General features: G+C 40.2%; 1 protein-coding gene across 1 annotated transcript; it reads left to right on the top strand.

Annotated features, from left to right (window-relative positions):
• Nucleotides 1-15,194: 15,194 nt before the first annotated feature.
• LOC124266166 (5'-nucleotidase-like) lies at nucleotides 15,195-38,341 on the top strand (the record flags this gene model as incomplete). The annotated part of the gene is given in 10 exon segments (XM_046700968.1): nucleotides 15,195-15,255; nucleotides 15,258-15,418; nucleotides 24,563-24,776; nucleotides 30,722-30,907; nucleotides 32,375-32,572; nucleotides 33,403-33,534; nucleotides 33,763-33,888; nucleotides 36,172-36,336; nucleotides 37,044-37,247; nucleotides 38,055-38,341. Coding segments are annotated over 10 exon segments (1,632 nt in total), but the record flags the coding sequence as incomplete, so codon positions are not given.
• Nucleotides 38,342-71,559: the final 33,218 nt, after the last annotated feature.

Here is a 71,559-nt window from a genome sequence, read left to right as displayed (position 1 = left end):
GGTGGCTACATGCGTATTGCTAGTCATTCTTGAGTATGTGGCTTTGGGATTTAATGTAGCTGGAAATTATTAGAACTTTTATTGGCATATTCAATAAAACAATTCTAGTTGTAATAGTGAACCCTAATTGAAATGTATGGTTAACAGCCGGTAATAATTACATGAGAATATGCCCTTTAACAAATATGTTTTTCTCCTTCTCTTTAGTTGTATCAAAGAGGTTTAATTCTTTTAAAATAAATAAGTAAACAACAAACCCCAAAACAACAACCTAGCAATACAATGTACATGTGCTTCGGTGATATTAAGAAACATTGGAATCAAACAGGGATTGTTATTGTTCTTGTTTAAAGTAAGTTACGATGTTCATGCGCCAAATAAGGAAATCCCTTCCAGAGGGCACGAGTCGCTATTCGGCTTGTCCCGGAATAGCACGAGTTGGTCACGAATGTGGGCAAAGGCAAGACATCCAGAGTCTTGACCGTATTTGAGGTTGATTTTGTTGATGGCGATGTACTGCTGGACGGTACAGTGATGGGAGTAAACCAGTTGAAGTCCTTCACCAAGTCTGCCCAGAGTCGGTCTTTTGCGGAGAAACTTTCTGAGAAGCCATTGCATCGTGTGTACATGCAGTGTGTTGAACAGACGAGAAATCCCACCGACCCTTCTTCGCCTGGATGAAGTCGGCTGGTCTTAAATGTGAAACTGAGGGCTTCCCTTTGCTGCTCAGGACCAGTCACTTCCCACTCGCAATCGCCTAAATGTGATTCTTAAAGAAAATATCAATATGAAATGTCGACTTTGCAATGAATTTACGGAGACTGTCCAACACCTTGTCAGTGGATGCCCTTCCTTGGCACAAACATCATATCTTAAACCACATGATGGCATGGCTCGTTGCTTTTACAACCGTTTCTGACATGCCTGTGGCTTTGACTCTGAGGTCCATCCATGGTACGACCCTGAACATGTCCAGGGCGTCATGGAAAATGATACTTTCAAACTTCCTTTGAACAGGCCCATATACAGCCTCAGAAAATTCCAGCCAACAAACCTGATCTTGTCCTTTTTGATAAAGCCAATGAATTTATTAATATCATTGAATTTTCTGTTCCTTTGACAGCAATGTGATTGGCAAGATTCAGGAAAAGCATGATAAATATGCGGACCTCGCCTTTGAAATGTCTCACACTGTCGCCAGGCTCCCCATTGTTCTCGGTGCCCTTGGTTTGGTACCTCCTGATCTCTTGGCGCAGATCAGAGAGTGCCCGGATTCTCCACCGGGAGTACAGCCCTTCTGACACTCTGGGTAATGCAGAAGGCTGCAGTGTTGGGGAGCCTTCATATTCTCCGGAAAACTCTTGTCGGGCTCGACAAGGCAGCGTTTCCTGGGAGAAGTCCCATTTGCTGTCTGAGCTGCGTGTAGAGGGGGGCAAGGACCCTGACCTGATGATGAGCCTTACCAGCCTGACTGTGCCAGGATCAACCAGAACCCTCTCTGCTGCATACAATCTTTAATCTGTAAAATATAATAATAATAATTGTATAGCGCCTAGTTTCCATCACAGATGCTCAACGGCGCTGCATACATCGTTAAAAACACAGTAAGTGTGGAAAGAATTCTATTCAGAAGCAATCTTGAAGAAGCAGGTTTTGAGTAAGTTCTTGAAAAGAGACTGGGATTCAGATTCAGGGTGACTGGAAGATTGTTCCATATAAATAATATGAATAAAGTTGATAGATGTTATAATTTTTCTTTTCTTTTTGTTCTTCAGTAATATTTTAAGTGGATGTGTATACCCCTTGTCATAACACGTCCCTTTCTTTCCACAAATGGCATGCAGCCTTTTACAAGATTATTTGATGTATTTTACCTTTTAACCGCCCTCTGTACCAACGTAGTTCTTACTTCACCAACAATGTTCGATGCCAGTTGATCTTGTAACTTACTGACGGGCGGGTGGTGTTTTCTATTTGAAACTGCATGCTAATGTTTTAGGAAAATTCTACCATTGATATATGCTATTTTCATCTCTCAGCTTCTACAATCCATCCTTTTCAATTTACATAATCATTTTACTCTAATGCTGCGGCGATATCCACCCAATATGTAGAGATCTGAAAATTGGTAATCAACTTCAAGCAACAGAATCATATATATTATGCATTTCATGCCTTTGTGGAAATAATTGATTCTGTACTTTGTAACTTTGAAACTAATTATTGTATTGTATTGTGTTATGTTATGTTTAATGGAGCGGCACTTACATAAGCCGTGGGCTTATTGTGTCAATCCATATTCATGTTATGTTTATATTTCATGAATAAAATATGTGTATAAATTATATCGTTCACTGTTGAAACTCTTGGTCTGCTCTCTTTCCCCTTTTCCCTCTTGTTCACGATGTACATTTAACCATTTACACATAGGTATCTTCCACCACGAGACGTAGGAAGACACTTGTAGTCTAATTGTACATTTGCCATAAATTGAAGTTGTCATTTCCAACATTCTTATAACATGCAATTCTATGTAAGAAAAGTGAATAACTCACAAGTTATCAACATAATCAAACACAATCGTCCAGATTGTATATTGTACATTTTTGTTAGTTAATTTGTTTTAATAGTGTCTCGTAAGCCAGTGTTATGGCTGGGTGATGTATGTTATATAGGCATCTGAAATATTGTTTTACCTGTAAGATATCATGTGACACTTTAAAATAATAATAAAATATTTCTGTCACTCACTCCTCTCACTGGTACACATGCCATACTTCGTTTCCTGAGTGAACGCATTTCACATTTTGTAGAAAGCCAGTGTCTTAATCCCTTAAAACAGCACTGTTGTAACAACATCAAACATCAAAGGATTTTCACATCGACCCAAGGTCGAACTTACGGGACTATTCCGTGAAAACAGCATATACGTGTAACATATATTTCGTGTCTTCTCCATATATTTTCTCCATGTTCATTATATTTGTCTTTCCAAATTCAGATCTGCGCGATCACCGACTGTGGAAACAATACGAAACAGTGGCTGATAATGCTGACAACTTTCTTTTGTCAAATTAGAATTTATAATTATCTAATTTATTGTTCCTGGTCAATCGATTATTTTAATTTTCCGTTTTAAGATTCAACAGAAACGAGCGGTGCAAGACGTACGGTTGGGCGAGTTTGCATTCAGGAAGTGAGTGAGTTTAGTTTTACGCCGCACTCAGCAATATTCCAGCTATATGGCGGCGGAGGGAGAATATAGCGGGAGGGAAGTACTAAACTGCTTTGCTCTGCGGGACAAGATGGGTTGAAGAAATGTGTCTCCCAATGAATCCGTTGGTATACTTATTCCATTGGTGGCCAGTACGAATACGTGCTAACACCTAGCCAGTACAGCAGCAACGCAGTAAAGCCTGGACAAAGTACTGTGGACTATGTCCCAGTCCGCCTTGCTGTGAATGGGTGCCTCGTAAGGATGGGTATGCATTAATAGCTCGGTGCGCCTAATGGCTGCAAGAGTTGTATGGTCCTAAGGGAGTTGAGAATTGACAATATGATGTAGACGAGTGAAAAAGCCAGCGCCTTTGAGCAGCCGAACTGTGAGCTGGATATCGGCGCTATACAAATGTTAGTGCATGTAATGTAGTGTAATTCCAACCCTGGGATAATATGTAATATGAATATATGATTAGGTGACAAGTATAATAATAAATAATTTTTACATTTTGTACTTTTAGAATGAATTGCAAGACATCGATAAGAGTAATTTCCTTCAAATGGCACAATTTCAGACACATGCAATCTGACACGATTTGAACTTTTCAGCAAAACCTGTTCTCCGCGATTGACATTAAAAAGACAACATATTGCAACATGTAAACCTGGGTAAAAGCAAACAATGACATCGGGTCTGTGGAATATTAAGGGAAAAGTTAACTATTGAAAAGCTCAAGTCAACTCTAGTAACATGCTCTTGGGTTTTGTCCAGTCTAAATCTTTATGTACACAGATCTAGACCATGAAACACACCTCAGTGGCAGCTGTGAGAGAATAAGTTTCCTGACCCGCCTTTAGCCAGTCGAGCTAGCTCTTAACCTGGAAAGTTACTAGCCAAGAAAATAATTCACTAACCCGACATTTAAATGTAGATTACGGGTTTCATCATTAAGCTGCTATTATGATGATTTTTTATCAGAATATAACCTTGATTGATTTAAAAGTGTTATAACCCAAATTGGGAAGTGTGATATATTCTGGTAAATGACCTCATGAAATATCAGCCAGTCGGGCCAGTGACTGTGGAGATTTACTGGCCCGACTGGATTTTTACTAGGCACAGGATAGCGGGCCAGTGGCCACTTCATTAATTGCCTATAAGTAGATACCACTTCCAGTTCAGGTGTATTAAGTAGTTTGAGGGATTTTTTATCTTACTCCATGTTTGACTACTGCGATTACATTTGGGATAATTGTAACAAAAGAACAAGTAAAAATGCTAGAAAACTCCTACACTTGGATGCTCTTCGAACAATATATATGGAGCAGTACGAGGAACCTTAGTCACGAAAAGCTTTACAGAGAAACGGGTTTTTGCTCACTGTCTGACAGACGACGTACAACCATTATGTATATATATACAAAATGGTCAATGGGCTGACTCCTAAATACCACATCTTTATCGTCCCACCTAATTATCTCCAGCATAACTTAGGTTCACAACCCTTCGTAGCTCCGGCGACTTTCAAGACAAATGCAGGGCGCTTATCCCAGTATCCCATGTTGTTAAAGCATGAAATGCACTTGATATCAATGTCAGAAATGTAGATTCCCTATCTATTTTTGAACGAATTGATTTCCACAGACATTCAGATTTCTTCAAATTTTACATACATTGCTAGTTATGTACAGCGACAATACCAAGTGATCCCCATCCAGAATTAGGGCTAGAGTTGTAGTGATTTAAAGCACACCCTATTTGACACTATTCTGATTGATGATCCCACTTGTTCATGTGGCCATAACAGAGAAGATGCTATCTTTTCTGTGTCATGTCCCCGCTATGCTTACCCAGTTTTAGACTTGACAAATACTTTGTCCTTAACCACCCTCAGCATATATATACTATACTTCACGGCAATGGCGATTCATCTCCTTTAGACAACGAAAACCTTTACAAAATCGGTTCAGAATTACATCAGCACAGACCGCCTCCGTGGTGTAGTGCGGTTTAGAGCGTCAGTCCGGAGAGCGGGAAGGTCGCGGGTTCGATCCCCGACCGCGTCGCTTACCGAAAGACGTTGTTAGAAGGTACTTGTTGGTCCCTGCCTGGCGCTCGGTATTAATGCGTTACAACAAGGGCTGGTTGGCTCGGAATCAATTATAATGTTCACTGCAGCATGGTATCTCAGTGCGAGCTAGCACTATAAAACCAGCTTAGTTACAGGCTGAGTACAAGCAGCCACTTTGGCTGCACATACATATGCGTGCACGTCGTCATATGAGCGAAATATTCTCAAGCACGACGTAAAAACCCAGTTTCACCTCACCCTCACATAGCGGAAACTAACCGCTTTACGGAATTCAAGTAACAACCCGACAGACATAAAATGCGCTTTGGTATCTGGTTGCTTTATTTTATCTTTTTTATTTGTTTTTATTCTGTGTTTGGATTCATTCATTTTATGTCCCTAATGTCTGCTCCTTAGAATTATGTCAAGATATAACGAACTATATGCGGGGAAGCAGTGGCATAGACCATATGGCATCTGTTTGCTTAATCCTATTTCCATTTTGTTATGTCGTGTATTATGAAAAATGTAAGCATTAATGGAAATAAAATGCACTGTTTAAATCCTATTCATAATATTAAGTACAGGTATACGTTAGAAAATGAATCTGCTGTTAGCTTGAAACATTTAAAAAAACACATGTAATTTATTCATAGAAATCATTCCCCACAAAAGTGTACAAAGCATCCGTAAAAATCATGTTCTCCAGAGCGTCTATATGTACCAATTGGTAAACTTTGAACTGGGATGGAAATTATGTATTTTCAGTTGTGCTAGTTATTCATCACACCTTTGAGAGAGACGCAAACCCATCTTATGTATGAACACGCCGTAATCCTTTCTAAAATGTATTAATGAACAGATTATGTTTACCAACTTCTTCTTACATCTCCCACACATTTCCAGCTAAACAACGTAATTTTAACGCGGGAAAGGTAAAAGAATAAGCAGTGATGTTTTAAACAAATAGTGCTTGGTAATATCCTGAAGTTCATACATCTACATGACATCGCATATAACAGCGTTAGGGGAGTTTGGCCTCTACGCATTCTTAATATTCAATATCATCCAGCGGTTTATAATTACCTTGATTAGAGTTTGAGAAGGCAGTATAGGTCACATACATGGTAGCATGCTTATGAAAACTGTAGGCTATTACACAAGTCAGTCTCCTCACAAAATGTCGAAAATTACTCGTAGGTGAAAAATCTTGCATTAGACTAACACAAAAACAATTATACTTTTGGTAGTGAACGAAAATTGAAGAAAGGAGGTCCAGCTTTGAATTGGGAGATTCAGAGTTGCTTCCATCTAGGGCTTAAGCATTGCAGAAAAAGGCGGAGTGGGTCTCTCTCGTCTCCCCATTCGACATTAAGGATGATTATCAAGACTGCAGCTTTCATCTCTGACATCTTTACTTGGAAAAGGAGTTGGACGATGAAGAGTGATATGAAGGAGAGGCATGTAGATGCTGATAATGCGTGAGATGATTATCCAGACTTTGGCATTCTCTTCTCTACGTTCGTGGTCAGGTTCAGATAAGCCCGCATGTGACCTGGCCATCCTCGGGGACTTTATATATAAGCCGACGCAGGATATAGCAGGTAATGATGTTTCACGTCAGTGGGAATGTTTCGAGTGCTTTGAAATTCCCGGATAATAAATCGTTGCTTTAAGCTGGAAATATACGTCATTTTGCATTTTAAGCCATTGAAGGGGGCGCCGGTGTACACCACAAGCAAAGCAGGTACGATCACGTCCCTCTCACTCAAGTTACGAGAATCTACTGTAATGAGTAGCTCATGGACAACTGTATGCACTATTTATTGTATGCAACATATGTTTCTACAATGAAACCGACAATTCATTATGTAATTATTATTGCTTGTCAACGGATATGTGGTAAATTGTTTTGCCGCTGAGACCATAAATCATGACAGTAATTAGAGACATTCATGGGAAAAATACAACACAGGTTAGATTTTAAGTGTTATATTAATGCGAGTCTGATGGCTTTCTATGCCGGATTGTATATAGAAAATAACTCTGTGAATCAAACGCTATATCTTCCAAGATAACGCGCATGTTACTCCATTGAACATCCGTGGATGATCTTTCCATTAGTCGCCTCTTTACAAGGAATATACCCGTGAAGGTCAGGGTTAGGAGTGATCTCTCAGGTAACCCATGCATGTCGTAGGAGGCGACCTGATCAAGGGTAGATGGGCCAACCTCACTTACTCACTCTACAACAATGTGTTGCTGAAGGACAATTCCATCCCGGATCTTCAGGGTCCACATTTCGGTAACTTTTATGACCGAATTTGGCCACTGTGTTTGTTCGCTCTTCCATTCCCCCACGTTAATTAATATCCTTCCCTTTGGAAGTAAATCTCTGCATAACCCTCAAGACTCAGGGCAGCACTCCAATGGGGGCATTTGCCATGATCCGTTGTTGGTGGTCGCCATACCATCATCCGTAGATCCGTTAAAATGGTAAATGGAACTATCTGTTTCACTTTGGGATTTCCTCCGGCATTGAACTGCTGGCATAACGAAAATAATGTCCAGGGAGTGTCCCTGCTTACCGTATTTTCGACCACTGTTGTATCTCTTCCACTAACAGCTGTTCCATATAATGGTAGGGGCAATTAACAACTGAGTGTTTGTGATATTACCAAAGTATGTAAATTTACAAGGCAAAAGAATGGATATAATCAGTGAGAGTACATATTCGTTTATATACTATTATGTGGGATCACCGCATAGTGGGCGAAAATATATGTGTGCATTTATTACATATTATTGTTGTAGGAACTGGGTAGGGGGCGAAAAATACATGCGTACATTTATTATTTGTACGGCTATCATTATGGGATTCACATGCAGAGGTAACTGAGTGAGTGAGTGAGTTGGGTTTCCAAAGCAATATCACGTAGGGGACACTTCAGAAATGGAGCCTTTACATATTGTACCAATGTGAGGAATAGAACCCGGGTCTTCAGCGTGAAGAGCGAAGGCCACTAGGCTGCACCCACAACCTCACATGTGTTGGATATGTACATCGATGGAACCTGAATACTAAGCAAAACTGAATATGTACATGGCCCACATATTGTCACTGTGAGATCTTGTATAGTTTGAAAGCGGTTAAACCGTTGGCATGTTTCACATGCATGTTTGCAATGTTCCATAATGCACAGCTGTCGTCGGCGGCAAACTTATTTCCACAGGATTCAAACTCTACTTGTAAGACAGCTCCACCCGGGGATGTTGGCTATACGGTTTGATTCTGTTTCCCATACGTTCAGATGAACGTGTTTGGATAAGTTCAGACTCCCAAAAACTTCTTCGTGTATCTCTCTATGGTGAGTGAGTGGAGTGAGTGAGTGAGTGGCTGAGTGGATGGGTGGGTGGGTGAGTGGAGTGGACATGTAGCACATGTAAACCTGGATGACTAGACGTATAATGGTAGCTAAATGTTCAATAACAGCTGCTCCTTGCTTATATCATTCGTGGCAGGAACTCGGTATTTGCTTGCTTCTGTTACCAGAGGCTATTCAAAGTAATTATCCATGCGATATAATCTATGTAAATTAGTAATGCACTCCAGCTATTGAGAGAGGGAAATCAATTCAACGCTTGTATGCAGGAAAGCGGTGAAACTTAACCAAAAGTGCACATTATTGGGGCTTTGGATATTGCAAACCTATATGCAACCAAGGCCCTCGGGGATAAGGACAGATCAATTATTAACTCTGTGTGTGTTCTGTGTCAGTCAAGGTGTCACGAGGTTCAGTGTGTGTGTTTGGTTTGACGCCATTGGAAGTCAATGAGTGAGTGATTGAGTTTGAGTTTTACGCCGCACCTCGGCAGTGTTCCAGCCATATGGTGGCGGGCTGTAAATAATCGAATCTGGACCAGACACTCCAGTGATCAACAGCGCAGAGCATCGATTCATACGCAGTTGGGATACGATGACATGTCAACCAATTCAGCGAGCCTGACCAAATCTTCCTCGGATCCAGTTAGTCGCCTCTACGACAAGCATGGGTTACTGGAAGATCAATTCTAAGGCGGATCTTCACGGCGGATATCAAGGCTGGGGACACCAGAAATGAGCGCTTCACACCATGTACCCTTGTGGGGAATTTGAATCAGCGTCGGCGGCGGAAGAGCGAACGGGCTTCAACTATTAGTCGAGGCAACACCACCTTCATTGCCAGTCATATCCTAAATTGACATTTCCAGTTTAATGTAGACATATGCCCACGGTAATGCGGGTCGCTGACGTTCATCACAGCGAGTGGATCCTGGTAAGACAAAGGGAGGCAATTCTATATATAGCTAAGGTGTCGCATACTACTTATCTATCCCGGACATTGGTGACCCGTGGTACTTTCTGCATACTGTTCTTCAACAAACTCGCGATTCCCAGCTGCATGGAATAATAGCAAGGTAAACACGCACTTGATGCTCATGTTTAAAAATACTCATGTATCCTTCAGGATCAAAGGGTCTGGAATTGCAGCGCGTTCAATCACTCTCCTTAATACAATACCCACCTGACGCATGCAGGTTTGAGTACAACCCTCCGCCTTATCTTGAATAACGCTGGCTGCAATGTTAGCTTTGTGTTACCAAGGTTTCATGGTTTTTAAGTGATTGATCTCCCTGTCACGCCAACCTTATCTCGAGTTTCGAAACAGGAAGGTTAGCACACATATAGGACACGCCGCCATTCGTGTCATTATTACTGTTGAGATAACGCTTCGCCACACACTAATATCTTCACCTAGTATGAACCGCTTTGGGTAGCATACATACATACATACATACATACATACGCCGCATACATGCACTACATACATACATACATACATACAGTACATGCATACACATACGGTGTCGTACGCCGATATTGCCACATACATACCTGTTATGCATAACATACATACGCTCATACACACACACAGCTACATGACACAACTTTACATTGCCACATACAGCTACCATACATTACATACATACATACATACAAGTAAATACACAGCATAGCGCCAATATCCGTAAACCGCTCAAAGGCGCTTTGGCTCTAAGATGGTCTTAGGACTGACTGACGCAGTTTTGTTTTGGTCATTTTTAGCAATATTCCAGCAATATCACGGCGGGGACAATACCAGAAATGGGCCTTCACACATGTGGGGAATCGAGCCCGGGTCTTCGCGCGTGACGAGCCAACGCTTTAACCACTAGGCTACCCTACCGCCCCAGATGGTCTAGATATCACACACGCAGAGTTCAAGTGCTTCAGCAAAAGAGACACGTCTTTAGATTTGATTTAAAACAGCTAAATCTGGTTGTGTTCTGGTGAGATGGTAGATTGTTACGGAGATGAGGGCCACTCGTCTCGAGTGACCTGTCACCATATGTTTTTGTCCTAGTCACAGGAATTGTCAAAAGACACTTTTGATGTCGCTTTTGCCATTATTAAAATTAACACCCGGAAACAAAGACGGGCTTCGTGATTATTGTTTGTTTGTTGTTTTACGCCGCACTCAACAATAACCCAGCTATATGGCTTGCGGATGCAGCAAATAATCCAGTCTTTAGTGATCCATCAGTGCATGAACATCGATCCACGCAATCTTGATACGATGATATGTGTCAATGCCAAATGAGCGAGGCTGACCGCCTCTAACGACAAGCATGGGTTACTGAAGACCAATTCTAACCTGGATCTTCACGGGGGTGTTGGGACTCAAAACATGGATCTTCGGCTAGCTTAGCTTTCCCAAGCCGCGAGACCAAGACAGTTAAGTGTTTATCCGATGCTACAGAATGGCATTTCAAATTCACATTCTGGTAATAAGACCGCCATAATAAACTGCATAGCTATAAGAACATGGAATTGCCTCCTGTGAATAACGAATGAAGCTCAAATCGAGCCAAGTTAAGTAGGCATAGATTGGTAACAAAGCTAAAATCGTCCGGGGAGCCGAGACATCCGTATTATCGGAGTCCGGACTAACGGGGCTTTCCGCTGTTATATAAAAACAGAAAAGAAATTACACATTTTAGGTACATAAGTGATAAAACACAAGAGGCAACTACAGTACTTCCTAAAAACGATGTATCCGGTGATGTAACAATCAGTTAACGGGACTTATGCGCAGAAAAAGGAAAAAATTTACATTAATAATTTACGAATTATAACTTGTATTCAGTCGAATATAATTATCGTTTACAACAAATAATTATTTTAGTAAACTTAAAAACACACATACATGGTAGCAGCTCCAGTCATGGGTACAAAAGCAGACAATAGCTTCAGGATGTTTTTACATGTTATTCTCTTGATCAATGTGGATGTTTGTTGAACGTAACATGCATGTACCATATCTATATATATTTGGGATTGCACTTTCCAGAAAAGAACTTAAATTCTAAGTACTTTTGTTAGGTTAATCCCATCTGGGATTCCAACTCTCTGGAAGCCGGGGTGGCTGAGTGGATTAAGATCCTCTGACTTATATGGTGGCAATAAGGTTACCTGTGTGTGGCAGACTCGAATCCCGAAAAGGTATCAGAATCTGAACTTTGCTGAGAATTAATAATCCCAACCCCTATAACATATGTTACATTTGATCACTTTCTAAATAGCATTGGTTGAACGTATTTGTAAAACCAGGCGGCAAAACTCTTTATACTCCCATAAGAAAGCTCGATTGTACATTTCCGACTGTATCTTAATCGTGTTTATGAATCACTATCAAATGTCGATACCAGGTGTTGAGCTTCCTGCCCTCTCGGTGCCACCCTTCATAAATACTTCTGCAAAGGCTAGTCAAAATATGGGGACCCAGCACTAAAGGGCATTGGTGGTCACAGTGTGGTCTGGTTTGTTGGAGGTCACAAGCCTCCGTCAATGCGATTCGAAGTAATGACGCTATCACCTGGACCAAAGCTTGATTCACTTACTCACTCACATCGCCGACTCCTCACGAATTTGGCTCCTATATCAGGTGGTGATGGTTTGGTTTTCATGGACACTTTTAGCACTATTTCCCCTCACATATCACGGCAGAAGGACACCATGCAAATGGGCTTCACACCCTGTTCCATTGTGGTGAATCGAACTGGCGGGTATTCGGCGTGACGAGCGAACGCTTTAACCACTAGACTACCCCACCGTCCCTCCTGCATCAGTAAATATCTGTAGATGACGATGTGTATATTGTAAACCATTAAGGTAGCTGGGCTTATGGCTCTGGTATTAGAGACTTACATGGAGGGCTGGACAACGTTGACATGAACAGCTGTATTGGGATTAACTACGCGTGGCCCACGATGTAGGTAATGTTTGTATATACTACTTTAGTCGCTGGCGCGGGTGATTAGGACAGTTTTGCTTGTTAGTGTGTTAAATTGCTTGGGCAGGAATCGGTTTTACGGCTCGTAAACACGTTTGCAGTATTGCGATTTTATCGCGACGACCTTTAAAATTTAATGCCCAGAAGCCGGACACGAACTATGGAATCCGAGGAAGGAACATTGTCGCGTTGTCGCATTGTCGCGTTGTCGCCCTCTCAAAACATGCAAAATGAGGCCAAAATTAACTTAAAGCGCGACAATGCAATGTGCCGCACACTGTCGACATTTCGGCCATTTTGTCGCATTTGTCGCATATCATTTTGAATAATATTTTTCTGGCGAACTCCAAAGGGCGACAAAGCTGACAATTTTCAAGGTCAAAACATGTCGCGTTGTCGCATTTGTCCGCCTCATCTATATATAATGTGTAAAAAACTTAAAAATGCGCTACAACGTTTGACAATATCCCTTCAGTCTTCCATACGAAACCAGGGACTGATAAACCGACTGGTACGGTTGAATACTTATAAAACAAAACATCTTATTGTCCACAGTCTACTGCTTTGTGCGTCTCTTATGGGTGAGTGAATGAGTTAAAATCCTAAAAGTCACATCAGCGATATTTCCAGCCATATCGTGACTAGAATAGTTCATATGTTAATAATGGGTAACGTTATATGATAAAATCTGCCGCTAAAGGATAGAGAACAACGAGAATATCATAGTTAGAGATGGCACGTATCTAAAGGGATATCACTATGGAAAACAATACAATGTGAAAACGGGCTAATGTCTCCAGCAACTGAAGGTAGATCATCATACTAGGGACCATGAGGGATTTACAGTACCTTTGCTGCGTGGACCATACGACTCTTATGAAAAGCATGGGATGCTTCCGACTGTTACAGACTAACGTCATAGAGCTTGAATATTGCTTAGTACGCAAACAAACAAACAAAGAAACAAACAGACAATTATCTGGCAAGAGTATGCGCATGTCTATGCGAGCACTTTACATATGTATTAGGATGTGTACATCACTGTGTACACAATGTATTGCATGCTTTGGCCTTACACAGTCAAACCAGTGATTGATAGCGTGAGCACAGATTGTTGGTTCAATATGGCGCTGTAGAAGTGATGTCACAACTGGCAAACTCGTAAAGATCCGGTTAGAATTGAATCTTCAGCAACCCACTGCTTGTTGTAAGAGGCGATTAACGGGATCAGGTGGTCAGACTCGTTGACTTGTTGACACATGTCATCGTATCCCAGTTGCGTGGATCAATGTTCATTTCAATCACGCATGATTGTCTGGTTTTACAAACCGCCGTAATATTGCTGGGACATTGCTGATTGCGGCGTTAAAGAACTAACCGAACAATCACACACAACTGGCAGTTGATCATCCCAAAACAGCGCTCCCAACGCATTTTGTGAACAAAGGAACATCCAAGTATATCTCATTTCTTACTAATAGTCGCAGGAAGTCGTAGACTAACGCTGAATCTCTGAATCTATATATATTTCTGATGGAAAAATCATTTCTTTATAAATTCAAAGGAGCCCCAGTGAGACGGGAACTCAAGACCTGAGGGAAATCTGGACTTTATTCTTTGCAGAAAGGACTTGGCGGAAAAGTACAATCATGTGGTTCAATGACTTTGATGCAGGAACACTTGGTATGTAGTCATAGTTCTCACGTTATTACATTGTTTTGTTGGGTATACAATTTGATTCAAAGTTGGGCAAAACTATTCATTTGTTAACGCTGGAGGTGTATCATCCCAGATGCGCGTTTCGTTTTAATATTCTGTTATCCATTTTTTATTATAACCTTCTAACCCGGCCCGGCTTTTCTTAGCCTGGGTTTGGCATTCCCATAGAGCATTCCCAAGGGAAGTCCTTACGTGAGGAGTCGTCGATTTGGACCTATAAATATCAAACTGATAAAAGGAAAGCAAACAAGCCAGTCAGTATTATCCTCACACATTATAACCGGGGAAGCTTAATAGACAGATCTAATCTACATGCAACCCGCTTGTACGTCATATGCGCTGATATGATACAACAGACACCAAGCACTGTGCATAACAAACAATAGACTAGCATACGACAATATTAGTTCCCCACCAGTGCGTCGTAAATTAAACAACAGACAGCTTGGTCAATATATTCAGCAGTCTGTCGCAACATCGCTACTAGAATATACCAGCTTCTACAAACGATCAATGATTGGTTAAGAGTGCTTTTAAAGGTGATAACAGATAAGGGCTTAACCGGAGCTGAGCTAAACCAGTACAGTTGGCCTCCCAGGTAAACAATCTCATAAACCGTCAACGCTGCGCGGGATTTTTTCGAGATAAGGACATCCACTGGAACAAAGCTCGTCCTGGGGCAACACCATGCACGTGTCTTTCGCTCTGACTGCAATCCTGTTTGGAGTTTATCCTCCTCCACCCCGAATGGCAGAGCTTTCAATCTGACAATTGTCCACACAAACGACGGATTCATGCACGCTTTGAGCAGACGAACATTCATGGAGGCCCTTGCTCGGGGAAGGACGCAGCGGCCAACAAATGTTATGGCGGCTACCCCGTATTGTGACCAAAGTCAAGGAATACCGGCACCTTAAACCCAACAATACCATTGTCATTGATGCCGGTGACCAGTACCAAGGAACGCTGTGGTTCTACTGCTTCCGGGGAAATGTGACCGCGGAGTTTGTCAACTTACTCAACTACGACGCAATGGTGAGAGTCCTCAATGTCTTCTAAAATCCTCAAATTATATTTTCATGTGTGTTATCCTAGTATCCATGGTATTTTATTTACATCACTTTTGTCATTTTCAAATTATTCTTTCGTAATATGAAATTTGGGTCATAAAGAGATTAGCTGAAGCCGATTAAATACGTTCTCGAAATATACATCATTTAAATCGAGCTATACTTGGTGGCGTTCTCATATAACATTACCTCTCACTTGTGTTGTGTGCATTGAAACGCTTGTTGTACTTTAGGCCAGAGATACTACCTCCCTTCAACTGTTGTCCGATAAAAACTACAGTCTGTAGCTTGTAGCTGCAAAGAAAATATATATACACGTCGGATCATATGTTAAATTGTCATACTTTATGTCATGACCTCGATAAGCCGGAAACCTTTCGGACAATTTCTCCTGGGAACGTACATAAGTATACACGATACAACTCCCTTATACATGATTTTAGCATGTGTCTTAGACTCTAGAGACACTGAAATTGAAACTAACTCAAATCTAGAATGACTTTGCAAGTGTAGAATGCCTTAGCGGGGGACTGAAATTCAGCATTGTTTGGGGAGCTCCTGTAGGATTTTTTGCTCTGGCACTGAATGTTAGTTTGCTTTGATTCAGTAATACACACGCGCACACACGCACGCACACACACACACACACACACACACACACACTCCTCTCTCTCTCTCGCTCATATACACGCGTACACACACACACACACACACACTCTCACACATATATACACGCGTAACACACACACACTCTCTCACACATATACACACGTACACACACACGCTCTCTCTCTCCACACATATACACACGTACACACACACACACACACACATATTTCATACATCATACATACTAACGCCATAGTGTGTTTAGTTAGGTTAGCTAAACGTTAGTTTGGTTTTATTCAATAGTACGTGATGTATTAAGCGGGACAATAATTGCGTGATCGTTACCACCAGGACCAGTGGGGTTCCACTCATCAGATGTTATCACAGCTACCAATGTTACATCTAACCGTTTACCTTTTTATCTAATCTGTCTGTACTTCCTGACATATCTACCACCTATTTCGTATCTCAAGTGTAGATTCACCAGTGCATCTATCCAGCTGCCAGTGCCTATATCTAACCCGATATCTCATCCCTGACTCTGTGGTAACCAATGTTTGATTTCAAAAGGGAGAGCGAAGGGATTGGTTATAATTACATGTGAGTGAGTGAGTGAGTGAGTTTGGATTTAGACCGCACTCAGCAATATTCCAGCGGAGGTCTGTAAATAATCGAGTCTGGACCAGACAATAAAGTGATCAACAGCATGAGCATCGATCTACGCAATTGGGAATCATTACATGTAATCACCATACCCCCACCTGTGTTCACAGTAACAAGATTCTCCGGTGCAGCTTCGTATAGATAACATGATTGTCTAGCCTTGCTTCATACAGATAATATGATTGTCTCTTCCAGCTTCGTTCAGTAAACATAAATGTCTGGTCCATCTTCGATTCAGATAACATGATTGTCTGGTCCATCTTTGATTCAGATAACATGATTGTCTGGTCCAGCTTGATGAACAACAAGAAAAAATCTACTGTCAGCACATTACGCCAAAGCTTTGTTGTTCATCTAGTAAAACATCTGTCTCGTAATGTACAACCCACCTTGATTAAATTCGTAAATATTTATAAGCGTGTGAATCATTGTAAATATATACTAGCCACATAAAGAAACTGTGCACACAGAAAATGCCTTCAGAATTGGAATACAACACAGCAAAGACGAAATGATGTAGACACACTTTATAAGCTGAAGTATCGGACCACAAGAAATTGTCAAAGAACATGAACAATATCCGTAACGATGACGTCAGAAGTTCAAAATCGAGTAGGGGGTCACACGACGAAGTCACAAAATCAATAACGGGTATGACCACCGTGCGTGAAGCACAGCAGTGCAACGACGACGCATAGAGGCTACCAAATGAGCATTGGAGGCCTGGGAAATGGTCTGGGGCGTGGTCACTGCTGTCTGGAACCTGTATCTGAGATGAGTCACCCGAATCCACCTGTCCTGTCTTGGCGTCGTTACGTCGGGACGCCCAGAACGTGGGTGGCCGGCGACGTCATTACTGTTTCGATAACGCCTGACCCATGCAGATATCGTGTTACGATGGCATTGGAAAGTGCTGCCACCTATTGTTGGCTCTCATTCCTGCTAGAACCATTCCAATGGTGCGTCTTTGATTATACCCGTATTGTCCGCCTAACTAGACTTGCCTCTTTGGCTTATCATTCACCACAGCCTTAGAGCAGGGCTCCAAATGATTTGAAGTTCAAAGTTATGCCTTTGATTTGCTGAAACACAGAGAAATTCTTCAACATTTTCAGTGTCCCACCTACCCCAAAAGACTTTATGACGTGAAAATATTATGACACCCACGTACACACACACACACACACACACGCACGCGCGCACCCACACACACAAATAACCACCATCCAACCTCACACAGTTACACACATACTTTCTCACACACACACGCACGCATGCATGCATTTACTGGAAATATTATGTGAATGCAGAGTATATAGTAACGTTTAACATTCTTCTTCACTGTGAGCTAAAAGGAGCATTGTCAGCCAAAGTTCTAGATTTGTCAGTTACCGGCTGTAATAGACTTCATACACTACTTGGATGTAAGGACATGAACCCGTTTTTAGGTGGGACCACCTAACGCTTTAACCACTAGGCTACCCAACCATCCCCTGTAATTTGTGAGATGGCGATGTGAGTATTTAGGTTATCACTTGTGATACCTACACTGAAATTACTTATCAAATACGCACATGAGGCCTGTTCTGAGACTAGCCCGGCGACGCAAGTTGACTACAGCTATGCGAGGCCCCTACTTCAGGAGTTCTCACAAGGTTAACATAATCAAAGGTTGACTCACTGTCTCAAGTAATTGAATAGTCTCCTTATGTGCAGAAATCCCTCCCCAAAAGACCCATCCCATCAAAAACCGATCCAATAGAAAATGAATAAGAGGTTGTATTTCCATAATCACACGTTTTAAAAGAGGATCCAACAACGAGGGAGCTATGACACAGCCTTGTACCGTATTGTCATTTCCTGGCGAAAAACCTGCGTTACTACCGTTAGACCTTGCCAGTCGTGGGAAATGTAATGATTGGCGTTGAACTGGTATAAATTGATATGTAACATCACACGATAATGGTAGCGTCAACTCATACAGCATTCATTATCACGCCATTCCACGTCCATGTGTCCACTCATCTCCCGTATGTTGACTCACATTCCCCTGATAATTATCTTGACCATCAGGAAGAGCTGTGTTAGTATTGTGTTTGATATCTGTCATGATGCAAGTACAACGCGTTATCAGTTAACGCTTTCAGAGGCTGTCAACATTATATTTTATCTGTAATGACTTTTTGTATAGATAGTTTCATTATTAATCAGTGCAATCGTGTTCATACTGGCTTTCCGCGTAAAAAAACAAAATGTGATTTTAGTTCAAAGATATGTTTTGTACAGCCGGTTTTTATTATTAATCAGGGCTGTCACGTTAAACGTGGCATTCGACGTATAAACTAAACCGTGATTTTATTTATAATGATTTTATGTGCTGACAGATTAATCACTAATCAGTGTGTGTGTGTGTGTGTGTGTGTGTGAGAGAGAGAGAGAGAGAATTAATAATAGATTTAGTTTTAGTTTTACGCCACTTTAATCAACAATTACGCTACCCCACCGCCTGCTAAGATAGAGAGGGGGCGGTGGGGTAGCCTAGTGGTTAAAGCGTCCGCTCGCCATGCTGAAGACCCGGGTTCGATTCCCCACATGGGTACAATGTGTGAAGCCCATTTCTGGTGTCCCCCGCCGCGATATTGCTGGAATATTGCTAAAAGCGGCGTAAAACTAAACTCACTCACTCACGAAAATAGAGAGATACTGGAATATGCACGGAGATTACGGCAATCACCACGTTAAATATTCCCTGTTAGTAGCTCATACTCATAACATAATACATCGTAATAATTCAACTGAATATCAAACCGTATCCAATTCCAGTTGGTTGTTAGGGCAACAGAGCTAGGTAAATTACACGCCATGTTAACACACACCACTTGTTCTAATGGGTACCTATCACCCCCTGATTAGTAATGGACTGTGCGTCTTCGTCGGGTCAGGTCAACGCTTCCGTCTCACAACTCAGTTGTCATGCAATCGATTTTCGCAATTGCAGTGTACTCAGTATTGTGCATTGTTCTGGAAACAATAACCGTGAATAATGTTTCCATTTCACATTCAAATACCACGTATAAACACCATGTTAACAATAACCAACATCAGTCTGGGATGTTCGTACTGTATGAACGTTGCTCTTTGTTAGCGTACAAAACCTACGATCGGATCTAAATCGAGTTTCTAAATCGACGGCATAACTGTGGAAAGTGTTTCAAATTTTAAATTTCGATATCGCGCATTAAATACATGTTAAAAATCATCGACGTAAACTGTGACCTTCGATTTTGCATGACAGGTACGTTTTTGGGTTGAAACGGTACAAAAATTATCGTAGGGTCTAAATCGTGACGACACCCACGTAAATATTTGTACCAAACAACTGCAAATATTGTCATCAACGATCACCTTAAAAATCCTAACCGCCTCCGTGGTGCAGTGGTTAGAGCGTCTGCCCGGAGAACGGAAGGTCGCGGGTTCGATCCCCGACCGCGTCATACCAAAAGACGTTGAAATATTGTACTTGTTGGTCCCTGCCTGGCGCTCGGCATTAATGGGTACAACAAGGACTGGTCGGCTCGGAGTCAGTATAATGTGTCTGAGTGGGGTACTCATGCGTCACTGCGGTATGGTATCTCAGTGGGCTAGCACTATAAAACCAGCTTAAGTCTGGGCTAGTACAAGCAGCCGCACATACACATACACACGCATGCACGTCGTCATATGAGCGAAATATTCTCAAGCACGACGTTAAAACCCAATTTCACCTTACCTCACCTCACCTTAAAAATCCAATTTAAAAATGTCACGACCAACTCCTCGTATGGTGAGTATCTCCTGTTCTTCAGAGTGGGTTTACCCAGGTTTTGTGGACACTGTTTCAAATGTTTGGTTTACGTGTTACCTGCTGCCGTACCTGACCTTCACTGTAGGTTCCTTAGTGAATAGACGGCACATATAATACTGGTTAGGCCATTAGTACATTTTATGTCTTTCTCATATCGAACATCGACCAGCAAGTTAGTGAGTGAGTATGATTTTACGGTGCTTTTAACAATATTCCAGCAATAGCACGGCGGGTACACCAGAAATGGGCTTCACACATTGTAACCATGTGGGGAATCGAACCTGGGTCGACGAGCGAACGCTTAACCACTAGGCTACGCCACCGCCCCTTCTCAAATCGAACCGCGACCAGCAAGAGAGCGGGCCAGAGACAAATATGTTTCTCTAAATGTGTAACTTATTATATAAAAGTTTAAAATGTAGATCGCTTGGTAATATTCTGTAAGTATATTTATTATGTAGATTGAGACCTTTTTGTTTCGGAAACAATTTAAAAATAATAGAGATGAACTAAGGTCAAGCTGATCTTTGAAAGGAAATTTATGTTATCACAACTGAGACAAGACAGCGTTTAATTATTTCACGTCAGAATGAAACTTCAGGAAGGGCAGGAGATAAGAAAAAAATCTTTGATCTTGTTACATAGGCAATGTGTTTATATATGCCTCGAACATAGATAACATGATTTAACATATGTTATATTTGGGATTACACTTTCTTAGTAAAGTACAAATTCTAGTACTTTTTTGAGTTGAGACCCATCCGGGATTCGAACTCACACCCTCAGAGTCAGGCACCTAATCGCCATCACACAAAGTCAGCCGCCTAACCCGCTCAGCTACCGCGACTTCGCGTGTTCGAATCCCGGATGGGTGTCAACTCAAAAAAGTACTAGAATTTGTACTTTACTAAGAAAGTATAATCCCAAATATAACATATGTTACATTTGACCACTTTCTAAATGGCATTGTGTAATCATAATGATAACATGATTGTCTGGTCCAGTTTCGATTCAGATAACATGTTTCGATTCGATGTTGTAACTAAGGCTAAATATGTTTATATATGCCTCGAATGTTATCTCGCAGGAGTAGCATTCAAATTGTAATGTTAATCTCTATGCAGAGAAACATCTATTTCTTTCTAGCAAAGATATATGTGTCATGTCCGACTTACAGTCTTGTGTAGCATGGACACGTTTCTACACTACTGCTCAAACAAACAATGACACATTCAAAATTGAGACAGGGCGGTGGGGTGGCCTACTGGTTAAAGCGCCCGCTCGTCATGCTGAATACCCGGGTTCAATTCCCCACTTGGGTACAATGTATGAAGCCTATTTAAGGTGTCTCCCGCCGTGATATTGCTTAAATATTGCTAAAAGCGGCGTAAAACCACACTCACTCAAAATTAGGCTCATGCACAATACATGTATATTTTCTTCTTATCTCCCAACACGTATTTGATTCTTATACAAACGTTTGTGGTTCGTAATCAGTAATACATAATGGAAATATAATGGTGCTTATTTGGTCCTTTGTCGATTGAAACGTTTAATCTAATCTAGAGGTGGAAAAACTGAAGTACTATACTTTTGCTTTTACAGTAACCTTTGTGCCCTTCAAAGGTTGCTATACAAAGAAATAGGTCTTTGACGCTGTAGCCTCAACTAGATAGTATTGTTGCTAGATAATGTATTCATGTATAAATATACTAAGACGTATGTATCATAAGCTCTGTATGATTCCCAGGCAGTAGCAAGGTTAGGATAGGTTCCCATCCATCTGTTGCTTGTCGTAGGAAGCGACAAACCTGGGCCTATTTGATAGGCTCGGTGATTAAGTTGGTTGGCTGGTTTGTTGTTTAACGCCGCACTCAGCAACATTCCAGCTACCGGTATATGGCGGCGATCGGTAAATACTCGAGTCTGGACCACACAATGCAGTGATTAACAGCATGAGCATCGAGCTAAGCAATTGAGATACGGTGACATGACATTGTGTCAACCAAGTCAGTGACTCTGATCACCCGATCCTGTTAGTCCCCTCTTAAGACAACCATGAGTTGCTGAAGACCAATTCTAACCCGGATCTTCACGGGTCCTCGGTGACGTGGTCTGTTGCGTGTCATTGTACACGATGGCGTGGTTGGTAGCCGACGTTGCCACAGAGAACAATCCGCCCGGTCGCGGTACGATGACTCACATTTAACCAGCCTGACCACCTGACCCGTTCAGTGACCTCTTATCACCAGCATGATGACCTGTCCCAACCAGGAATCCATTTGGATCCACTAACTTAATTAACTGAAATTTCCATTTAGTTTAGTGATACAACGTTGACTTCCCTGTTGTATCTGTTAGATATTATGAATGCTTCAGATGAAACATTTAGAAACAAGTTAATTATGAAATAATATAGTAAATACCCTGGAACCAATACAGTTATATTTCTGTCATGTAGAACCCTGATACTATCAAATATGTCAGTCTGTTCCTATATCAAACGTGTTTTATGCCTATGCTGAATAATTCTGTCTGTCATACATTAAAACAAACGTATTATGTCAGGAAGTTACATAATGAACTCTACTGGAAGAGTTTCAACAAGGCTACATTATGCAGATCATATACCGGTAACAGTAGACATCGTCCATGACTTTACCACCCAAATGGGTCATTGCACGAAAACATGAATTTTCCTACCAGGCAGGGGTAGCGTAGTGTCTGGAGAATTCGTTCGTCAGCGTGAACTCATTTGAAGCCTCATTTATAAACTGCTGGATTATTGCATAAAACAGCGGAAAGTCAAAGTTGTTCTCTCACATTACTGCCAGATAACATATTCTGACTTGAACGAATGCTTCGTTCAGGGTTTGCTTGTATAAAGCAATTTTACCTCTAAGACTGTCTTTGCTATACTTTAACAAAACGTGGTACGGAGATTGTTTTCGCTACTATGCTTTGGAATTTCCAATGTTTGAAACCGTCTAATGTAGGAAGATGCTATTTTTAACTTATCCTACAGCACGTCCTCGTGGCATTGTACAGATGCTATGGATAAAATGATTATGATACCTTTCTGAAACCTTAATGTAATACTATGTGAAATTAGCCAGTTACTTCTATTTTATTATCCCCCGCCGCGCGTTTAGCGCGAAGCGGGGGATATAGTATTAGGCTCCGTCCGTCCGTCCGTCCGTCCGTATGTACGTACGTACGAATTGGAATATCTTAAGAACCGTTCACTAGATTCTTTTCATAGTTGGTACCTAGGTTCATCATAGTATAAGAAAGGTCCAAGTCAGGTTTGGTGACCTTGACCTTCATTTCAAGATCGCAAGGGGACTTTAACGTTTCACCTGCATGTCAAAAAACCGTTCTCTGGATTTTCTTCATATTCAATACCAAGCTTTATCTGGGAAAGGCGCAGGACCCAGTCCATTTTGGTGACCTTCACTTAATTTTCAAGGTCACAGAGACACTTTGAAGATTTCAGCATGTTAAATTGTATGTTAAGATAGTCAGCAAGATATCGCAAAATATATTCACAGGATTTTCTTCATATTTGACACAAGCTTCAACCACGGAAGGCCCAGGGACCAGTCACTTTTGGTGACCTTCACGTAATTTTCAGGGTCACGACGACACTTTGAAGATTTCATCATGTTAACCTGAATTGTCAGCAAGATATTTCAAGAACGGTTCACCGGATTTTCTTCATAGACTTTCAAGACTTCCCTTGAATGTTTTTCAATAAGCAATTTCTTTAGTACTAGTTTTGCATATTTCATACACTATGACATTCATGTCAAGGTCAAAGCCAGTCTTGAAAATATGTGTGTGTTTAAACAACTAAAGAACAAGATATCAAGAGAGGTTGACTGGTTTGATTTGATAATTTGCGGCGGGGGATTATGTCATCTTAGTGACAATGCTTGTGTTAAAACTTGTATTTAATTTGATATGCACTTAACATGTACCCTTGTGTATCAGGCGTTGGGCAACCATGAGTTCGACCGAGGCATAAGTGGGCTACGCCCCTTTCTGGAGGAAGTCACAGTACCCGTCCTCAGCGCAAACATCAACGCAAGTTTGGAACCAAGCATCCAGGGGCTGTTCCACAAGAGCACCGTGGTGACCATAGGAGGTCAGAAGATCGGGGTCATAGGCTACACCACCACGGACACCCCGTCAATATCAAAAACTGGTATGCTGGGCACATCGGGGCACTTATATATAGTGGAAGAACAGGGCACATGTATGCAGTGTAATATCAGGGTACATATGAACAGTGGAGCATCAGGGCACATGTAGACAGTGGAACATCAGGGCACATGTAGACAGTGGAACATCAGGGCACATGTAGACAGTGGAACATCAGGGCACATGAAGACAGTGGAACATCAGGGCACATTTAGACAGTGGAACATCAGGGCACATATAAACAGTGATTAGGGCACGGGTATTCATTGGAACATCAGGGCACATGTAGACAGTGGAGCATCAGGGCACATGTAGACAGTGGAGCATCAGGGCACATGTATACGGTGGAGCATCAGGGCACATGTATACAGTGGAACATCAGGGCACATGTATACGGTGGAACATCAGGGCTCATGTTTACACTGGAACATCAGGGCCCATGTATTCATTGGAACATCAGGGCACATATATACAGTGGAACATAAGGACACATGTATGTAGTGGATCACCAGGAAACGTGTCCACAGTGGAATATCGGGGCACATGTAGACAGGGGAACATCAGGGCACGTGTATACAATGCAACATAAGGGCACATGTATACAGTGGAACATCAGGGCACGTGTAGACAGTGGAACATCAGGGCACATGTAGACAGTGGAACATCAGGGCACATGTATACGGCACATGGATAAATTGGAACATCAGGGCTCATGTTTACACTGGAACATCAGGGCCCATGTATTCATTGGAACATCAGGGCACATGTAGACAGTGGAACATCAGGGCACATGTAGACAGTGGAACATCAGGGCACATGAAGACAGTGGAACATCAGGGCACATGTAGACAGTGGAACATCAGGGCACATATAAACAGTGATTAGGGCACGGGTATTCATTGGAACATCAGGGCACATGTAGACAGTGGAGCATCAGGGCACATGTAGACAGTGGAGCATCAGGGCACATGTAGACAGTGGAGCATCAGGGCACATGTAGACAGTGGAACATAAGGGCACATGTATACAGTGGAACATCAGGGCACATGTATACGGTGGAACATCAGGCTCATGTTTACACTGGAACATCAGGGCCCATGTATTCATTGGAACATCAGGGCACATATATACAGTGGAACATAAGGACACATGTATGTAGTGGATCACCAGGAAACGTGTCCACAGTGGAATATCGGGGCACATGTAGACAGGGGAACATCAGGGCACGTGTATACAATGCAACATAAGGGCACATGTATACAGTGGAACATCAGGGCACGTGTAGACAGTGGAGCATCAGGGCACATGTAGACAGTGGAACATCAGGGCACATGTGGACAGTGGAACATCAGGGCACATGTATACGGTGGAACATCAGGGCTCATGTTTACACTGGAACATCAGGGCCCATGTATTCATTGGAACATCAGGGCACATATATACAGTGGAACATAAGGACACATGTATGTAGTGGATCACCAGGAAACGTGTCCACAGTGGAACATCGGGGCACATGTAGACAGGGGAACATCAGGGCACGTGTATACAATGCAGCATAAGGACACATGTAGACAGTGGAACATCAGGGCACATGTAGACAGTGGAACATCAGGGCACATGTAGACAGTGGAACATCAGGGCACATGTAGACAGTGGAACATCAGGGCACATGTAGACAGTGGAACATCAGGGCCCATGTATGCAGTGGAACATCAGGGCACATATGAACAGTGATTAGGGCACGGGTATTCATTGGAACATCAGGGCACATGTTTAAAGTGATTAGGGCCCATGTATTCAGTGGAACATCAGGGCACATGTATTCGGTGGAACATCAGGGCTTATGTTTACACTGGAACATCAGGGCCCATGTATTCATTGGAACATCAGGGCACATATATACAGTGGAACATAAGGACACATGTATGTAGTGGATCACCAGGAAACGTGTCCACAGTGGAACATCGGGGCACATGTAGACAGGGGAACATAAGGGCACGTGTATACAATGCAACATAAGGGCACATGTAGACAGTGGAACATCAGGGCACGTGTAGACAGTGGAACATCAGGGCACATATGGAGAGTGGAACATCGGGCACATGTATAGAGTGGAACACCAGGGCACATGTAGACAGTGATTAGGGCACATGTATACAGTGGAACATAAGGGCACGTGTATATAGTGGAAAACAAGGGCACATGTATTCAGTGGAACATCAGGGCACTTGTATACGGTGGAACCATCAGGGCCCATGTATACAGTGGATCACCAGGGCCGATGCATACAGTGGAACAGCATGGCACATGTATACGGTGGAACATCGGGCACATGTAGACAGTGAAACATCAAGGCACATGTATACAGTGGAACATCGGGGCACATGTATACAGTGGAACATCAGGGCACATATGAACAGTGATTAGGGCACGGGTATTCGTTGGAACATCAGGGCACATGTTTACAGTGATTAGGGCACATGTATAAAGTGGAACATCAGGGCCCATGTTTACACTGGAACATCAGGACCCATGTATACAGTGGAAAACCATGGCACATGTATACAGTGGAACATCGGGGCACATGTATACAGTGGAACATAAGGGAACATGTATACAATGGAACATCAGGGCACTTGTATACAGTGGAACATCTGGCACATGTATACAGTGCAACATCGGGGCACATGTATACAGAGAAACGTAAGGGCACATGTATACAGTGGAACACCAGGGCACATGCATACAGTAAAACATCATGACACGTTTATACAGTCGAACATCAGGGCACATGTAGACAGTGAAACATGGGGGCACATTTATACAATGGAACATCGGGGCACATGTATACGGTAGAACATCAGGGCACATGTAGACAGTGAAACATCAAAGCATGTATACAGTGGAACATCATGGCACATGTATACAGTGAAACATCAGGGCACATGTATACAGTGCAACATCGGGGCACATATGAACAGTGATTAGGGCACGGGTATTCGTTGGAACATCAGGGCACATGTTTACAGTGATTAGGGCACATGTATAAAGTGGAACATCAGGGCCCATGTTTACACTGGAACATCAGGACCCATGTATACAGTGGAAAACCATGGCACATGTATACAGTGGAACATAAGGGAACATGTAGACAGTGAAACATAAGGGAACATGTATACAATGGAACATCAGGGCACTTGTATACAGTGGAACATCTGGCACATGTATACAGTAGAACATAAGGGAACATGTAGACAGTGAAACATCAAAGCATGTATACAGTGGAACATCATGGCACGTGTATACAGTGAAACATCAGAGCACATGTATACAGTAGAACACAGGGCACATGTATACAGTGCAACATCGGGGCACATGTATACAGAGAAACGTAAGGGCACATGTATACAGTGGAACCCCAGGGCACATGTATACAGTAAAACATCATGACACGTTTATACAGTCGAACATCAGGGCACATGTATACAGTGGACCATCGGGGCACATGTATACAGTGGAACATCAGGGCACATGTATACAGTGAAACATGAGGACACGTGTATACAGTTAAACATCAAGACAGGTGTATACATTGGAACATCAGGGTACATGTATACAGTGAAACATCAGGGCACACATGTATACAGTGAAACATCAGGACACATGTATACAGTGAAACATCAGGACACATGTATACAGTGAAACATCAGGGCACGTGTATACAGTGAAACATAGAACATACAGTTAAACATCAACATCAGGTATGTATACAGTGGAACATCATGGGCACGTGTATACAGTGGAACATCAGGGCACACAGTGTATACAGTGGAACATCAGGGCACGTGTATACAGTGAAACATCAGGGCACGTGTATACAGTGGAACATCATGGCACGTGTATACAGTGGAACATCAGGACACGTGTATACAGTGAAACATCAGGGCACGTGTATACAGTGGAACATCAGGACACGTGTATACAGTGGAACATCAGGACACGTGTATACAGTGAAACATCAGGACACGTGTATACAGTGGAACATCAGGGCACGTGTATACAGTGGAACATCAGGACACGTGTATACAGTGAAACATCAGGAGCACGTGTATACAGTGGAACATCAGGACACATGTATACAGTGAACATCAGGACACGTGTATACAGTGGAACATCAGGGCACGTGTATACATCAGGACACGTGGAACATCAGGGTACATGTATACAGTGGAACATCAGTGAACATGTATACAGTGAAACATAAGGGCACGTGTATACAGTGGAACATCAGGGATACAGTGTATACAGTGAAACATCAGGACACGTGTATACAGTGGAACATCAGGACACGTGTATACAGTGGAACATCAGGACACATGTATACAGTGAAACATCAGGACACATGTATACATTGGAACATCAGGATACATGTATACAGTGAAACATAAGGACACGTGTATACAGTGGAACATCAGGACACGTGTATACATTGGAACATCAGGGTACATGTATACAGTGAAACATAAGGACACGTGTATACAGTGGAACATCAGGGCACGTGTATACAGTGGAACATCAGGGCACGTGTATACAGTGAAACATCAGGGCACGTGTACATGTGTATACAGTGGAACATCAGGACACGTGTATACATTGGAACATCAGGACACATGTATACAGTGGAACATAAGGGCACGTGTATACAGTGGAACATCAGGGCACGTGTATACATTGAAACATCAGGGACACGTGTATACAGTGGAACATCAGGGCACGTGTATACAGTGGAACATCAGGGTATACATGTATCAGGGCAGTATACAGTGGAACATCAGGGCACATGTATACAGTGAAACATCAGGACACATGTATACAGTGGAACATCAGGGCACATGTATACAGTGGAACATCAGGACACGTGTATACAGTGAAACATCAGGGCACGTGTATACAGTGGAACATCAGGGCACGTGTATACAGTGGAACATCAGGACACGTGTATACAGTGAAACACCAGGGCACGTGTATACAGTGGAACATCAGGGCACATGTATACAGTGAAACATCAGGGCACGTGTATACAGTGGAACATCAGGGCACGTGTATACAGTGAAACATCAGGGCACGTGTATACAGTGAAACACCAGGGCACGTGTATACAGTGGAACATCAGGGCACGTGTATACAGTGAAACATCAGGGCACGTGTATACAGTGAAACATGAGGGCACGTGTATACAGTGAAACACCAGGGCACGTGTATACAGTGAAACATCAGGGCACGTGTATACAGTGAAACACCAGGGTACGTGTATACAGTGAAACACCAGGGCACGTGTATACAGTGGAACACCAGGGCACATGTATACAGTGGAACATCAGGGCACGTGTATACAGTGAAACACCAGGGCACGTGTATACAGTGAAACACCAGGGCACGTGTATACAGTGGAACATCAGGACACGTGTATAAAGTGAAACATCAGGGCACGTGTATACAGTGAAACACCAGGGCACGTGTATACAGTGGAACATCAGGGCACGTGTATACAGTGAAACACCAGGGCACGTGTATACAGTGAAACACCAGGGCACGTGTATACAGTGAAACATCAGGGCACGTGTATACAGTGAAACATGAGGGCACGTGTATACAGTGAATCATGAGGGCACGTGTATACATTGGAACATCAGGGTACATGTATACATTGAATCATCAGGGCACATGTATACATTGAATCATCAGGGCACGTGTATACATTGAATGATCAGGGCACGTGTATATAGTGGAACATCAGGGCACATGTATACAGTGAAACATCACGTGCTTTAACTACTACCCCGCCGCCCACACCATACGTGTAATTTATTCACCAATACATGAAAATAAGATTCGTAAAGTATAAAAAGTGCTTGACCTATTATTAAGTTTCCTTATTTTCACCCGCAGAAAAACTGATATTCGATCCCATCATTCCCCACATGAAGGCGCAAGTTGACGCCATGAAGACTTCTGGTATCAACAAGATTATTGCTCTTGGCCATGCCGGCTATCAGTTTGACCGGAAGATGGCGCAGGAGGTGGAAGGCCTGGATATTGTTGTCGGTGGCCACAGCCATTCTTTTCTGTACACAGGTATCATATGATTGTGCTTGTTCGTTTGTTGTGTAACGCCGCAATTATTCCAGCTTTTTGTCGGCGATCTGTAAATAATCGGGTCTGGACCAGACACCCAGGTGACATCATGAGAATTAATGAACACAGTTGGATTCGATAGCATATATATATAAAATGTTATGGAAGAAGAATGTTAATACCAAGCACTCAGCCTTCTTGTTAAGTTTCACTAGTCCTCTACCTTCAACCTTCATACCAGCACTGACACAGGAAGGAAGCAATTAAATGAGCCGTCGGTAGGTCATCACTTTAATATTTTTGGGTCGGCCCCAGTCGATCAGGAAATGAGAAACTGAAAAAAAAAAAATATTGCCCTGACAAGTAGTCCTTAGGAATGTCAAACACGAAATAAACATTAAGATGATAATGATTTTTATGGAGACACATGTACAATGTGAATGACCCCCCTCTAAATTGATATCCAGCGTAAGTGACCCCGCCCTGCATTTCATGTACAAAATCAATGACACCCCCTCCCTTCCCATAATTTTTAAGCATAATTTTAAACTATATTTTTATGTACAAAATTGCTGATCCCCTAGTACAAATGTACAAAATGGGTGCCCCCCCCCCTAAAATAATCAGCATCTCACACACACACACACACACACACACACACACACACACACACACACACACACACACACACACACACACACACACCATAGAAGCCATATTGTATTAAGTTAAATGGATGTTGTTCGTCTATTTTGTACAAGTATGGTTCTCAAGACTAAAGCCTTTTTTCAGATAAAATAATGATTTCAGATACAGTTCAGTGGATTTGCTCCTGTATGATTTTTGTTTTCAAAATGAATCAGTGGATTGTCTGGTCCAGACTCGATTGCCATCACTGAGTGCTGCATTAAATACTTAATTGAGTGATAAATTTATTAAAACTATAATGAGAGGATATATAGTACATACCTTTTGTAAGCATCCACGTTTCGCGTGACTGTAGCATTAGCTTCCATCTTGACCCATGTAATGTTAAAGGTCGCGTTAAACCAACCCACTTACTCACAGGCACTAGTACCGTTATCAGTACGTAGTGAATAATTACAAACGATGACCCGCTGGTTCATTCAATCCAGACTAAAGTACGCAAAGGCAGCAGGTTGTAGACTAACATCTAGTCTCTGAAATGAACATATTTTACAGAAAAAAACTGTTTCCAAATTACATTAATAAATGTAACAAATGGGAGCCCAGAGACTTTCTCAATTATCAAAAGCACTGGTAATCTAAACTTGCCACATATTCTAGACTTGCATGGTCTTTATTGCGTATATTTGATTCACATGGTCTGTATTGCGTATATTTGACGGACTATGGGTGGCGTAAAACCGCTACCGAATACGGAATCCTTCAGTTATACGGTACACCAGGTATATTTCTCCACATGATTTGTGTTCTGATCCCCAGGTACACCCCCATCAATAGAGAAGCCCGTGGGTCCGTATCCAACCATAGTAACACAAGCCTCGGGGGCAAAGGTCCCAGTGGTACAGGCCTACTGTTACAGCAAGTACATTGGACATATAGAACTGGAATTCGACGACGATGGAAATGTTGTGGCATGGGAAGGGAGGCCAATACTTCTAGATAAAGACACACCACAAGGTAAATCGTTAAACAATGATATCTCGCCAAAAAGTGCGCGTGAGTATAGTTTTACGTCGCTTTTGGCAATATTTCAGCAATATCATGGCAGGAAACAACAGAAATGGGCTTCACACATTGTACCCATGCGGGGAATCGAACCCGGCGTGACGAGCGAACGTTTCACCCCACCGCCCCGCAGCACTATCAAGAAGGGGGATACCAGACATGAGCTTCACATGTTAAACCCTTCTAATAACCTCAATCCAGGACTTCCCTGTGTCCAGCGAATGCACTGACACTACCACACCGCTCCAAACCCGTGGAGTATTGGTGATATCTGACGTTATGGATAATGTCAGATCCTTGATGGAAATAAGCTTTATTTGATGAAGGTCTGATACATGCAAACATATCATGCTGCCAAAACCTCAACGAAAACATTAAATACCTGCTTTGCAAATATTATGGGAGAATTCAAATATTTCTGAAAAAAAACCAGTTACCATTTTGGGATAAAGAGAATCATACATGCAGACGCGATTTTTTATTTGTTTAGAACATGATGAATGTAAATATCCCTTTATCTGATGTTCATCTGACCACACATAGCCGGATCGGTGGTGGCCATGTTCAGGTTTTAAAAAAAGCCCAATAAAGCCATAACTGATCTGTTGGTCAGCGTGACCAATGTTGACAACCCATTTTCTTACGTTACCGCCATACGAGGTCACGACGTTATTTGATTTAATTAGTCTTCAATTTGCAACATCGTTATTCCCAAGTTCCTCACTTACTCCGCGAATATATATTATGTTGTTGGACCTCTGATTCCATTGACTGCATTTCAGATGCGGAAACCCTGTTGAAGATGGAGCCTTGGGCTAAAGCCGTGAACTCGTCCGCCCTGGCGGTTGTCGGTGCAACTGACGTCTTCCTCCAGGGGGATGAACACGACTGCCGCAAAGTAGAGTGTAGCCTGGGTAGGTCGAGGAGAATCTGTTTCGGGGAATACATGTTTCGTTTGTTTTAGCAAATTTGACGAAAACCAGTTTATGTAATTTATTTTTCTTCACGTTTTATAGCATGGAACACGAATGGGTCATATTTTGCAAACGCTGAAATCACAGGGCCTTTCATCCTCGAATGAACACCTATTGAGGGGAAGATAGTTTTGGACGTTACTGTATTTTGTTGTCGTGGTTTTCTAGGCAATGTCTACACAGACGCTATGATCTACAAGTTCCTTCAGCTTGAAAAATCCCACGAGGACTACTGGACTTCCGTTCCTATAGCTCTCTGTAATGGAGGGGGGATACGTTCGCCAATTGACGTTGGTAAGTATTTCATCATAACGTGCTTGTGTTATCGATGAGATGAACCATTCTCCCACAATTTATTCTCATTATCCGATAATTGAGTTCTTCATGTTTCAACTCTTTCAAGAGGAACTACTTTCGAACTCGAACTGTGTCATGCTATGCGTTCTATTGACTCAACGCTCCCATCAATTCCACGAGGAATTTCCAATGTGTCGTTGCAAACAATGGCTGTAAGTGATTAGGTACTGTATGTTAAACCAACTGGGCGATTCACTCAAACATTGTGTACTTTTTTTGGTTTCTGAAGACTCTTCACAGTCAAATTACGCCTTAAACATCATTCTAAGAGGGCATTACATTAATTATTGTATATTACAAAGAAAATAATACCTTTAAGTGTTTTCGTATCCACCAAAGATTCGCGACCGCCTCCGTGGTGTAGTGGTTAGAGCGTCCGCCCGGAGAGCGGAAGGTCGCGGGTTCGATCCCCGACCGCGTCATACCAAAAGACGTTAAAATATGGTACTAGTTGGTCCCCGCCTGGCGCTCGGCATTAATGGGTACAACAAGGACTGGTCGGCTCGGAGTCAGTATAATGTGTCTGAGTGGGATATTCATGCTTCACTGCGGCATGGTATCTCAGTGGGCTAGCACTATAAAACCAGCTTCAGTCTGGGCTAGTACAAGCAGCCGCAGATACACATACACACGCATGTACGTCGTCATATGAGCGAAATATTCTCAAGCACGACGTTAAACCCAATTTCACCTCACCTCACCTCACCTCACCCAAAGATTCGCTTAACACAATTTACACTAAACTATGTTTTTTAACGAACACGGTTTCAACGAATTGACTTATATAACGACCTGCTGTTTTATCATTGTTGATCGGCATTCTAGAAGTTAGTTCAGTTTACTGTACATTCGTAAGATATTTACGATAAGGATACGTACTTCGTTATTAGTCTCTGTATAGACACACAGTAACCCATGCTTCTTGTCCTCAGAGGCGACTAACGGGATCGGGTGGTCAGGCTCGCTGACATGGTTGACACATGTCATCGTATCCCAATTGCGTCGATCGATGTTCATGCTGTTGATCACTGGCTGTTCTGGTCCAGACTCGATTATTTACAGACCGCCGCTATAAAGGTGGAATAATGATGAGTGGGGCGTTAAACAACAACAATCAGTCAATTATATATGTTTACCCGACCTGCTGCCAATAGGTCAAGATGATCCTCTTTCGGGAGCAGTACACTACTTTCCTCTGTATAAGGATACCTGAGATGCGTTATGGCAAATGAAGTGCTCTTGACTTTATGTAATGAGATGTAACAGAACATAGGTAAAAACACCAGGGGATGTATATGGTCGATTCCAACGAAAAGTGTACACATCATGTTTGGGCCCATAACAAGTTAGCATTACTATCTTCACTTATGTCGGGGTGTCCATCACATCGGCGCAAGTGAGACGATTCGGGCCATATAAAACATGACTATTTTTTATTAAACATTAAGCTTATGGGAGACAAAAACAGGTCATTTTTATTCTTTTGACATATATTTTACAAATGTTTTGTTGAAAACATGTTGTGTGTTAAATACTAGTCAAACTGGATGAACAAAAGTTTATTAATCTGATTGCCAAATATTTCGTGAATAAATCCCCTGAAATGATTTTGCCTAGGGCTTAATTCGTAATTTTGGTAATTTGTTTTCAAGTGGTATTTTTTTGCGTTACCTACGAATACAATTTTCAATGACTCTGTCAATTTATGTAAATGCAACACAAGGTTATGTTTTTATTACCTTTTACAGAATTAATATGTAAATTACTCAAATGCAGTGGCGTTACATAGTATTTCTTACAAGTAATAATCTAAAAAAATGTTAGAAAATCAAGGTCTGATTTGTTAAAAAACAATTACGTTACCTACAAATACCATTAAATATGTTGCTGTTTCCACAGATGAACACATTAGTGAGTGATATCCTAAGTTCAAGTGCAAAGGGCCACAAGGTAAACGTGTGCCACATCTGAACATTTTCTGTGCTGTTTTTACGAAGATATCACACAAAATAACCTATATTCGTAGGTAAATTTTAACTCCCAAATATTATCTACAAGTACCAACAACTGATCACATTCAAATAGATTGGTGGAATGAGAACACGTGACATGTGTTCCATTTAGAAGTCATCGTAGATGAGACCAGACAATATCTGGGTGATTTGTAAGTGTATTTTACATTTTCTGTAATGGTTGGTTAAACGCATGGTTTTAATGCAGGCGAAATTACAATGAAAGACGTGTTATCCGTGCTACCATTCATGAACGATATCGACCGGATCAAGCTGAAGGGAGAGTTCCTTCTGCAGGCCTTGGAACATTCCGTGTCCAGGTATCCGAAGTCTGAATCTGACGACCTTTTTGGCGGCTTCTTACAAGTTTCAGGTACGTCGAAAAAACAGCTGTGTGTTAGTCTGTGTAGAGTTGTGTCCCTTAGACCTGCCATATTACTCTATGACTAGCCATCTATATCACACGTATTATTGTTTTTAAGATTTTCAGTTTCCTATGGAATCCTAGAAGGTACATTGTCGCGTCGAATTGTCGCGTTGTCGCCCTCACAAAAACAAGCAAAAGGTGTCAAAATTAACCAAAGCGCGACAATGTGACAACGCGACATTTTGACCATTTGTCGTATTGTCGCGCTTTGAATAATATTTTTTTATTCATTTAAAGAGCGACAATGCGACATCGCGACAAATGTTCAAAGTCAAAATTTGTTGCGTTGTCGCCCCATGTTATATGTGTAAAAAAAAGCCTTAAAATGCGCGACAACGCGACAATGTCCCTTCCAGGATTCCATTGTTTCCCAAACGTAGTAAATACCTCAGTCCTGCATCACTATCATCTGTGGGGCTTCATCTCACATAAGGCTGACAAACTATGGAATTAACAAATGGTCCACTGTTGTACTACAGTCATGTACACTGAAATGTGGTGAAGTGGAATTCAGCAATACATCGAGTAATACCATGTTTGAGACGATTATATGGTCTTTAACTAAAAATGACTTAATGCAGATGGATAAATCTCAACGAGCAGAACAGAGAATTAAAAGAAGGATCTTTTTGAAAGTATGAACTGTGTTCCAGGTTTGGTAGTGACATATGACGTCAGCAAACCAGTTGGCAGCCGAGTGGTTGATGTCAAAGTACGCTGTTCCAACTGCACAGTTCCCAGGTTCGATCCCCTTGACAAAGAAACGTTGTACACCGTTGCACTGCCGACCTTCACATCTGACGGGGGCGACGGCTACACCGTCATACTCAACAACAGGATACAAATGCCACCAATTGGTAAGTTCTCTTTAAAATTGGTGTTTATGATATACGCTGCCCTTGTGGTGGGTGAGTGAATTTAGTTTTACGCCGCTTTTAGCAATATTTTACCAATATCTCGGGGCCACCAGAAGTGGGCTTCACTCATTGCTCCCATGTGGGGAATCGAACCCGGGTCTTCGGCATGACGAACGAACACTTTAACCACACTGCTACCCCAACGCCCTTGTATGTATTCAGCTTAAACTATTTTTTCTCCATTTGTAGTACATAGAGGATTCTTCATCACGTGTGTTTTCTTAACACAGAACTCTACAGTAGGGAATATCACGCGAGTCTTCGTTAATCGGGATTTGCCGAACCTTTTGCAAATTATATTTATTTATCATTTTCACATTACTATTTCGCTTTTATGAAACAAATGCCCCCAAGTCGCCTTCAGAAACGTGACGAATCATTACGTATTGCGTGTAGTAGTGACACATACTTTCCGGTGAACCAAAATAAACAACCTGTTCACTACATTTTCGTATATTCATTCGCTGAGAAAAGAGGATATTCAAGTTAAAAAAAGCTGGCACAGAGATTGGCAGAATAAATTCAACTTAAATAAGAACAGCGATTCTGTATCAGTTGATTACATGGTATAATTTCACTGATAGTTTTCTTTCGAAAAAGTCCCACTTCCTGTTTACCTACTTTGCATATCAAATTTGCAGACTTATGTCATACTGGGTTTTATGTCATAAGCTAACGTCACGGATAAATGCTTCAGTTAAATGATATAGTCCCTCAAGGATATATATTAATTTTCTTTCTTTCCAGGGGCTCTTGACTCGGATGTATTTGTCAACTATGTGAAGAAATTTTCTCCCTTGACCCAGGGTGTAGAAGGCCGTATTCGTTTTGTGACGGAACCAGATTGTGGCGTGAATGGTGGCATCGTAACTTCCGCAAAGCTATCAGTCATCGTTAGTGTGATATTGATACTTATGTGTAATTACCTTTAGTTGAACCAAGGTGCATTCTCTTCAGTGACATTGGAAATCCTGAGAAAACATGAGGAACATGAGTGTCACAAATGTAATTTACTAAACCGGAATTCCTCGTTATTTGAATTGTTTGTTTACTTTTTCCAGTTTCGAATTTCCCTCGTTATATAGTCTATATTTGCGTAAGTTGATTATTTTCTCGTTACTTGAAATCAATTTGTCCTCGGTGCAACGACTATTTTCTCGTTATTGCAATAAAAATTGTTATAAGTTCGTTAGTTTAAGTTATGCGAAATTTTGGGTTGAAATTTTATGATGCCAAAGAAAACCACTAGGCTTTAGTCATTCGAACCCATATAGACCTTCTTCGGTTGCAATCGTTGGAACGTTTGTGGAAAACGTCCAATCGAACATAACCGACCAAGAAAATCTCGATCGAAGGAACGTGTGCGTTGAACAATGTACATTTGGTATGTTACCTGATCTAGTCTCGAAAACATCTCGTGTCATCTCGCATACACAATGGCTTTTCGAAGAGTTACATATTAAGCACATCTCGTTAGGTAAATGTATTCCAGTTACAAAGAATCCCTTTGGCTACGAATGATACAATGATCTTCATAACAAAGCCTTAGACGGAAACGTCAATGAAGCTATATCTATTACTCGAACTGTGTATATCTTGAGGTAAGTACATCAGTATAATGATACATCATTTCATGACTTAATCGTAAAACAATAGACAACTGACTCAAGCAGATTGAAAAGTTAACGTTAATGTTCCTTCTGATGTGTATCATTCATGCTTTGTACATTATCGTTGCTCCTATGTCCATGTGCTGTCATTCCCTAAATGTGTGTATGAGCATATAGATTGTTACCATATATATCTGTCGATATCTACATCTGAATACATCACTTTAATGGCCTGAGACAGCTATGAACATGTCTATTTGAGAAAGTAGATACGGATGTCAAGACATTCGGGATTAACGGATGCCAATAACACTCGGGTTGCTTTCAAGGGTAAACTGATTTATATATGGACCATTGTTATGTTTATTCAATGTTGAAATTGAGAAGAAGACAAACACCGAAGATGCATTTGCCGCTGAATCGCGCTAAATCAAACCGATCCCGATCACGGCCCGGTTGCACAAAACGAGCTCAGTGCTATGACTGTTTTGAGTCTGTAGTACAGAGAGCTTGGGACATTGTACACAGTGCTAGTCACCATTTTCTTTTCAGGAGTCGATTATTCTAAGACAGTCACATAAATGACTGAGTGCGGCGTAAAATAACAATCGTTCGACTCACAGAAATACTTTGCAATCATTACTTCACGCAGTTAAGCTTGTTTACGCCAATCATACAGTCACTGTATGTATTGTTTACTCACGGCTCTGAAATCATATCAAATAATTATATCGAAAGCGACTGAAGATGACGTGCTGTATTTGCATTCTGTAGACACATGAGGTTTTGTGATTAATTGTATCATAAATTCAAGCATTTCAAACGCACACATTTCCGTTGTCTGTAACAGTTCAGATTTGACTTGAGTTTTACACAATATCATTATTTTGTTAGTTGTACAGTTATATTTTTCATTAAACCCTTAAATTAAAGAAAAACGTGTCACAAACATGGAAGTGGGGGTGGGGGGACGCTGAATAGTCAACCATGGTTATTTCATGGGATTCAAACAGTTTAAATGTGTGAGTGGGTCTGGTTTTACGCCGCATTTCTCAATATCACAGTTGGGGACGCCAGTAATTGGCTTCACGCTTGTGGTGAATCAAACCCGCGCGTCTTCAGCTTGAGTAGCGAGCGACTAGGCTACCCCACTGCCCTAACGTATGCATGAACTCACATGGGACAGAAACAATAGTGAAACATATACAAAATGGAATTGTGAGCGGATACAGCAGTGAATAGTTTCTCTTCCTCTTTATGAGAGGGGCGGTGACGTAGCCCAGTGGTTAAAGCCTTCGCTCGTCACGAAGACCCAGGGTCGATTCCCCGCATGGGTATAATGTGCGAAGCCCATTTGTGATGTCCCCCGCCGTGATATTGGTGGGTATTGCTAAAAGCGTCGTAAAACTAAACTGACTCACTCTACCTTTTTATAACTTTACTCATTCTATTTGTAGCGGGGCGGTGGGGTAGCCTAGTGGTTAAAGCGTTGGCTCGTCAAGCCGAAGACCCGGGTTCGAATCCCCACATGGGTACAATGTGTGAAGCCCATTTCTGGTGTCCCCCGCCGTGATGTTGCTGGAATATTGCTAAAAGCGGCGTAAAACCAAACTCAGCCAGTCAGTCAGTCTATTTGTAGCAGTTGAGTCTGAGGGTTTAAAGGTAATAATGACATGGAACATTCATGCATTTCCAAGTTTGTCTGCAGTTGTCTGTAACATTATGGTATATGGGTTTTATATTGCCAATTGTATTCTGAACCCCGAAATTCACTAACCGTGTTGGATAGATTTGGGACAATGATAAGACGGAGACACTAAGACAGTGTGTGCGGAATCCTGTATCTCGCCTGCCACAGCTGACCTCAGCAAGCAAAACACTGTGCCTTTTTTGACATAACATTCAGAAGGACATATATTGTGAACATAGAGATTTTTCTGGGTTACATCTTCTTTTTATTCTCGAGTACAACGTTTCAGGGCTTGTTCTGGCCCCATCATCAGGTAAACTGAACAGGAACTGTTAACTCTGGCCGTGACGTCACGGCCAGAGTTAACAGTTACTGTTCAGTTTACCTGACGTCACGGCCAGAGTTAACAGTTACTGTTAGTGTTCCTGTTCAGTTTACCTGATGATGGGGCCAGAACAAGCCCTGAAACGTTGTACTCGAGAATAAAAAGAAGATGTAACCCAGAAAAATCTCTATGTTCATCAAATATCATCTTCTAAAATGCCAATCAAGCATCTGACATATATTGTGATCGTATTTTTATACCTTTAAATTTGAATTACCAATGTAATGTTCTATTTTCAATAGCGTGAATGGGACTTTTAAGTAATAGAATTTATGTTGTATGTGTGGTATATATAATTTCATATTCCCGATAACGTATTAGTATTTAAACGTATTTGAACACCGAAATGTGTGCCTTCGTTAGAAGGTTTACGGTAGTCATGACTATGTGCCTGTTCGTGACAAGACAACCTCGGCGGCCATATGGCCTTAATGGGCGACTACGCACATTTTGTGTGGAGATGGCGTGTTAACAAATTCCACAAGTCAAGGATGTTATCGCACAGAAGTCTGAAACAGTCTGTAAGTAGAAGACATAAAGTGAACAGAAACTAGTATTGTTCATATTGTTTAGTATGCCTGTGTTCATTAAACAGTTTGGGAACATTGCAATATTGTATTTTATAATTCTTTGACATGTTAGTGAAGACACGATACTGTGTTGCCTCCGTGTTAATGCCTCGCCATGTTTTCTTGTCCGCTGTTTGTATGATAGAGATTTTGAGGTGAAGACTTTCAGATGAGGCAAGTCATGTTTCTACCGTTTCCAGACTACGAGCAACGTAATTGTAAAGCCATGAATCAGGATTTTCAAACTTAATGAAGATAGATAGAAGGTCCGCAACTCCTTAAAACTTGTGAATCCTTAATGTCACTATTTCACACTACACTTCTCTGAAAATGAACAATAATTTTTATCTCAACAGTACTAGCTATCTGCCCTCAGGGAAGTTTTCGATGTACGTAACAACTGTTTACATCCCATATTTGGCAAGTGTTCTCTGTATGGAAGCTGTTCGCCTCGAAGTTTCAATTATAGATTTCAGGCAAGTCGTAAGGGATAATAAGTCCTTCACTGCATCAATAGGACGCTAAAGTGAGTGCATATGTCCCGATATATGATATAGCCTAAAATATGGTCGAAAATGAGTGAAATTGTGCCTTTAAAACGTCCTTTAAGCCATATAAACTTGTTATCACAACGATTGTTTTCCCCATCTGTATGTATATTCGGCTGTATTATGATGGAATAATAAATACAATTAAAATATTACACGAGCGTCAACGCAGTTCATTCAATGTGTGCGTGTGTGCGTGTGTTGATTGACCTGTTTCTCCTAAGACACTTACTAGATTTACACCAGTGCTGTAACTCAGGGCACATGGGTTACGATTAAAACCACGACCACACACAGATAGAGTGAGTGAGTGAGTTTAGGTTTACGCCGTTTGTAGCAATATTCCAGCAATATCACACTAGAAATAGGCTTCACACACTGTACCCATGTGGGGAATCGAACCCACTAGGCTACCCCACCTCCCACGCACAGATAGAGATGAAGATGTTTTTGGTACACGTGTTCGCCATCAGCGAATCCTGGCGCGACAAAGCGAAGTAACTGTGCAGACTTCTCGCGTCCTTTAACGTTTCAAGAAATATGCATACCCTTGAAATAGTAAGTTAACCTAGAAATATATACGCAAAAGATGAAGCGTGAAACCAACAAACAACAATTATACGAACAACAATTGTATTCTATAATTTCATAGGTTTACAAAATCATACACATTACGGTAAAGTAATTATATGATGGCAGTACACAAGAGAGTGTAATACAAAACTCAATGACAGTACAACGGCGGCATGAAAAAGGATAACGGTGGTAATAGAAGTAAAGTATGTGACTATAGTATTCACCTAGCAGAGTGAGTGAGTTAGTTTAGTTTGCCGCCTCTTTTAGCAATATTCCAGCAATATCACGACGGAGGACACCAGAAATGGGCTTCACACATTGTACCTATCTGGGGAATCGAACCCGGGTCTTCGTCGTGACGAGCGAACGCTTGAACCACTAAGCTACCCCACCGCCCCGATGAATCCTGTGAAATCATGTTCATTAATGAACTCCGGGACCCTGTATTGTTTGACAGCAATTTGATTGTCAAGATTCAGGAAAGGCATGGCAAATATGAAGAACTAGCTTGCAAAAAGACACATGTCGTGTACCAAGTTGTCCTGCTCCCTGCTGTTCTAGATACCTTAGGGTTGGTACCTCCCAATCTGACACACTGGACAATGCATAAGGCTACAGTTTTGAGATGTCCTCCGAAATGTTTTGGTGGGTTCGACCAGACGCAACTTCCGTACCAGGGTCCCGATCCACAAAGCATTCGTAGCGCTACGATATTCGTAAGCCAATGTTAAACTATAGAGTTACGACAGGTCGTAACGTTACGAACGCTTTGTGAATCGGGGCCCAGAAGTCCAGTTCGCAGTCTGGGCTGTGCGTTAAGGAGGCAAGGACCCTGGGCTGATGATGAGCCTTACTAGCCAATCTGGTCCATCATCTGGACCCTCTTTGCTGCATATATTCATTTTATTCTGTAAATTATATAACTACTAATAGCGACGTATTCATCATGTAGGATGGAGATTCAACGTTAATTTTATAAAGATCACTTCGTAGTTTGCTGTGAAGGAAATGGCAAGAGAGTTGTTAGAGACACATAGAAACATGGTTTTATTTCAGAAAATGTTTCATATTTGAACATCGATATCATCCACGTGTTTCATTGCTGTAGATGTAGGAGTATACATTCATATCACCATTCAGCTTTCCCTGTGGCACAATATATATGTTATTACATGTGTACAAGACGTTTTCGATTACGATGAAGTATTTTAACACTATATGTTTCACACAACACACAATTCAGCAGTACATAATCGTACTCCAGAATACCTTGTAAAGTGTCATACCAACAATACATTCATCTATAATGACATTGATTCAGCGCAGGATGCACATCATAACTTGTTTTTGGCTATTGCCATGTAACTTCTTTGAGTGGCATTTTAGAAGTTGGAAGTCAGATAGAACAAGTAAGTATACGGATGACAACTTCTTTTATTCTTTTATTCTAGACATAAAAATAATTATGGAAATAAGCCATGTTGTTTGGTCTGACAGTAATGGACATAAGCGAGGTACTCATGTTCATTAAATAAGAAAAACTTAGTAATTCAGGCCCTTTCCTATAGTAAAGAAGTGACCGATTTGGATCAAATAACAAATTGATTTGCATTATTCCTTCAAACAGCATTTGCTTATTTGTACCTTCATATGTTACAGACAGTATTTTGTCAAATGATTGGGCAAAAATCACATTGTTTGAAGAATCAAGCTCAATCTTACGAGGACTGAACCTTCCGCGGAAAGCGAAAGCAGTTTGCATTTTTCTGCGAGTCAGTGCCATCTTCTTCACTTTTCCCTGAAATGTTACAAACAGAAGACCCTTTTCTTCATCTACCGCCATTGATGTTACCCTTAAGTTTCCTAGTATAGTAGTTATTTTGGAAGTACCTATTGGTAAATACATTAGTCGGGAATTCGCGGTCATCAGCAGTCGTTTAGATTTCTGGACGACGGCGATAGCTGATACCCGCCTCAGTCTAACAATCGGATGAGCCTTAAGGGAATGATTACCAAGAAACAGTTGATGGAACTGTGTGTTAGAAGCTGAATAGAGTCGTGCAATCACCAGTCGTGTCTCCGGTGAACTTTCGATGACTTCTTCTTCTCTCATTACGGTATCTATCGACATACAAAATAAAAGATTTGGATATTTTTGTCAATTCAATCGTAATGAAGTTTGTTTCTATTTCATTGTATTGACTGGATCTAGATCTTACTAATTTCCCAATGGCGAAAACACACGCACGTACGCACGTACGCACGCACGCACACACACACGCACACACACACACACATACATACATACATACATACATACATACATACATACATACATACATACATACATACATACATACATACATACATACATACATACATACATACATACATACATACATACATACATACATACACATATAAAACTTTCACTTACAATTGACACATTTGGGTTTCTTCTACCTTGTGAGGATGGTCATGAATTGATTCGGACACGACAGAACACTGTCTCTGAAACTAATCTGTAGACTACCGTATACATTGTCAGAAACAGGTCCATCATTGGTGGGGTTCAAACATGAAACAAAATGAACGGGTTGTTTACAAAGCCAAGAATACACAACTACTACACTGGACTAAGCACCGACATATTAACATACTTTTATTTGCTTTTGTAAAATAATAATATTTTCTACTTATCGGAAATATGTCTATACGTACCTGTAAGGGGTCTGTTGATAAAACCGCGTCCTTTGTAGACCGTTTCGTGTTGACTGGGCCATCTACACGGCAGGACAGATCAGCAACCTCAAATGTAAACTTGTTGCATCCACTTACACGATTACAGAGTTCTTCACACATGCGGGGACCAAAGGGCTTTATGATTTGCCTGTATACATATAAATAGGAGGCAGTGGTAAAACTACATATTGTAGATGTTATGCAAAGTCTTGCAAAGAAGTCCTTCATCTTCTGCTGACAGATGTCTGCATAAACTACTAAAGGCAACGATAGGGTCTCCTGTCCTGAGAGCTCTTTTTATCGAACAAATGAACTCTTGTATTAAAACAGTGAGTTCTGGTCAGGTTGATATTCGCTTGTTTCTGTGTCCTGTTTGAAAATGAAAATGACAAAACCCTAATGTAGGAAGTTAGAAAACGTGTGCAAACGCTGAGAATGTTTTAGTATCTTTTATTTAAAGAAAGATGCGACTATATATTGTAAACTATATATTCCTTAATCAGTGAACGTTTCATGTGGGCACACAGTTGAGTTGTATTTCAAGCAAGGGCTTTGGTCAGTTGGTCATGGAGATAATTCTTCCCACTCTCAGCAGATCGCCCAGTAATTGGTGAGAGTAAAATGCTTTTGGGAATCAACACTTCAATTATGATGTCTATTTCAAAAGGTTTCTTTCGCCTGAGAAACTGTTCATATATCTTTCGAAGCTAATTCTTCAAAATAATGTATTCATGACTACTTGGCTCTGAATAAGTGTATAAAACTGCATGGGTGATGAGATATGGACTTCTTTTGTCGAACAACATTGTAATTATAGTAAACAGTTAGTTCTGGTCAGGTGGATACTCAATTGATTTCTGTGCCTGTGTGGAAATTTCAAATCCTGTACGGTTACGTGAAGTTTTAGCATTTTTCATTAAAAGTGAGTGAGTTTAGTTTTACGCCGCACTCAGCAATATTCCAGCTATATGGCGGCGGTCTGTAAATTATCGAGTCTGGACCAGACAATCCAGTGATCAACAGCATGAGCATCGACCTGCGCAATTGGGAACCGATGACATGTGTCAATCAAGTCAGCGAGCCTGACCACCCGATCCCGTTAGTCGCCTCTTACGACAAGCATAGTCGCCTTTTGTGGCAGGCATGGGTTGCTGAAGAACTATTCTACCCCGGATCTTCACAGGTCTTTTCATTAAAAGAAAGAAATCTTGCCTGACAACCTTGTATTTGTTGTTTACCGCCGCATTCAGCAATATTGAGATCTATGGTGGGGAGTGTAAAAAATCCAGCCAGATAATTTAGTGATCAGTAGTATGAGCATCGATATACACAACTGGATACAATGACATGTGTCAAATAAATCAGCCAACCAGCCTGCCCGATCCCGTTAGTCGCCTCTTACGACAAGTATGGGTTCCTGAAGACCAATTCTAACCCGGATCTTCGGGTTGACAACATCATTGATCGATGATATATTGTAAACGAAGTACTCTATGAGCAGTGAGATCATGTGTGTATGTACACAGTACGGTTATATTTCAAACCAGGACTCTATCCATTGGTCATGTACAAGATTGTTCCCACCCACCATCAGCAGATTGTTCGATAATTGAAATTTCTTAGCACTGTATATACAATAGCTATATACAGGGGTACTTTTCGCCTGAAAACAATCAGATATGCCATGCGAAGGTGATACTCTTAAAACGCATTTACTCTTAAAATAGTGTTACTGAGACTTCTCAGACCCGAGTAAGATTATAAATATTATAGGGGTTATCAGATTTGTTGGCAAGTCTCTTGTTGATTTGGGTTTAGAATGAAATGGCGTAAATCGATCGCTACTATTTTTTTTGTTACAAGAAGCAGTGTTGCATGAGAACAACTTTTAACCCCAAATCTCTTATGGGGCAGGACAATCAATCATGTATTTAAGATCTTGAAATAAATAAAAGCAACAAAACCATTTCCATCTTTAAAGGTGCTAAAACAAAAGTTCAATGTTCGGTTCCGAGAATATCATCTTTCTTGTCCAAGTGAAGTAGAATTCACAAATGTTTTTAGGGGCTGATTGAATATTTCTTGAGATCCTAAATAATTAATACATATTTAATTAAGAATCCGATGTCATTGCCAAGTTGCATCCCTTACACGGCACAGATGCTTATATTTCACATTTATCTGTGTTCGTCGGTTTTACAACTGTTTTTAAAATGTGTATCTGACGTTCTATAACTGAGGTACAAAAGAAACTGATCAGGTAATGGGCATGTTGTGGGGTGATCACTCTCTCGGTGTTCAACTTCTAGGACTGTCAGGTTTCTAGGAATCTGGATACCATATCTCATTAGTCTGGTGATGGTCCATTTTGTACAGCCGAACGTTCAGGCAATGTGGTTGTTCGAAGCCCCGGTCTGCGATCATTACTGATATTCTTGGAATTTGCACGCATGCCTTTCACAGGTATACGACTTCGTTTCATATTGTTGGCGCATAATGATATTCACAAATTCACATTTTTTTTATATACTACTCAAAGCACTGTAAAGGATATATATTGTATTTTACAATGCTTGTGACTTTTTCAAAATGTTACATTTTTTTATAATTTGTTATTGTATTCTTAATATTTTGTTTTACGACAGGATGTGGTATATTCCGTCTTTTGACAAAACTAAATCTTGCTTCATGGAAAGGTAAGCTTGAAATGGCAAGGAGGAAAACTAGACGTTAACATTGGCTAGTGGACACTTTTATTTCAAGAAGCTACCACAGAACGAGTTTGACCCCAATCTATGAAGGGTCCATTTACACCCCGTGTTCCAATTATCATGCCCAGGAGTCGCCATTTATCACAAGCCCCTTAGGCTTTCAACATGAAGAACAAGAATCATTTCAACATGTCATGCTTTATTGTTTACGAACAGTAATACAAACAACAATGCTAACACAATTGAATAAACAAAATACAATTATTTTACTTTGTTTTACACTTAACTGGAAGCATATAGTCTGTTCTATATCATATCCAAATATCCCTAAACATCTCATAAACTATTAAGATAAACAGAAGAGGTTACAGTCCGCCAACGTATGATATCAATATATCTAAATGCACAAAACGTGGTAGATGAATTGTGCTAACCTGATAATACGATCTGGTCAACATTTACCAATTTCATATTACCTTGCATTGCATGTATGAAAATATCTCTCTTGAAAGACTTTGATAGGTTTTGAATGTACAGTGGATAATAAACATGTGTGTAACCAACTGACTGATATAACGACCGGTATTGTAACTCGTGTCAAGGGCACTTTTCGTATATTGTAGTCGAAATGCTTACAACGAACTAAGAATATAACAAGCTAAAATATCTGATCCCTTTGAGTTCGTGATATTTAAACTGAAACAAGAAAGATGGTATCCAATTGGATGTATCTCAAAACACTTGTAACCGAATGGAATAATATTATCATTATAATCTTGAACGTCAATATCCTTAGAACGTTTGGTGAATTCCAAGGTTCGTGAATCATCATTTTTAGCTTGTTGTTTTCGTCACACCACACCCATATCTGAGAGGCAGTTATTTTACTTACAATGCCAAGAAAATCTATCGCTTTTATTTAGTTTAATGAGAAGGAAATGTCTCGAGATGACATCATTTCGCTCACTTAACGGCCGTAGCCAGAACTATATTATCTTTCTATACCGAAATACCTTAAGGGGATACACGTCTCTTCAAACCTGGTCAGGTGCTACACGTTTACATCTTTATGTCAACGTACTAACTATATCATGTATCATGTCTGTTACGAATGTCTGAGATAGATTGAAATCCCAATAACCCAGTGCCATAGAATGTAATGGGTTACATCTCAGGAGATATTTTAGAAGTCTTCATAGTATCCAAAAGGTTTTTGGTGGGTTTGACTTGGCAGTGCTTATTTATCTTAATCTGTAAATAACAATGATCAGATCATCTACACAGTGCTAAGTTACACCGATCGGGTGGTCTTCGTTGATGCAGGTCATGGAATCCTAAATGCTCGATGTTGTTGTGTGTAGCGAGGGCATGGGTCACTGGCTCATAATACTATTCAGGCTTGATCTCGTCACTAAATGGCTGGAAAAATGCCGTAGTGACGTAAAACCCAACTCAACTACTACTACTACTACTACTACTACTACTACTACTACTACTACTACTACTACTACTACTACTACTACTACTACTACTACTACGACTACTACTACTACTACTCAAAAGTAATATGTCAGAATACATGAGAATGTAAAAAAAAACATTGTTGACCTTAAAGACACTTTTGTACAAACACATTCATTGAAATTTCATAAATGCTATTTACACTTTTGCAGTAAATGAATTAGAAAGAATTTTATTGAACACATGTAAAACGTTCTACGATTTCAAAATGTGTTTGATATGTCCATTTCAATATCTCCTGCATGTTTGATTGTTTTTCAATGTCATCAGTTAATGCTACATCATTTAGTGCCACTGCCTATCCATGTATTCATTTGATGCTTATTAACAATGTATATTTAACATTGCATGCGTGATACAGCACCCGTATATCCATGTATTCATTATTGCTTATTAAGAAAGTATACTTAATATTGTATGCATGATAGAAAACCCACAAAAGCAGTACATACGTAGCCTTAAATACCTTTCACAATATGAAAGATGTGGCATCAATACTCTCAGCTATTACACTGAGTCATCGTATGAAGCACATCTTTACTCCTCCTTTTGGGTGAGTTGAAAATACCTTCCCAAACTTCCTATATTTCCAATTCCTTATTACACCAAGTTCATCATCAATCCCGTGTATATAAAAATCATTATTAAAAAAAGCAATGTGTTTTGGGTAGTAGGAAATCGACATAAGCAAAGTATTCATATTCATTGATAAAGAAAAACTGAATAATTCAGTCCCTTTGCTATAATAGAGAAGTGACCGATCTGGATCAAATAACAAATTGTATATTCCTATTCCTTCAACCAGCATTTGCACATTTATACCTTCATATGTTACAGACAGTATTTTGTAAGATGATTGCGCAAAAATCACATTGTTTGAACAATCAAGCACAATCGTACTAGGACTGAACCCTCTGGGGAAAGCGAACGCAGTTTGCATTTTTCTGCCTGTCAATGTCATCTTCTTCACTTTTCCCCGAAATGTTACAAACAGGATATCCTTTTCTTCATCTACTGTCATCGACCTTACCTTTATACCGTGTTGTATAACAGTTAATTTTGAACTGTCTACAGGTACAGACATTATACATTTATGCGCTGCAATCAGCAGTTTTCCTGATTTCTGGACGACAGCGATAGCCGATATTAAAGTTGCCTTCACAACCGGGTGTTTGTGAAGAGAATAGTTACTGAGGAAAATTTGAAGAAAACCTTGATTGTAATCTGCACGTAGTTCTACGATCAGGAGTCGTGTCTTCTGTGTCACTGCGTCTTCTTTCATAACGCAATCTATCAACATCCAAAATAGAACATCTTAATCTTTTCCTCCATTTTCAAGTACACAAGCATATGTAGTAAGGTTGCTGTATTGTTTTATATTATTGCAATTTTATCTTAATAAAAACATACAATATGCAAAAACATTGGTGAAACAACAGGAACATGCACTTATGTTAGGTAATGAAATAGAATGTCGTTGGCAGCAAGTTGAGATCAACCTTCCAATCACAACACGGTAGGGGTCAAGAGGCACTTGAATTCGGATAGCAAGAGCAAGAGGGTTTTATAGCTGATTAACCATTGTCACTCGTATTGTCACAGCAATGTGCTGTGCGTTTCCGTGGCCAAGGGCAACAGGCCCAGACCACGACCGACTAATCACAATGATGGTATTAAGAAATGTAATGCAAACTGCTGTTCAGATGAGGGACTGTTCACAACAGGCAACAGGAGCAAGTGAATATGCAAAGATGGAGCAAAATCGTCTGCACGTGTCATCCCACAACTTACAATGACTAGCTGAACTGCGCTCTAATTTGTTCATGACAGAGTCATAGGTGAATAATATCAGTTCAACCGCATTGCACTACTCGCAGTGCGATTTGGCGCTACGTGTTCTGCAAGAACTGCAAGATGATAATGCACGCGCTCACGGTGCCTGGAGTATGGTTTGCCAAATAAATAGGGCGTGCACATCAACGGAAGACGTGTACGTTAATGACAAAACCCAATGGCCATTGTCAGGGAACTTAGTACTGTCATCAGCCATGAGTGGAGGAGCATGAGGTATAGGTCGACTCATCAGAAGCATGCCTCAGTAGATAGAAAACTCACTATCACGCACGCACAAACAAACGCACGTACTAACACACACACATACATAAACACACACACACACACGCACGCACGCACGCACACACACACACACACATACATACACACACACACATACATACATACATACATACATACATACATATAAAACTTTCACTTACAATTGACACATTTGGGTTTCTTCTTTCTTGTGAGGATGGTCATGAATTGATTCGGACACGACAGAACACCGGCCCTGAAACTAATCTATAGCCAACCGTTTAGAGCCAAGGTGGTGTTCAATTATCAAAAAATGAATGGGTTGTTTACAGTGCCAACAATATGGACTACAGAACTACAAAACTGGATTATACGACCATTTGGTTTTTGTAAGTATGATAACGTATTGTATTTATCAAAGATATTTCTATACGTACCTGTAAGGGGTCCGTTGATAAAACTGTATCCGTTCTAGACCTCTTTGTGTTGACTGGGCCATCTACTCGACAGGAAAGATCAGCAACCTCAAATGTAAACTTGTTGCATCCACTTACACGATTACAGAGGTCTTCACAAATGCGGGGACCAAAGGGTCTTTATGATTTGCCCCTGTACATGTATATAGGAGGCAGAAGTAATACAGCATATCACTGAAGTTATGCAAAGACTTGCAAAGTAGTCCTTCATCTTCTGCTGACAGACACCTTCAGAAACTACTAAGGCAATGACCTGGTTTTCTGTACTAAGAGCTCTGTTCAACAAATATATACCTGTAATAAAACAGTTAGTTCTGCACAGGGGGATCCTCAGTTCTCAGATGGTTTTAGATGTACAGTTTGGAACTGACAAATCCCTTTTGTCGAAGGAGGAAACTAATTATTGGCAAGCATTCAGTCACTGCAAAATGTCAGAAATTTTATCTAAAGAAGCAAGTCTTCCTTAACAATAGTTTAAACATCAAACGGCAATGATATATTGCAAATGACATACTCTTTGACATATGAAAGTTTTATGTGGACACTCGGTTGAGTTAAATTTCAAGCCAGGGCTTTGGTCAGTTGGTGATGAAGATAATTTATCACACTCAGCAGATCGCCCAGTAATTGGTGACAGTAAGGAATTGCTTCTGGGAATCAACACTTCAATTATAGTGGCTATTTCAAATGGTACTTTTCGCCTGAAAAACTTTTATCTATCAATCGAAACTGACACTCTTAAAAAATGACTACTTTGTTTATAAAATTGCTTGGGTGAATAAATATGTAGCTCTTTTGTTGAATAAAAGTGGAGTTTTAGTAAACAGTTAGCTCTGGTCAGGTGGAATCTGAATTGATTTCGGTTTCTTGTGTGGAAATGTCAAATCCCTTGTGTAGGAAGTAAGGGAAAGCATTTTCTGGCACGTGGCGTTTTAGCATACTTTGTTTAAAGAAAGAAATTTTGTCCCACAACCTTTTATTTGTTGTTTAACGCCACATTCAGCAATATTCTAACTTTATGCCGGCAGTCTGTAAATACGTCTTTGAGAAGCATTTTAGAAGTTGTATAGAAGTTGTATAGATGAAGGAAAACCATGCTCTATGGAATGAGTACGACGTTTCGTTGAAGGTACTAACACCGTTATAAAGCAAGTGATACAGAGAGTTGTAACATGGAGAATATATACATAGCTGCATAGTGTGTATATACAAATGACATGGTTTATATACATTGGATTGCTAATTAGTGATTTGAGCAGAGTAGGTTGATGTACAGAGTGATAGTGCTTAAAACAATATGCATAATGAGTTTATACAACAGATGAGTTGATAATCGTGAATTGAAGAGAGTAGGTTGATGTGCACGTTGATTGGTTGTGATTACAATACACAAAAGGGAGCATAGAAGCCAATTGGACGAGGTATGGGTGGATTACTGGTGATCTTTAATTAGGTGGTGATAGGCTGAGGAGATAAAATAACCTTGATCTCTGTTCATGGTGGGGTTGAAGCGTTGGATTTTTATGGCTTCAAGAAGTTTCTTAATCTTGTCGGTTGCTTTCCAGAATTTGGATGTTATCCCAAAGGATAGCATGGTCAGGGTTGGCTTGGGTGTGGTCGGCTTTTGCGAATTTGGAGTCTTTTTTTCTGGACTGAAGTTTTGTGTTCTTTAATTCGTGGTGGGAGAGGGCGGGACGTTTCACCTACGCAAGAGTCTCCACATTGGCAATTGATCTGGTAGACTACTCCTGTGGGGTATTCTTTAGTTGTTGATGGGGGTTTGCCTGTGGCTTGGAGGACTTTTTGGAGGGACTTGCCTTTCTGGAACAGAACGTCTGTACCTGCTTGCTGCTGAAGTAGTCGTCTCATCTGGTGGCTGACTTCTGGGACATACGGGATACTTATTATTACGAAGGGTGCTGATTGCCGACGGGGTGATTTATCTCTTGGGTTGAGGGTGGTTCTGATGACGTTGTTAACTAACTTAGGTGGTACTGGTTATAATGGATGAAGACATGGCGGAAGTGATTTCTAGGGCTTCTGTTGTCAAGCGGATGTTCTTGGCTCTTCGTCTACGGGTAGAAATGATGCCTTTCTTAACCTGCAGAGGGTGATTGGAGGTGAAGTGGAGATATTGGTCGGTATGAGTGGGTTTCCTGTAGACAGTGGTGGAGAGCTTGTTTTTTTGTTTCTGAGCCAGGACGTCAAGGAAAGGGAGTTTGTTGTCAGATTCTTCTTCCATTGTGAACTGCATACGGGGATGTTGAGAATAGAGGTTTTGGATGGACATCCGATCATCCGATCATCCAACCATCTCATCATCCTCATGCATTGCGTCACAAATCTAAAATATTGGGTCACAATTATAAAATATAAACTCACCAGAGTCTTGACATTTACAGTGAGAGCAAATATACCGAATGGTATCATATTGTTGTCGCGTAATCACGAAATCACATTTTTTATATTCCACTACCTGCAGTGAAAAGGATGTACATTGTGTTATTCAACACGCTGTTTGTGACTTTTTAAAAATGTTAAACTTACATTCTGATGTCTTTTAGCGGCATTTAGAAGTTGTTATAGATTTAAAAGACATTTTATGGATTTAAGCTTCTGTATTCTTTCCCACACAACGTTTCGGGATCATTCTAAGATGCCTAGCGGTTAGAACAATCGAAAAAAAAAACCAACATTATCAGACAATAACGGTATAGTTTTTTGATGACGTAACAATTGAATGACGTTATTCCGTCACTGCGCCATTCTAGTGTGCCCCCTCGTAATTGAGCCCATTTTACATTACGTCACAATGTAAGCGACGTCACGAAGCATGTCAGTTCTCATCGCCTTGTACGGCCTCCTACAGTAAACTACTCCGTTGCATCCCGTTTCTTGGTTTGCAGCTAACATCACTGGTGGAAACATTACGTTTATGTTTTACGACGGTTAAAATGTGTCAATTCGACTCACAAGTTTTCAGCAACACTGTAACGTTAACGCAAGCGTCCTCGTACTTTAACTATACTTTAACTATACTAGTTCAGGGCGAAAGTGTGCTATTACACTATACATGGTGGTAGAGCGTAGTGCATTTCTTAATGACAGAGCCCTTCATCAGGTGAAGAGACAGTTGACTCTATGACGTCGACACTATGACGTCATAACTGCGTTATGACGTCACAATACATGTGACATCCCAATCCACAAGGAAGAGTACAGTATAAGTGAAGTTGAAAACTTAAACTGTTAATAATATAATGATGATTAATTCATGCTAGATAGTTCCATCCGCTTATGATGCACTCATCCACCAAGCCCAATCTACTGTATAAATTCTGCTGTATAAACATTTCATTATTATTTGTACATCATTGGCTTCCACGCCTTTCCTTTGTCTACTCTCTGGCTTCATCAGCCTTCTGCCTAGCCAATTATGTATATTATGTTGTTTTCTTTGTTACATTGTTACATCCAGTATATATATACTTGCCCCTTCTTCATGTTCCATTATGTTTGACAACGGTACAAGAATCTGTATCGAAACGTCGCACTCACAAATAAAACGAAGTTGTTATCCATAAAGTTTGTTCTATATTGTACTTCCTAACTTCTTAAATGCCACTCAAAGAAGTTAACTAGAATGTTATCAACACTTGTCAGTTAATTTAAAGGGATACTGATTTCCGAAAGGTAGTTGTCGTTTTTATTGTTCTTTTGTCGTGCATACCCGGATGATGCAGAAAGTAATTTCGACTGGTTCACGAACATTGATAGTAAAATGTCGTATCGCCACATTTATTTGGAAATGTCTCCTTTGTGGCCCCTTAATATTTCTGTTATTTATCAAACTGCCTGCAAAATATCTTCAGTGCATTATGACAGTTCTAAACATTGCAATGTGTTACTTCATCACCCACTGTTTTGAAAGTTTAACGTACCTCTTCATATCTTTGACTTGCAAACTTGTTGCATAATTGATCGATTTTTTATATGTTTTTATGCACTTTGTTACTTTATACAACACCTGTTGATATGTCGAATACAGGCACAACTTAGTTATGTGTGACTTTCATCGAAGAACTTCCCAATGGTAACGAAAATGAAGTGGAATGATTCTGCTCAATGCTGCAACATATGGATGAACAACTATTCGTAAGATACAATCGACAAAGGTTATATGTATAATATCAGGCAGCTACCCTGGTCGAGGAATGTTTCCATAAATATCCCTACTAAGGAACAAATATCCAATACATCTGCAGTTGATAAAGAAACTAATTCCATGTCACCTGTAATTAAACGATCTAATATTGCAAAGTATATTCACGGTTTAAAGATATTATACTTCATGAAGCTCGCGCAGCTGGTCTTGTAAATTTGTTGCAGGTTTCTCACATTTGTGTAAAGGCTAATTTGTCAGATGAGATAGCACACGTGGTACTTATTTTCATGAATTCAATCACTTAGTTGGACAACAATGAGCAAATACTCGACGTATTATCGGTTAAACCGCTCAAATAAGGACAGTGTATGGTGTCATCTATGTTAGTAAACTTAGATACACACTAACCTTTGACAAAACTAAATTTTGCTTCGCTTCCACTTGTATGTTACATAACATGCAATACATTTCCCACGTAAGAACTGAATTTATAAGGGCGAGTAATTACCTCAGACACGAGAAATGCCAAATTGGAACTTTTGTCATGTAATCTGAGTGGTGTTATGACTAATAATGCCAGTTACAAATTAAGCATTAAGTGAATGATAACAAATATGCACATTTTGCTTTATACCACCAAACATCTATAGCAACAAGGAGTAGTAATCGTGTTGCCTAAATACAGAAGGGCCGTTGCTGTTTTGAGGATATGAACCGGACTTCATTGTTGCAAAAATAATATGTACACGAATTTACATATACACATGTTTACAAAGTACTGCATCCATTGGGCAGCCGGCAGTCAGTTTGTCTGCTTGTTCAGGTTGAAGAAATTAATGAGCATGGGTCATTCATTTGGTATTTGAAATGCGTATAAACATCGTCTCTAAGTTTGGTGTCCTTACAGACAAAAGACAAGTCTCATGTTACGTTCATTGTTTTCACAATCATTTTGTTTTGGAAAATAGTGCTTTTGACCATTAGAGAGAACCCGAGCATTACAAAAATATATGCGTGGGTGTAAGTCTCTACTCCTTGTCAAGCCGTTCGAAATAAGAAGAGCAATCTCACTCGATACCTTATTTTCCTCTTAAGAGGGTAGCACCACGCTGTAGCAAGGAAAAGTAGGTTTGAAATGGCAAGAAGGAAAACTTGACGTTGGCATTGGCTAGTGGACACTTTTACTTAGAGAAGCTACCACTGAACGAGTCCGACTACAATCTATGGAACGTTCATTCACACCTCCTGTTCCAATTATCATGGCTAGGAGTCGCCATTTATCACAAGCCCTTCAAGCATTTAACATAAAGAACAAGTATCATTTCAACATGTCATACTTTATTGTTTACGAACAATAATACAAACAATAATACCAACACAATTGGAAGCAAACATCCCATAAACTAATAAGATAAGTAGAGGAGGTTATAGTCCGGCAATCAATATATCTAAATCCACTAAATTATGCTAACCTGTAAATGCGATCTGGCTTAAAATTTACCAATTGCATATTTCATTGCATTGCATTGCAAATAACTTTGGTAAAATGCTCCCTCTTGAAAGACAGATATTGAATGTGCACTGGATAACGAACGCCCTTACAACGAACTTCTGATATAACGAACTGTTTTGTCATTTTTGTCCAGGCCACTTGCAGTATAGTTTAGTCGAAATGCTTATAACTACCTAAACTACGGCCACTTTGATTATGTGCACAGTTTATGTCATCAACACTTGTCAGTTTTCGTATGGCTGTGTGTAAGGGGCCATTTATAATTTATGGCTAAGGGGGTGATGATGATTTTAAGGGGGGTCACCCATTTTGTTCTGGGGAGCTAGGGGGGTCAGCAATTTTGTTCACAGGTACCGGGGGTGAGGGTGTTCAGCAATTTTGTACATAAAAATATGTTTAAAATTATGCTTAGAAAATATGGGAAGGGGAGGGTGAGGGTGAACTGATTTTTTACATGACATGCAGGGGGTGTCACTTATTTTGTACATGAATTTTAGGGAGGGGGTCAATGACATTGTACATGCTTCTACATAAAAATCATCATCAACAACAACACACACACACACACACACACACACACACACACACACACACACACACACACACACACACACACACACACCCTAGCCATAAATTATGAACGGTCCCTTACACACAGCCATACGAAAAGCATTCAAACTGAAATAGGAAAGCTGGCATTCAATTTGTTGTATCTCAAAAAACTTGTAACTGACAGTATGGTATGATATTAATATTCTGAAGTTGACCATCTTTTTTCTTTCAACCAGTATATGAGTATTTGTACATTCGTATGTTACTGAAAATATTTTGTAAATTGCATGTTTGAAGGATCAAGCACAATCGTACTCGTACTGCGAATGCAGTTTCTATGTTTCTGTCAATCAATGTAAATAATGTTCTTCACTTTTTCCTGAGAGGTTACAAACAGAATATCCTTTTCCTCACCTACCGTCATTGATGTTGCTATTATTCTTCGTTGTATCACTCTAATTTTGGAAGTGCCTATGGGTAAATTTATTACTTTGTAATTCGCCGCTATCAGCAGTTGTTTAGATTTCTGGACGACGGTGATAGCTGATACCCGCCTCACTCTAACAGGCGGATGGGTCTTAAGGGAGCCATTACCAAGGAACAGTTGGTGGAACTCTGTGTTAGATGCTGCATGTAGTTCTACAATCAGCAGTCGTGTCTCCGGTGAACTTTCGATGACTTCTTCTTCTCTCATTACGGAATCTATAGACATACAAGATAAAACATCTGGATGTTCTTGTTTTCAAACGTATTGAGGCATGTTGCTGTATTATTTGACATTATTGCTGGGTTTTCATTGCAGACATATGTAACTGCTACTGATTCAAGTAAGTAAGTCAAAGTAAATGTTTGTATTGTATTCGATTGCATGTTTGCATTCGATTGCATGAGATCATTACCTGGGATGCTCCGCACGCACGCACGCACGCACGCACGAATGCATGCGCGCAAGCACGAACGAACGAACACACGCGGATTCATATTAAAGGGACACTGATCCGGAGCAATTAGTTGTTGCTTTTGTTTTTGTTTTCCCCCGCGACTACCCGGATGATATTCCAGAATTCTTGATTGGGTTGCAATCCCTGCTGCGCCACTCACAAGAGCAACTGGTAATATAAGTATAATATGCATATCCTTTAATAGATAAACAAAGATAAAGCCATTTTTACACATTAATCATCTACATTAATTATAACAAATGAACACAATTTGAAGTTTAAATTCATCTGCGAGTGATAAAAAATGTAAGGACTGAAAAAATACCCGAAGTCAATATACTTTTGTCTTATAATTCTAATGAATTTATTATCGTATTTTTATGCATTTCGGAACTTCATAAAAAGTACATGTTCTGATTTCAGTAAATTTCTAACATGGCTGTAATATCCAGACATTTTATAGATTGCCAGTGTAAAACATACTTCACACACACACTCTAAGTGCGACATAGAGTATGTTGTCAAATTAATTATGAGTCAAATTAATTTAAAAAATACAAAAACTTAAATTACAACCGACTAAAGTTATAGCAATAATATCAGGCTATTACCTTGTTCGAGGAATTTATCCATCAATATCCACATAAAGGAATGATATACCATTCATCTGCAGCTGACAAGGAAACCTGATCCATGTCATTTGTCTAACATAAATCAAATTGTATGTAGTGATTTGTTTCTCAACTGGTCACGTGACTTTGTTTTAGGTTTTTTGTCACAATGGTGTATAGTCCCATTGGTCACTTAAGCACACCTGGCAACTATTTGCATGGTGTCGACTATTCTTTAACAAAGGTATTTAGTTAGACAACAATGAGCAATCAGTCAACCTATTGCTGGTTAATCCATTGAAGAATAAAACCGTTTTTACACACAGGCACTTTAGGACAGAATGTGGACGTGTTTAGTAAATCAATAGACATAAACACTGACTGACTGACTGAGTTTGGTTTTACGCCGCTTTTAGCAATATTCCCGCAACATCACGGCGGGGGACATCAGAAATGGGCTTAACACATTGTGCCCATGTGGGGATTCGAACCTGGGTCTTCGGCGTGACGAGCCAACGCTTTAACCACTAGGCTACCCCACCGCCCCAAATCTGCTGTGCAAGATAAAAGACGTTAATCAATCAGTGTGCTATCGGTTAATCCTTTCTTCGATGTTTGTGATTTTAACTCCTCTTGCTGTACTTCCATGTGCATATTACATAACATGTAATGCATTTGCAACATCAGACCAAAATTTATAGCCCTGAGTATCCATTCCAGACACGAGAAATGGAAACCTATTTCAATCAAATAAGAACTACGGAGATATTTTCAAATAGCGGCATCTGAACGACACCCATTGTTTATGTAAAAGAAATTCTTCCAATGAGGACAGCTGCCTAGAACCCGTGTCCGTCGGTGTACGGAACTTTGCCCACAGGAACTCCACCCACCACAATTTTACAGGGGTGGAATTTTGTCCACAATATTAATATTATAATACAACATTACATAAAATAAGTATGTATTATTTTATTGAACTACACAGAAACAGCATATAATATAGCGCATTGGTAGAGTTCAAAATGAATAGCACTTGAACACTTTTAGTTCATACTAATACATCTAAACATTTTAGTTCGGTCTAATAGTGGCACCAGTGTTTGATCTCTATTAAAATTGTATATCATGAGTAGTGTGAGTAGTAAGGTGAGTATTTAGATAGGCAAAAATTTATATTGTGGGCAAAGGTCCTCCCATGTAAGAGTTATGGTGTACAGAGATCCTGGTGGGCAGAGTTCCTGTGGGCAAAGGTCCTCCCATGTAAGAATTATGGTGGATAGATATCTTGATCGAAAGAGTTCCTGTGGGCAAAGACCCTGGATTCGTGTCCGTCACGTTCGAAAGAGCAGGGACTGCTGACCTAACGCAATTAGATTGTTGGCATGAAACATTAATCGCTCTGGATCAGTGTCCCTTTAAAGTTCCTATTTCATCGCATGGATCAGTTCTTTGAAACCAATTTTGTTTGTATTCGATTGCATGAGATCATTATCTGGGGTACTTCAGACACACGCATGCATGCACACAAGCACACACGCACGAATGAACGCCGGCACTTGGATTCATACTAAAGTTTCTATTTCATCATATGGATCAGGACTTTGAAACCAATGTAAGGATTTTCACATTCCAATGGCGAAAACGTTCACTTACATTTGAAACAGTTTGGATGATTTTTCCTTGTGAAGATGGTCATGAATTGATTCTCACACGACAAAACACCGCCCCTGAAACTAATATACAGTCGACTATTGTCAGATACAGGTCCATCACTGAGAAATCATTACTTTTACAAAACCAACAATACAGACTACAAACCTGGACTATGCACCGTGTTATGAGAGGGTGTAATTTGTAATTTGTAATATCACATTGATTTAGTGATAATTATTATGGGTCACAATGTTTAAAGTTTTGAGTGTGGGTTTTGGCTCGCATCTCGCATCATATATGATATATTCAGTGGCAATAATATTTGTAGCGGCACGCCTTTTTGATAGCGCCTCCCTTGGGGCAATCTTTTGTACTTGTCTTGACTTCCTGTCTTGTGTTTACGATGGCTTTCGTGAACGTTCAGGGAGAATATTGATGGAGCCTAGCTTAGCTAGAATGCTCGAGAACTATCTAAAGGTTGGTTGTTGCCTTGTGCGACGGGACTTTCACATGACAGGATTTATACACATCTATCTGCCATCATCAAGCTGACCAACATCTCAAGACTGACCGTGCTTGTCTATTCAACTGTTGTCATTGTAAACAACCTTCACTCAGTATATTTGTTCTCACTGTGAATGTCAAGACTGATGAGTTAATATTCTATATACTCTTCCAAAAAAGAAACGCATAGGGGATTGAGAATTTTCTATTGCATTTTCATATCGGCAATCGATCTATAGACTATGTTTATGGTTGAATGATGTGATGTATGTGATTTTTAATGGTTATGTTGCGCAAACACAACCAAAAAAACTTCATGTTACCGTTGTCAGCAATTGTGAAGAAAGTGCATGAAATTCGCTCGCAACGCACATTTTTATCACAGTGCACGTGAAATGAGTGGAATTCATCAGTAGAGACTATGACTATAAAAGCCCGATACATTTACTCCATTGTATCACAAATATTGATGAGGTATGAACGACGCAAAATGCCAAGACTGAATCCCGCTGACCGGAACATTGCTATTGGACGTCTGGAAGCTGGAAAAAGCCAGTCTGCCGTTGCACGTCAATATAACGTCCACCAAAGCACAATATCTCGTCTGTGGGCCCATTATACAGCATTCAATTCGACGCGAAATCGCCCAAGAAGTGGACGACCACGAGTGACCACCCCTGCTCAGGATAGGTATGTCCGGGTGTTCCACCTACGTCATCGGCAAGCCACAGCCACGGATATAGCAGGACATGTGCCAGGTGTACGTCGAGTATCCGACCAAACGATCCGCAACCGTCTGAGAGAAGCGGGACGCCCTATGGTTGGGCCTGTGTTGCGCTGTCTACATCGACGTCGACGTCCACGTTGGTGCACCACCGTACAGCCCTGGAATCTGTCTAACTGGAGGAGAATCTGGTTCAGTGATGAATCACGTTTACTCCTGCAACACCATGACGGAAGACAAAGTGTGTACCGACGTAGGAATGAACGTTACGCGCCCAACTGCGTACGACAGGACGATCGCTTCGGTAGGGGGGAATCTTATGATGTGGGGTGCTATATCATACACCGAGAGGACCGACTTAGTGCTGGTTCAGGGGAATCTAACTGCAAACCGGTACATCAACCAGATTCTTCGTCCACACGTCCGTCCTATTATCAACCGCCAGCGAGAGATCTTACAGCAAGATAACGCCCGACCCCATACAGCACATGTGACAATGGCCTACGTCGCCAATGAGAACATTATTCTCTTGCCATGGCCGTCCAGGTCCCCAGACTTGAACCCCATAGAACATCTTTGGGATCAGCTGGATGGACGTGTACGTCTACGTCAATGGGTCCCGCAGACGCTTGGAGAACTTGCAGTGGCGTTACAGGAGGAATGGCGGAGGTTTCCCCAGGCAAGAATCCAACGTCTCATTCGGTCTGTTCCGAGGAGGTGTCCAGCAGTGATAGCAGCTCGTGGTGCTCACACTAGGTACTGATTATAACGCCTCATTGGGCCACACCTTGTGCAGTGACTATTATGACAATGCAATGATACTATTTCGAATACAGTTGTCAATCTGTGTACAGAATTTTGGCTCTCTAGGTCATTCTGCTATGAGGTATGCTCGATTAAATAAACACAATATATATCCTGATTTTTCCCTATGCGTTTCTTTTTTTTTGAGAGTGTATTTGTGACCCAATATTTTAGATTTGTGACTCAATTGCATTTTACTAGAAGTCTGTATTGTCATTCATTGTAGCTTGCTCATTGTTTGTTCAATATACCATTGAATATTTTAGACTTGTCTGTGTTCTAATTTGCTATTATCAACCGTAACAACCGACACATGAACTTAGGTCCGTTTGTTTTTGTAAGAATAATAACATTCTGAAGTTATCTAAAATATTTCTATACGTACATGTAAGGGGTCCGTTGATAAGACAACATCCTTTGTAGACCGTTTCGTGTTAACTGGGCCATCTACACGGCAGGAAAGATAGGCAAACTCAAATGTAAACCTGGTGCATCCACTTACACGATTACAGAGGTCTTCACACATGCGGGGACCAAAGAGCTTTATGCCTTGCCGGTATACATATATATAGGAGGCAGTGGTAAAACTGCATATCATTGAAGTTATGAAAAGACCTGCAAAGTAACCCTTCATCTTCTTTTGACAGATTCCTTCAGAAACTACTGAGACAATGACCTAGTCTCTTGTCCTGAGAGCTTTTTGCCGAACAAATGTATACTTATAACACAACAGTGAGTTCTGGTCAGGTGGGTACTGACAAAACCCTTTTGTCGGAAGCTGGAAAACACCTGCTAGCACGTTTGCAATAGCTGAGAGGTTTTAGTATTTTATTATTTAAAGAAAGAAGACTTGCCTGAGAACATTTTAAAATTAATCGACAATGATATATCATAAACGTTAGACTCTTTGACATTTGAAAGTTTCATGTGGGCACACAATTGAGTTAATTTTCAGCCAGGGCTTTGGTCAATTGGTCATGGAAATAATTCTCCAAACACTCGCTCAGTAATGGTAGCAGGAATGAGTTGCTTCTGGGAATCAACACTTCAAATATAACGGCCATTTCAAAAGGTACTTTTCGCCAGAAAAAACCATAAATATATCATTAGAAGCCGATACTCTTCAAAATAATGTCTTCAAGGCTATTTGGCTCTGAGTAAGTTTATAAAATTACATGGGTGATCAAATATGTAGCTCATAAAATTTGAGTTATGGTCGGCAGTTAGTTCTGGTCAGGTGGATACTCAGTTGCCTTCTGTGTCCTTCTGTGTGGAAATGTCAAATCCCTCTTGTAAGAAGATGGGAAACACTTACTGGCATGAGTGCAAGCGCTTAGAAGTTATGAAAGCATTTTATATTTAAAGAAAGAAATCCTGTCTTACAACCCTTTTTTGATTGTTGTTTAACGCCAAATTCAGCAATATTCTAGCTTTTGGTAGACTGGACCAAAAGATCTAGTGAACAACAGTATGAGCATCGAACTACGCTCGATCTCTTGTCGATATATGGGTTTAGCAATGAAATAACGTTAATCGATCGCTTCTATTTCAGTGAAAGTGTCATGTGTACCCGTACACAGTGCAGTTATATTACCAGCAAGGACTTTGTCCATTGGTCATGTGCATAATTGTTCCCACCTACCATCAGCAGATCGACAGATAATTGATGCCAGAAAGGAATTTCTAAGCACCGAACACACAATTGATATTTGCAAAAGATACTTTTCGCCTGTGAACAATTAGATATGTCATGCAATGTTGATGCTCTTTTAAATACTTTCTTTATGACTTTTCAACCCTGAATAAGCTTCTAAAAATTAAAAAGGTTCTCAGGCTTATTGGCACTGTTTTTGAAATGAATGACGCAAAGGATCGCTTCTACATTTTTTAAGTGAAGCTGTGCTGCATTGGAACCAGAATTAACTCTAAATCCTTCATTGGGGGCCCAGAACAATCAATCACGTGTTTCTCAAGTATTCAAGTTGTGGAATCACCAAAGATTTGGACTGAGGACATTCAGTTCTGGTTACGCTTTTGAAACAAAAACAACAAAACCATTTCCATCTTTAAAAATCCTAAAACCAGAGTTCAGTGTTCGGTTCTGAGTATGTTATCTTTGTTATCAGAATAAGATAGACTGTATCTCAGGGGATGTGAAATAGAGTTACACATACAAGGGTGGAGCTGATGCTCTTTTTAATACTTTCTTTATGAAAATTCAACCCTGAATAAGCTTCTAAAAATTATAAGGGTTCTCAGACTTATTGGCATTGTTTTCGAAATGAATGACGCAAAGGATCGCTTGTACATATTTTAAGTGAAGCTGTGCTGCATGGAACCAGAATTAACCCTAAATCCCTCATGGGGTTCCCAGAACAAGCAATCACGTGTTTCTCAAGTATTCAAGGTTTGGTAACACCAAAGCTTTGGACTGACGACATTCATTTCGGTTACGCTTTTGAAACAAAAACAACATAACCATTTCCATCTTTAAAAATCCTAAAACCAGAGTTCAATGTTCGGTTCTGAGTATGTTATCTTTGTAGTCACAGTAAGATTGACTGTATCTCAGAGGCTGTGAAATAGAGTAAGACAAGGGTGGAGCTGATGGAATATTACTTGATAACCAACATAATTAAAATCAATCTAATTGAATATCTGATGTCACTGTCGAGTTCTATCCCATAGACAGAAACTCCGTACGAATCCTGGTTTGACATTTATCTGTGTGACTGACGTAGAAAAGAAAGTACACACCAGGTGTTTTGCAAATATAGTTTAGAAAACAACGACACGATCGTCACGCACTACATGGCCTATGCGTTCGAAAAAACCGTAGACAATTAGGTCTATGTTGACGGGTTTGGGATATGATAGTTGATAGGTCTGGATGCCCACAGCACGTAGTCGTCTTATCACTGAATTCGTCCCGGTGAAGACCATATATATTGTGCAAGCATTTGTGTTTTACAATTACGTGGGTGTTCAATCTTTCTTTAAATGCTACAATAAATCGATAAAAAACAAATTAATGCAATTTCGTAAAATACAATCGAAAAAAGTAGTATCAATAACATAGGTTACCATGGTTGAGGAACGTATATATCAATATACCAATTAAGGAACAATATCCCATCAAACTGCACGTGATAAATAAACCAGATGAATGCCACCTGTACTTTAACTATCTAATATTGTAAAGCATATATAACGTTTAGGGACATTATAACGCATAAAACCTGCTCAACTGCCGACGTAACTTTGTTTCAGGTATCTCACATTTGCGTAAGGACTCATTGGTCAGATCAGATGACACACGAGCTAATCATGAAGTCCATCACAAGCCCTTTAGGCATTCAACATAAAGAACAAGAATCATTTCAATTTGTCACGCTTTATTGTTTACGAACAATTGATTAAACAAAGTACAATTCTATGCTTTGTTTTCCATTAAACTGGAAGCATACTGTCTGTTCTATATCAGATTAAAATAGCCCTAAACATCTTATAAACTATTAAGATAAATAGAAGAGGTTATAGTCCGCCAACGTATGATATTAATATATCAAAATGCACAAAACGTGGTAGATGAATTGTGCTAACCTGTTAATATGATCTGAGTTAAAATTTACCAAGTTCATATTTCCTTGCATTGCACATACGAAACAAAAACTAGGGTAAAATACTTTCTCTTGAATATACAGGAATACGCTTATAACGAACTTACTGATATAACTGATCTGTAATGTAGTTCTATTCAAAGGCACTTGTAGTATATTTGAGTCGAAATGCTTATAAGGAACTAAGATTATAACGAACTTACTGATATAACTGATCTGTAATGTAATTCTAATCAAAGGCACTTGTAGTATATTTGAGTCTAAATGCTTATAAGGAACTAAGATTATAACGAACTTACTGATATAACTGATCTGTAATGTAATTCTAATCAAAGGCACTTGTAGTATATTTGAGTCTAAATGCTTATAAGGAACTAAGATTATAACGAACTTACTGATATAACTGATCTGTAATGTAAATCTATTCAAAGGCACTTGTGGTATATTTTAGGCGAAATGCTTATAACGAACTAAAATACGTGATCCCTTTGATTTCGTGATTAATCAAAGAGCGCAGTTTACTCTTCATTGTTTGAACAGATCAATCAATCCAACATGGGTATGTTTCCTCTCAATACCATACAATATAGGTTAACATGTATAACATCTAAACTTACACACAACCATACGAAAAGCATTAACACGGAAAGATGGTATCCAATTGGATATCCAAACAATTTGGTTTGGTGAATTAAATGGTACATAAATCATCATTTTTAGCTCGTTGTTCTCCTCACACCACACCCATATCTGAGAAGCAGTTATTTTACTTATAACGCCAAGCAATTTTATATCTTTTAATTTTACTGAACTGAAAATATCAATTTTGTCTCGAGATGACATTATTTTCATCACTCACTAGTCAGAACTATATTGTCTTTCAATACCGAAATACCTAAGGGAATATATTCATACCTGGTCAGGGGCTACACGTTTATGTCTTCATATCAACTGAATCTATCATGTACCATGTCTGCTACTAATGTCTCAGATGGATTGAAATCCCTACACCATAGAGTATAATGGGGTACATCTTGATATTAACATGACTTTGAATGAAATATTTGAGTGACTTTCCAGGCTTGTTGTGGGAAAAATCGAAATGTTCCCAAGAAACAAAAGTCCGAGGATGTGAGATCAACTTTTAGATATCTTTTGTTTGAGACAATTTCAAGATACTGGTGATATCAACAAAATCTCCCAGGACCATCATTTCTAAAGATATTCATATTTACAACAATAAATATACCATCTTATTGGCAGGCTTTTATGAACCGAAAACTTTATAATCTCATAGAGTAATATATTCACCAAACAGATAGATAAAGAGTTCCAACATATTGTCGGCAGGTGTCCAAAGTATTGACAAAAATGAAAATAATATGCTGACAACTGATATTCCTGATTCAGAGCTACACAAGAAAAATCAGAATGTCATACAAAGCTTTACTGTTAGTTATATACATTTTCAATACTGTTATTCCTTGTTCGCTGTAGCATTTGTGTGATTTTAAATTATGGCTTAACTTTCCGAGAATCGACAGCGTATGAAGGGATGGCATATATCCAGCTAGGGAACATGCAAGTAGCTAAGGTACTGTAAGTCCCCAGGGTTCCTAGTATGGTGATTTACCTTCGGTTGCTTGCGATCTATAGCCCGTTTTTTATATTGTACTGTCCAAATTTGAAAACCAGTTTTAGAGATAGATACTAGTTTTATTTTCGTGTCTGTGCTATTCTAGTTGGTTTTAATGTCCTTCGTCGACAGGCTTTTAGTGATTTACCTGTATTTATGAAAGCTTGTTTTAGTCACGATATGGCTGAAATATTACCAAAATGACTTTCACTTTTAACTCACTCACTCACTATACTTTATTCGAAACTAAACAAGGAAACTCAGAATGTCATGCACAGTTTTACTGTAGTATTTCCTTAATAACAGTAAAAATATCATCTCCAGATTTGTGTGAACCCAAAACTAATAACCTCACAGAACAATAAATTCTTCAAACAGAAGGATAAAGGGTTCGAACATATGGACATTAACACATTTTTGTCAGTCAGAGTTCAGACTATTGACAGTAATGAAAATAATATGCTGAAAACTGATTAAGAGCTACACAAAAACAAATCTAAATGTCATACATAACTTCACTATTATATACATTTTCAAAATTAGAATTATAATAACTTCATCTGAAACGAGGCAATGTACGTAGAAGAGGGAATATTGATCCATTTTCTTCTCTTGGGGATGGGATAGTGTTATTGACCATCTAGTTGAAGGTCGGTATATACGCACTTATGGATGTTAGAGACCAACTCCAGAATGCCCATATAAAGGACAGACTTCGTGCAGAATAGAAATGAAATATTGGGAAAATCTGGAGTTCAGGCCTGACACTCGCAGCAAAGTCAAAACCACAAGTACTTATGCAGTCGTCGATTTGGAGAGGCAAGGAAATCAGAGTATTACAATGATTTTTGGGAGTCTTCAAATTATCCAAAAAATTCTCGATGGGTTTGATTTGGCAGTGCTTATTTATCTTAATCATTTATCTTAACAATGGTAAGATCATCTACACAATACTAATTCACATTGATCCGCCGAATAGATCAGAATAAACAAAAATTGTTGACATTAAAGGCACTGTTGTACCAACACATTCATTGAAATTCCATAAATGCTATTCGCACTTTTGCTGTGAATGAACTAGGAAGAATTTTATCAAATACATGTTAAACAATCAACGATTTCAAAATGTGCATTTCAATATCTCCTATGTGTTTGATTGTTGTATAATGTCATCATGTAATGCTACACGTGCCACTGCCTAACCATGTATTCATTTGATACTCAGTATTATTGTATATTTAATATTACATGCGTGATACAACACCCGTATAAGCAGTATATACGGGACCTTAAATACTTTTCACATTATGAAAGATGGTTCAGCAATACTCTCAGCTGTTACATTGATTTATCGTATCAAGCACATCTTTACTCCTCCTTTTGGGTGAGTTGAAAATACCTTCAGAAACTTCTTATATTTCCTATTCCTTATTACACCAAGTTCATCATAAATCCCGTATACATAAAAATCATTATTGAAATAAACGATGATATTTGATTGAAAGGAAATGTCAGCAAGCGTAGTAGTCATATTCATCGATAAAGAAAAACTGAATAAATCAGTCCCTTTGCTAAAATAGAGAAGTGACTGATCTGGATCAAATAACAAATCGTATATTCTTTGTCCTTCAACCAGTATTTGCGCATTTGTACCTTCGTATGTTACTGAAAGTATTTTGTAAAATGATTGCGCAAAAATGACATTGTTTGAAGAATCAAGGACAATCTTACTAGGGCGGAACCCTCTGGGGAAAGCAAATGAAGATTGCATTTTTCTGCCAATCAATGTCATCTTCTTCACTTTTCCATGATATGTTACAAACAGGATATCCTTTTCTTCATCTACAGTCATCGATTTTACCCTTATACCGTGTTGTATGACAGTTGATTCTGAACTGTCTACAGGTACAGAGATTATACTTCTATTCGCTGCAATCAGCAGTTTTCCTGATTTCTGGACGACGGCGATAGCTGATATCCGCCTTGCCCTCACAACCGGGTGTGAGCGAAGAGAATAGTTACTAAGGAACATTTGAAGAAAACCTTGATTGTAAACTGCATGTAGTTTGACGATCAGTAGCCGTGTCCTCTGTGTCACGTCGTCTTCTTTCATTTCGAAATCTATCAACATCCAAAATAGAACATCTTAATCTTTTCCTCCACTTTCAAGTGCACACACATGTTGAGGTAAGTTGCAGCGTTTTTTAAATATTATTGCAGCTTATGTTACACAATGCCACAAATATGGGAAAATACAGGAACATACACAAATGTTTGGCAGTGAAATAAAATATCGTAGGCAGCAAGAACATACCAGATGAGATTAACCTTCCAAACACAACATGGTAAGAATCACTTGACCTCGGAGAGCAAGTGTGAAAAGTATGGCCGATTAACCATGGTACTCAGGTTGTCACAGCAACATGCTGTATGTTTACTGTGGTCAAGAGTAACTGACCAGGACCAACTAGTCACAACGATGGTACTAAGAAACAATGGTACTAAGCTGCTCTGATGCTGCTCAAAAGGCATCTGCTAAGATGGCGCGAAATCGCATGAGTCCACGTGTCATCCCCACAACTTTCAATGGTATGGGCTTCTAAC

The sequence above is a fragment of the Haliotis rubra genome, unplaced genomic scaffold (assembly GCF_003918875.1).
Source record: "Haliotis rubra isolate DU_JTF1 unplaced genomic scaffold, ASM391887v1 Scf1234, whole genome shotgun sequence".
In the NCBI taxonomy this organism is placed as follows: Eukaryota; Metazoa; Mollusca; class Gastropoda; order Lepetellida; family Haliotidae; genus Haliotis; species Haliotis rubra.
This window is presented reverse-complemented; position numbering and strand designations above follow the sequence as displayed.